General features: G+C 49.8%; 2 protein-coding genes and 1 pseudogene across 2 annotated transcripts; 1 reads left to right on the forward strand and 2 right to left on the reverse strand.

Moving 5' to 3' along the window:
• Positions 1-15,440: 15,440 nt before the first annotated feature.
• On the forward strand, positions 15,441-25,407 carry LOC136486871 (N-alpha-acetyltransferase MAK3-like). Its single transcript, XM_066483933.1, has 4 exons — positions 15,441-15,673; positions 15,819-15,945; positions 24,643-24,698; positions 24,959-25,407. The coding sequence occupies exons 1-4, from the start codon at positions 15,476-15,478 to the stop codon at positions 25,169-25,171; spliced, it is 594 nt and encodes a 197-aa protein (XP_066340030.1). The 5' UTR covers positions 15,441-15,475; the 3' UTR covers positions 25,172-25,407.
• A 537-nt stretch (positions 25,408-25,944) lies between these two features.
• LOC136489058 (uncharacterized) lies at positions 25,945-31,865 on the reverse strand. Its single transcript, XM_066485796.1, has 6 exons — positions 31,797-31,865; positions 31,243-31,587; positions 28,649-28,798; positions 27,616-27,681; positions 26,274-26,812; positions 25,945-26,028 (listed from the first exon to the last, which is right to left on the reverse strand). Exons 1-6 carry the CDS (start codon positions 31,863-31,865, stop codon positions 25,989-25,991), a joined length of 1,209 nt encoding a protein of 402 aa, XP_066341893.1. The 3' UTR covers positions 25,945-25,988.
• A 19-nt stretch (positions 31,866-31,884) lies between these two features.
• Positions 31,885-32,338, reverse strand: LOC136489059 (zinc finger protein HD1-like; annotated as a pseudogene).
• Positions 32,339-72,089: the final 39,751 nt, after the last annotated feature.

Consider the following 72,089-nt stretch of genomic DNA (forward strand, 5'->3'; position numbering starts at 1 on the left):
CAGCGGTGCATGACCTAGATCTTTGGCGAGCACATCGGGCGAACCATCGAGGCCTATGTGGATGACATCGTGGTCAAGTCCAGGAAGGCCAGTAATCTCGTCGGTGACTTGGAAATAGCCTTCAGATGCCTCAGAGAGAAGGGCATCAAGCTTAACCCCAAGAAGTGTGTCTTCGGGGTCCCCCGAGGCATGCTCTTGGGATTCATAGTCTCGGAACGCAGCATCGAGGCCAACCCAGAGAAGGTCTCGGCCGTGACCAACATGGGACCAATCCGAGACCTCAAGGGAGTGCAGAGGGTCATGGGATGCCTTGCGGCCCTGAGCCGCTTCATCTCGCGCCTTGGCGAAAAAGGCTTGCCCCTGTACCGCCTCTTGAGAAAATCCGAACGCTTTTCTTGGACCCCCAAGGCCGAAGAAGCCCTCGCCAAGCTCAAGGCACTACTCACCAATCCTCCCATCCTGGTACCACTGGCCAAGGGTGAGGCCCTCTTACTCTATGTCGCCGCAACGACCCAAGTGGTCAGCGCAGCCATGGTGGTCGAGAGGCAGGAAGAAGGGCATGCTCTACCCACCCAACAACCTATTTATTTCATCAGCGAAGTGCTCTCCGAGACCAAGACATGCTACCCCCACATCTAGAAACTGATCTACGCCGTAGTCTTGGCTCGACGCAAGCTGCATCACTACTTTGAGTCCCACCCGGTGACCGTGGTGTCGTCTTTCCCCCTAGGAGAAATAATCCAAACCCGGAGGCCTCGGGTAGGATAGCCAAGTGGGCCATCGAACTCATGGGGGAAGCCCTGTCTTTTGCGCCTCGGAAAGCAATTAAATCTTAGGCCTTGGCTGATTTTGTGGCTGAGTGGACCGACACCCAACTACCACTTGCTCAAGTCCAGGCGGAGTGCTGGACCATGTATTTCGATGGGTCCTTGATGAAGAACGGGGCAGGCGCGGGTCTGCTCTTCATCTCACCCCTCGGAGTGCACATGCGCTACATGATTCGGCTCCACTTCGCCGCCTCCAACAATGCAGCGGAGTATGAAGCCCTCATCAATGGCTTGTAGATCACCATCAAACTTGGAGTACAGCGTCTCGACGTACAAGGCGATTCGTAGCTCATCATCGATCAATTGATAAAGGAATCGAATTGCCATGACTCCAAAATGGAGGCGTACTGCAAGTTGGTACGTCGCCTAGAAGACAAGTTCAACGGTCTCGAACTCAACCACATCGCGCGAAAATTCAATGAGGCCGCGGACGAACTGGCAAAGATGGTGTCGGCACAGGCCCTGGTCCCCCGAACATCTTCACCAGAGACCTCCACAAGCCTTCCATCGACTATGCCTCGGCAGTGGAAGAAGGCCCATCGGTCGAGCCCATCGCAGGGCCCGAGGCCCCCTCTATCACCGAGGCCCTCGCGGCCGAGCTCGAGGCCATGGAAGTCAATGTGGAGCCTCCTGAGGCCAACCAGGGCATGGACTGGCGAGTCCCATTCCTTGATTGCCTCATTCGAGGTGAGCTCCCTATAGACAATACCAAAGCCCAACGGCTTGCGTGACGAGCCAAAACTTACGTCCTCAGCAACGGCGAGTTGTACAGGCGAAGCCCATCTGGCGTCCTCCAACGATGCATCACCACCGAGGCAGGCCAAGCCCTACTTTGGGACTTGCACGCGAGAGCCTGCGAGCACCATGCCGTGCCTCGGACGCTCGTTAGAAATGCCTTCCGCCAAGGGTTCTACTAGCCAACGGCGGTTGCTGACGCCACCAAGTTGGTACGCTACTACGAGGGATGCCAGTACTATGCACGGCAAACGCACCTCCCAGCCCAAGCCCTCCAAACCATCCCTATTACATGGCCATTCGCTGTGTGGGGGCTCGACATGGTTGGGCCTCTACAGAAGGCCCCTAGGGGCTATACCCATTTGCTAGTAGCAATCGATAAGTTCTACAAGTGGATCAAGGCTCGTCTGATCATTCGAATCAAATCCGAGCAAGCGGTGCTGTTCTTCACTGATATCATCCACAGGTTTGGGGTTCCAAACACCATCATCACCGACAATGGGACACAATTCACCGGCCACAAGTTTCTAACATTCTACGACGACCACCACATCCATGTGGCCTAGTCGGCCGTAGGACACCCTAGGACAAATGGCCAAGTAGAACGTGCCAATGGCATGATCCTACAAGGCCTCAAGCCAAGAATATACAACCAGTTGAAGAAATTTGGCAAGAAATGTCTTGCCAAACTCCTGTCGGTCATCTAGAGCCTGAGGAACACTTTGAGCCGAGCCACGGGGTTCACACTGTTCTTCCTGGTCTATGGAGCCAAGGCCATTCTCCCCACTGAATTGGAGTACAGTTCCCCGAGGCTACAGGCCTACAATGAGCAAAGCAACCGCACTGCCCGCAAGGACGCCCTCGACCAACTGGAGGAAGCCCAACACGTTGTGCTGCTACACTCAGCCAAGTACCAGCAAGCCCTACGACGCTATCAAGCTCGGTGCATTCGAAGCCAAGACCTTAAGGTGGGCGACCTGGTGCTGAGACTGAGGCAGAGCAACAAGGGCCGCCACAAGCCAACCCCGCCATGGGAAGGGCCGTACATCGTTGCCCAAGTGCTAAAGCCCAGGACCTACAAGCTAGCTAATGAGAAGGGTGAAATCCTCACCAATGCTAGGAACATAGAACAGCTACATCGCTTCTACCCTTAAATTTCCAAGCATTGTATACATTGTTTCTCGAAATACAATAAAGAAGCGTTCTTTAGTTATTCTAATTTTTCGAGAAACCCCCCGAACCTATCGATGGGGGATCAGCGTTATGATAACGCTACAAGGGAGACTCGGCTCTGCCTCTGCAGAGGTGCCCACCGCGGGGTTCGAACAAGACTCAGCTCTGCCTCTGCAGAACCGAGCCTCCCTCGGGGGATAGAAGGGGGGGACCCCCCCCTAAATCCCAGCCACCATTTTTAGTCGTTTTTCGAAAAAATTTCTACGCCAAACCCTCTAGCGTACTCTGACAAATCGATTGTAAAAAACCTAAGGACCTAAAGTTTGTCTCAGGGCCAAAAGGCCGGCCGAGCCACGAGACGGCCTATGCCTCTGGGCTACGGCAACTCCCTCACCACCTTTTGCCCGAGGGGCAGCTAGGCTCCGAGGAAGTTTTTTGCAAGTGATATGTTCAGAGATGAGACAGAGGGCAGAGGCTCGGAAATACAATAAAAATGATTAAAAAGCATAGACGCATAAGTACTTTAAAAAAAGGCCTTGACGGCCACAAGCGTTACGGTACAATAATAATCCTAATCTATTTACATGGCCCCTTTGGCCCAGGTCAGAACTCAGGGTCACCAGCATCGGCGGTCGGCGCAGGAGGAATCACCTCCTCTTCGAATAGCTTGGCCAGCGCCGTGCTAGGGGCCTCAGCCGCCTCCACCAGCTTCATGACCTCATCCTCGACCTCCTTGTCATCCTCAGCCAAGACGTAGCTGTCACTAACGGCCTCGAGGTCGATGCTGGCGTAGTGCGAGGAGACGACGGCCAAGGCGTGCTTGACACCCGTGTGCAGCGCCCCCCGGAGTCGCTCGCGCACTTGGCCGCTCAACGCGATCAAGCGGCTCCCAAGGGAGCTACCCGACTCGACCCCCTCAACCTCTAGGGCCTCGCAAGTGGTACGGGCGGCGCTCTGCAGCGCGTTGTGCTCCCCGATCTCGGCCTCGAGCACCGCCTGCACTTCAACAGAGGCCTCAGCTACCTAGGAGACCTCCTTCTCCAACCCTACGCCAAGACAAGCGGGATGGGGTTAAGCACAAAAGGAAATAAGCCAAACAGGAGCGAAGGCCTACGGGACTCACCCTCGGCTTTCTCTTTCCAGCTTTGGACCTTGACCCGAGAGGCCTCGGCCGCCCTGGAAGCCTCCTTCTCCAGCTCTACATCACATCAGGGAGTTAGGGGTCGAACATAAGAAAAACAAATAAAACAAGGGGAACAGGACTCACCCTCGGCCTTTCCCTTCCAGACTAAAGCCTCGACCTGAGAGGCCTCGGCCACTTTGAGGGCCTCCGCTAGGGCGCCTTTTGTCAGCAGGTGCGTGCCCTGCTCCGCCCCCAGCTGCCCAGTGATGGCCTTGGTAGAGACCTCCAATTATGTGGCCTAGGACCTGAAGGTGTCCCGCTCGCCGGCCACCCGAGTCAACTCCTCCTCCAGCTCCTTAATCCACGCTGCTAAAGGGGCGGCCTGCTCCCAAGCTGTGGCTGCCTCGGTCATCATACCAGCACAGCGAAGGCGGAGATCTTCCACCTCCGCGCTCCGCGCCGACAGAAGCTCATTAGCATGGGCGATCAAGTCCTTCTGCTGCTGGAGCTGGTCCCAGATGTCCCTCTCCCACCGGAGGAACATCGACTTCCCGAGGGACCGGGCCTCGAGCTCCTGGATAGGCAGAACATGGGTCAAGCACTGCAAGAAAACTCGGGAAAAGACAACACCACATGAGAAAAGAAGGTTCGCACCTGGGCAACCCTAGGTAGATCGTCAGCCACGACGGACAGCGCTATCCGCAGTGACCGCTCCGCCAGCTGGCGAAATTGCTCGAAGGACCCCAGCGCCCCCCCCCCTCAGCCGCATCCTCAAGGGCGAACAGAGGCTCCCTCTCAGGGTCATCCCGACTCCACCACAAGACACGCGGGTGATCCCACCCGCGGGGCTCGGGTTGTACCTGTACAAGGGCCGAGCTTCCTTCGCCAGAAGTCGGAGCTGGCTGCTCCGCGGTGCTGGCCGCCTCGGCATCTGCCACCTCCCTCCCCTGGGAAGTATCGTCGGAGGAGATCGAATGGACCTCCACTTCCTGGGCGCTCTCCTACGACGGTGGCGGGCCTTGGACCGGGGGCGGTACTGAAGTTTGCCCCGCCTTCGTCTCCACTTCCTGTGCCATTGGATCCGCCGCGCCCACGCTGGCCTCCGCCACCTTGACCTCGGTGGTCCTGGGAGCTCCGGCCCCCACCACCTCAGCCTTGGTGGTCTTGGACGCCCCAGCCTCCATCGCCTTGGCCTCAGAGGTCTTAGGGGCCACGACCTCGCCCTCGATGGCCTCAGCAACTGAGGGCGCCTCGACCCCATCTGACTCACGGGCCTCGGCCTCGAGGGACATAGGCGCCTCATCCCCCGCTCACTGCGAGGCCACCTCGGTAGCCTCTCCTTGGGCGTCTGGCTCCTTCGGGTCGGCCCTGGCCGAGGCCGCGCCAAGCTGTATGGTGGCTTGCGCCTCCATCACCCATTGGGCGGTGGAGCTGGTGCTCACCTTGAGCGCCTTACGTGGCTCCAAGGCGGGCGCTTCCACCTGACGCTTCTGGCTAAAGGGAAAGTACTCACAAGATCAGCATACGACCAAGGGACGAGCTGGAGATGCTACAAACTCCACTGACAAAACACTTACCTCGAACGGGGACACAACCGCTTTCCGCACTGCGTCCCTCGTCTTCTGCAATGGCGGTGGTGGCGGTGGTGGCATGGCCTCCGTGTTCACCGGTGCCGGCCGGCCCTCGCCGGACATCGGCGCCCCCTCAACCCTTGGCGAAGGTGGTTGCGTCGCCCCCGTCGCCGCCTGCTCCACCTCTACCGTCGAGCCCACTGGGCTGACAGCACGCTTCCCTAATGCCCATGCCTCGGGCGCGTCGGCCTCGGCCCTAGGGTGGGTGATTGCCAGCCCTGAGGCATCCTCTCCTCCTCCTCCTGGAGACGCCGGCCCACTCACCGATGCCCAGGCGCAGTCCCCCCAATATCAGGGAGATGGTCCGGGGACCCCGCCCCGCCTCGCTCTCGTCATCACCGCCCAAAGAATCCATCGACGGTGACGGCAACGGAGACGGCTCCACCGGGAGACCGTCGTGCCTCTGTTGCCAGCGATGTTTCTCTAGCTCCTCGCGCTCAAGGTTCTTCCTCTTGCGTCTTGCCTCCTTGGCGTCCTTCCGCTTCTTCTATGCCTCGGCATGCGCCCTATTCACCGCCTGCCGCTCTACGTCCTCGGGAACAGGCGACGGGGAGGCTCGCACATCCCTCATCCCCTGCAGGAACAGCAGACACAAATAAGGGAACAGGAAAATGCAAGGAGCAAGGAGGCCTTGGGGGCAGCAGCGGCGCGTGACTCACCAGAGAGATGTACCCCCGCATCGGGAACGGGGACAGACCACTGCTCCTTAGCCGCCCCTTCACCGTCTCTCTCACCCGACGTAGAATCTCCTCATCAGAGAGGGCGATGGTAGACAACCGGATGCCATCGATCAGCTCATCCAGTGTCATCTCGAACAGGCGCTGCCACCGAGCCATCAGCGGCAGCACCCTCCAGCGATGGAAGGCTGCCACGACCACAGCCGCCATAAGGCCGCGGCTGCGCAGCCTCTCTAGCGCCTCCAGGAGCGACCGCAGCTTGGGCTGATCGACCATCGAGACACCGTACCTCCACTTCTCTGGCTGGCTCTCCACGACCTGCTCGGTATAGGGGGGAAGTCCGCCATCATCATTACGGAGGTAGAACCAGCTATTGTACCAGCGATGGTTGGATGACGTGAGCTGGGCTGGGATGTAGAGGAGCTGCCGGTCTTGGCGCACTTGGAGAGTGCAGCCGCCGGCCCTCATCGCCTTCCACGTGTCCATCGGCTTCGTGGTGAGCCCCGCCCGAAAAAGGTGGAGCCACAGCTCCTAGTGGGGGGCAAGGCCCAGGTACCCCTCGCAGACATCGACAAAGATGGCTGCCTACACGATGGAGTTGGGGTTGAAGTTGTGGAGCTCCACGCTGTAGTAGTGCGGGAGTGCCCGCATGAACTGGTCCACCGGCAGGCTGAGACCGGGCTCGTGGAAGGCCACGACCTCATGATGTAGCCGTCGCGTGGCCTCGGCTCCGGCTTGCCCCCTAGAGCAATCCACTCCAGTCTATTGGGGTCGGTCACCGGGCAGAGGAGGCTGTCGTCGACAAGCGACTGCAGCGTCGCCAGAGACACGTTGGACTGACCCCAAGGGTCTGCCTGGACGACAACAGCGTCGTCGGCCATGGATGCGGTGGAGAAGGCAGCTACAGTGGTAAGGAGAGCTCTCACTATCTCTCTCTCTCTCTCTCTCTCTCTCTCTTCCTCCCCCTTCTCCCTTCTTCTCCCCGGCGCTCTCTATTCTTAGCAACCACTCGAGGGCAGAAAAGTCGAGCGTATGCAGGCAAGGTAAGGAGGCGAGGGGCGAGGCTCATCACATATTTATGAGGGAAGGGGGCAAAATGGACGAGCGACGAAACTAGGGAAGTTTCCCTCAGATCTGGCGCAGTTAATCTAGATCCGATTAAACTGCCCACGCGTCCACCTTTTCCTTATTAACCACGCACGCACAGTAACGTCCCACCCGCAGACATTGCGTCGCATCTGACCATAGTGACGGCAGGCGTCGTTCCATCTCCCCGAGAAACCGCCTCAAAAGGCGCGCCCGCCGTTGTCAGCCGATGGGAGGGGAATATCCCCCACCCGATTCCTTTCAGACTAAGGAACTGGGCACCAAGCCCGTTACGGTCTAGGGGTTCGAAGGCTGGGCCCCCGAGGGTCTCGACAGCCGCCCTAGGACAAACAGAGTCAGGGGTGACTATGGGCGAGCCCGTACGCGGCTGAGGCCTGAGCAAGCGATCGCTCGAGATGCCCTAAGTCATGTCCGAGACCAGCATGGAAGTCTTTGAATGAGATCCCACCGTAGGAAGGCACCGAGCCCCCGGGGGCAATCGAACGGCCCTAGGACCCACTAGAGAAGCCCTCTGGTGCTTTTGGAGTGCGTCTCTAGACCACCAGCCGACCCCTATCGAATGGGGCATGGGCCTCCACTTGGACTTACCCGATAACAGCTCACCAGAGGTGTCACTGCTCGCGCCCACCAAGGGTAGCCTGGCATACTCCACCTCTCCTTCCGAACGAAAAGGATGCGCGAGGGCTACACAAAAAAGATAGGGAAACTTCTGATTGCCCTCTTGCTCCGCGCAGAGGCTCGGGGGCTCTTCCTGCATACACACCGAGGCCCAGCAACCCAAACTCGCACTCAGGGGCTCGACAAACGCGAAAAAGGGCACCGAGCCCGTTACGGTCCAGGGGTTCGAAGGCTAGGCCCCCGAGGGTCTCGGCAGCTACCCTAGGACAAACAGAGCCAAGGATGACTATGGGCAAGCCCGTACATGGCCGAGGCCCGAGCAAGCGATTGCTCGGGATACCCTAAGTCGTGTTCGAGACCAGCCGGGAGGTCTCTGTATGGGATCCCACCGTAGGGAGGCACCGAGCCCTCGGGGCCAATCGAATGGCCCTGGGACCCACTAGAGAAGCCCTCTGGTACTTTTGGAGTGCGTCTCTGGACCACCAGCCGACCCTTATCAAATGAGGCATGGGCCTTGTCGCAGAACCGACCAATTTATAAGAATACAAGTATAATGGCAATCCGCAAGCGGTTGCACTGTCATATTTGAACCCATATAAACCCGGTAGTCCGTCGAGTACCACGACGGGTCTCGATAAACGATTTACAACAACCAAGATCGTACAGGATTCAAGATACATGCCACATATTACATAAAGTTCACAGATACTTTTCATCATCAGAGTACGAATAGAAAGTTATTACAAACCGAGTTTGATAATTAAAGCGGAAGCAAATAAGTTAGAAGATAAGTTTCCAACGTAGTTTGATACAGTGCCATGCCAGATCACGATCCACAAAAGCAAAGATAGGAATTACTAAGGAAGCCTGCCCAAGGCTTACTCCTCATCCACAGCGGGATAGAAGCAACTCTTGCAATAACCATGATACACAGTGCCATCTGCAACAATGGGAAAATAAACCCTGAGTATGAGAAGGTACTCAGCTAGACTTACCCGTCATGAACCAAAAATAAAATGACTCCAAGGATCATGCAGGCTGTATAAGTGGACGTAACTTGACAACATTTTTGCGAAAAAGGCAATTAATCTTTGTACACTTGTGATTCCTTTATCAAGTTAATTATAACTATCCATTTCTAGATTAGCAACTATCCTGGGCCAAACATGTGGTATATTCTTTAGAATCATACAATAGTAACCATAGCAAGTATTGTAATTCCATATTCATCTGAACCATCATGTTTCATAACACAGTTACTACGATGTTGGAGCTAGCCAAGTTTCTCACTATCCGGGAGAGACGGCGATTCGAATCGATTTTCACCAGCTGGGAATTTATTCCTAACACAAACCCAGATCTACCAGCCACGATAGTCTTAGGTCACCTTTGGTACAACTCCGGTACACATTTCGCGGGTTCGTACTGCGCCGCACAATCTGGAACACCAGATGCCAGGATGCTCAGGCCAAACCTGCCCTTGGGCTCAGTCTGATCGTTCCCCGGAAGGAGCGCACAATAGAACGATTCCCGGCCTGAGTTGAATTACTCGGCTTCGCGGTCGGAACGAGTTATCCGGCCAGCTAAGTGAGAGGCATGCGTTCAATCTTGTTAGAAGTTCCAACAACGGTACGGTCCTTGATCGACACAGACGGGGATAGATCCACACCCAAGACCTCCATGCCTTGTTGCTTTTCTATCGATATCCCGCCCGGTCTCCATTTACATTAACCATGGTTCTTTTCCACAATGACAATTATGACCAATCGTGCTCCGGTATCCACCTATATCTCGCAGGTGACAGGAAATCACCCGACTTCTACCGGTCTAAGCATGGCTAAGCATATATTCGATCCTGGACCTATACCGGTTAAAGGTGTAATTTCTGGACAAGGAATGTACATGCATCAAGTGGTTTCATTCAACTCTTATAACCTAATGCATCAATCATAAGTACGTAATTAAACATTTGTAAATTACTGGGAGACTTATAATGCTCCGGGGCTTGCCTCGCAGAAAGGAAGTAGGGCGATGGTCAGGGCACTCCGGAAGCTCTTCAGGGTTCTGCTCCACGCCTTCGGGAGCTGCGGCTTGCGGATCCTCCTGCGGGTTCCCTTCCTCTGCTTCTTCGAATTCCAGCAATGTGATCTCTTCCTCCGATCCTATATGCATGAGTATGGTATGAGTATTACGAATGCATAATGTTAACAAGTGCATCGCGTTGTTTGAGTAGGTGCATATCTCTTCTTGATTACTACTTAACTACTTTTGCAATGCATCGACTATGCCCTACAGTAGCTACTTGTTTCACTCATAACTGGAGTTCTATAAATCCAAAAGCAGTGATCCTGGACTTTCTGAAAAGCTTATCAAATTCTCTACGACTTTGTTATTAACCATTTTTACAGTCTACATTAGTTTCAACATGTAACTCCTCACACTCTAGAATCAGTCCGGAAATGATTTAACATGCAATATAAAGTAAGACTACTTCTACTTTATGTAATCATTCACAAATTGACAACCTAGAACCTACCAACAGTTTAAGCATACCAAATATAGTTAAGATAATATAATGGCAAAGCCCAAACTATTTATTAAATTGCCTTTATTATTTTATTTAGATATCTAGGTTAAATAATAAATATATATCAGATGTGCTTAATAAATTCTCAAAAATTTACAGAGCCTTACTAATGCTATCAAAGGACTACTATAAAAATTTCATGTCATTTTACTAAGTAGAACCTTCTATACAAAAATGATAAGGAAGCAAGGCTTGAAATAGCATAAATAGAAAATCCTATTGAAAAGTGTCAAGCAACAGATTTCTTATTTTTCCTAACATCTATATGGTACTAGTATCACCTCCAACAAATTTCATGAATTTTGGACTCATAATTAATTTATAAAAATTCATGCAAGGATTAACTATTTATAAAAGAAAAATCTATAACTATAGATCTACACACGCACTGGTCTTCAAATTTTTATCTAAGCTCACATATGACAAGAATAGCCTACCACAAAAATTTCATAATTTTTGGAGCACAGGAACTCTAGATATAAAATAAACAAATTTGAATGCATTCAAAAGCACATTTCAAATCCTTATTTAAATCTCCAGAAATTTCTACTGTGGAAGCCAAGAACATATTTTTACTAAATACTACACTTCCTAAGCAACACAATCATATTTATTTCACAATTTTTGGAGCTACCAAACTGAAGATACAAATTTCACAAAACAAATCAAAAACTGGATTCAAAATGGGTTAGCCTTCACTACTGCTGTCGCTGACAGGTGGGACCCGTCAGTCAGGGGACCCCACATGTCATCGACACAGAGCAGAGTAGGCGGCGCTGCTCGGCTGACGCGGCGAGAACTCGACGGCGGTGAGTTCGCTGGCGGTGACATCATCACCATACGACCTACATGACTTAGCGCGTTGATTGGTATACTCGGCCGGCCCTATCGTCGACTCTGGAGCTGACGGCGGCGACCATGGCGGAACGGCGGAGCTGGACCACGGCAAAACACCGGTGACGACCTCGGTGGCTCGATCTAAGGCTCGGACGAGCACCAGGGTACTACGGCGGACCTAGCGCACCAGCTATCATGCGGAAAGGTAGACTACAGCGGCGGGGCCACGATGACGGACCACGGCGGCGAAGCTCCGGTGAGCCTTTGCACGGCACTGGGGCTTACCGAGCTCTGTCGGCGAGCACGGGAGGGAGCAGTGGGTCGCTGGGGAGACGGGGAAACTATGGTGGTGGTGCTGGAGTGGCTAGGCGCGGGCTGCGCGCGGCTATGGCGACGGCGGAGCTGCGGGCGCTCGGCGGCTGCTGCAGCGGGGAAGAAAAGGCGCCGGGAGCGAAATGGGAGCGCGGGATGGCTCGGGCGGGCGCTGGCGTGATGAAGGCGCGCTCGGGCGTGGCGTGGCCTGCGCGGTCAGGGCAACGGCGACGCGCGGCCGTCGCTGTGGACACGTGGCGCGCTGGTTCTGCCGTCGGTCGGCCACTGAACGCGTCGTTCAGTTTCGTCAGAAACGTGATGGCCGAACCTGACAGCGCGTTTTCAACTTGATTTACCGGCTAATCGGTGGCTCCTTCGTGCAAACTTACTAAATAGAATTTGTAGACCCATGTACCAGCTACAATTGTTGTTCAATGATCGAGTTCTAATTCTCACCCAAACTCGAGTTATAATGCCCTAAAGGTCAGCTTGTCAGGCTGTCAGGGTTTCACGACTTAGCAAATTTCGTTAAGTGTTGAAATCAGGATTTTGATGATTCTTGTGATCCAATTTCAAACATGTTAGGAGCTGAATCATGTGATGACCCAAAAATAAAAGTTGTTCCTAATGTCAAACACTACAACTTTGCTTTAGTGAACTCCTCCATGCAAGGTCCCAAACACCTAGTTCAACTTCAGTCAAACATGTCACTTTGAAATCATGATACACATTCAAACCATGGCTAAATGACTAAACTAGCCCTAGCATTACATACCAAAGTTGTTCATGATGATATCATAAGCATGTTTGAGTAATTTGCGAGGCCATTTAAGCATTTCATGTAGTAGTCACTCATATAGCTATTCAAGTCAACACATGAAATATCACTTAGGTGCTTGATCATGAAATGTGGCCTTCATGAACAAGGTTCCTTTTGTTAACCTAAGTGTAGCTAAGGTGTTATAGTGACCAACATTACACACTAGCATTTATTTGCACATGATCATATGCATATGTTACAAGAAACACGAAATAACAAGCAATGTTTCATATGTTCAATCAGATGTTTCAATTGTAAATGATGATTTATGAATGCTTGATGCTCATGCTCATGTTATGCAAGTCAAGTTATGCAAGGCTAACACCCGAGGTGTTACAGGCCTCCACTCGGACTTACCCAATAATAACTCACCAGAGGTGTCACTGCTCGTGCCCATCGAGGGTAGCCTGGCATACTCCACCCCTCCTTCTGAACAAAAAGGATGCGTGAGGGCCGCACAAAAAAGACAGGGAAACTCCTGATCGCCCTCTTGCTCCGCGCAGAGGCTCGAGGGCTCTTCCTGCAACCAAGCCGAGACCCAGTGACCCAAACTCACACTCAGGGGTTCGACAAACACGATAAAACCCCTCGCTCAACACGAGAAAAGCCCCTAGAGGAATAAATCCACTCCTCTAGGGCCTTGGGGGCTACACCCGGCGGGTGCGCTCGCATGCACCCACCGAGGCCTCGAGTACGAAATACCATCCCACCAGAAGCTACCGCGATCCAAGTCTTGTCAAAACCTCAGGAAGAGCGCTCACACTCTCCCCGAGGCTCAGGGGCTACTGTCGGGTACCATAAAAAGGTGTCCCCTAAGCAAGAACCGAAAAAATGGCTTAAGACCCTATAAAAATTGAAGCCAAGGGACAACTACTGGCAAACCCCCACCTTATCCGAGGCTCGGCTGGACCACCCGGCCCACCTTGAACAGTATCCTGCCTCACCCGAGGTGGGCTTGGCCCAAAATGAGACCATGAGGCCTCGGACGAGGTACCGATTCTCCGCCTCACTTGAGGCCCCGCCCGAAAGGCCTCAGACGAGGTGCCGATTCTCCAACTCGCCCAAGGCCCTGCACGAAAGGCCTCAGACGAGGCGCCGATTCTCTGACTCGCCCGAGGCCCCGCCCGTAAGGCCTCGGACGAGGTGTCAATTCTCCGACTCGCCCGAGGCCCCGCCCGTAAGGCCTCGGACGAGGTGCCGATTCTCCGACTCGCCTGAGGCCCCGCCCGTAAGGCCTCGGACGAGGTACCGATTCTCCGATTCGCCCGAGGCTCCAAACATAAGGCCTCGAACGAGGTACCAATTCTTCGCCTCGCTCGAGGCCGGCTCGGTAGCCACCCTGTCACCGCCGCCTCGACCAGGACGTCACGTCCAACTAACGCGGCCAACCACTCCCGCGACGTCAGCCGAACGATGGCTCGACACAGCGGAGTGACCGACGAGGTGGGAGTCGCATCAACGCCATGTCGTCCGAGACAGGACGGGGCAGGGGTTACCGGCCGCTGTGATCGGCACTGTGCCCACGACTGACACCTATGCGGCACTGTGCTGCCTAACCCCACCTGCTCCAAGGACGGCGCGGCATGGGGAGTCAAGGCGGGGTCCCTGTAGCCTTGGAATCAACGTACAAAGACCAACTGCTCCCTCCGAGCCTCGGCTATCCGCTTTGGGCCCCTGTAGCCTCGAAACTCGCGCCCGCCGAGCCCCCCACAATGGTTCAGCCTCGGCACCAACTGGGCCTCGGCTCTCTACGTTGTCAACGTACAGTGACCGGCACGTCGTTCACAGTATACGCCATGTCCTGCGTCAAGCCATCATAGGAGCTCCCACGTCGCACAGGATCGGGCGTGACCGGCGCGTCGCTCCAGTGCATCAAGGACAAGACCGCTCCATCGACCATGCCGCCACAGTGATAAGCTACAGGGCTCGGCACACCGCCTCCGCTCATAAAAACGCCACGTAGCGAACACATGTATCGCCCTGTCCCCCCCTTTAACTATAAAAGGGAGTGACCGGGGCCGTTTCTAGACACGCACGCACAGACGGAGACATCGCTTAGACAGACACACGCGGACGAGCAACGCACAACGCTCTGTAACTCACACTCCCTCGCATTGCAAGAGATCAACATCTCAAGCAACCCACGCCGCTCCACGTAGAGACATGGGACTAGCTCCCTCTCTCGCCTTGCTTGTAAACCCCTACTACAAGCACCTCGGTGCAAGAAATACAAGATCGCTCTCTCAGACTGGACGTAGGGCACCTATTGCCTGAACCAGTATAAACCTTGTGTCTCTTTGCATCACCATCCGGGATTAGGAACACGCAGTACACTTTCACTAGCCGGTTGAGGACCCGCCAGTCCAAAACACCGACAACGCTAGTAATTTTTTTTTAAATTTAATTAGATTTGTAAAAAAATATTAGGAATATTTGTATCTCCAAATAAGTTTATTATAAAAATAGATTCAACTATCTATATAATATAATTATACTAATTATATATCATAAATATTAATATTTTCTTTATATATTTGGTTAAAGTTGAATAAGTTTAACTTTTTAGAAATTAAGAACGACAATTTAAAAGGGACGGATCTAAATCATATAAAGATTAGATGAGATCGAAAACAAATACCCAAATCGATTTAGGGTTTGGGTGCTCGGTTTCGCACAGCTGAAAGTGAAGAGAAGGGAGGTAGGCAAAGGACGAAGGAGGCTAGACCTAAGCTAAACACCAAGCGTACGGCGGCGGCGTTGGTCGCCGAGTTGCTCGATGAGAGCGAGAGAGAGCCGCGCGAACACGGGGCGAACCGAAGAAAAGGCAGGCCGTGAACCGAGTCCGGTTCTGTTTTTTCTTTTTCATCACGAGTCCGAACCTGGCGCTGGCGGGCCTCCCTTGATAGTTTCTGAGGCGGGCCCAGGCCCAGGCCTAACAGGCCGATATGTATAGACTTTACCGCCTTCGATGCGTCGTTTACGTATTCAGTTATTATTCACCCAATATCCGTCACTCGGGACAGCGGCGATGTCGTCGGCCACCTCCTCCGCCGCCGCCGCCGCCGCCGGCGGTAGCGAAGGAAGCGGGGAGATCGCGTACGTGAGCTACGGCGGGGAGCAGTACCTGCCGCTGGTGATGTCGCTGGTCGACGAGGAGCTCAGCGAGCCCTACACCATCTTCACCTACCGCTACTTCGTCTACCTCTGGCCACAGCTCACCTTCCTGGTACGCGGCGCCTCCCCTTCTCTCCCTCTCTCTCCCCCCACCTCTCCCCTCCGCGCCCTCTCGAATCGCGCCGTGGTCGTGCCGGATTTGACGCTCTCCTGGTTCTTCGTCTTGGGTGGCAACGGGGATGGGGGGGGCGATGCAGGCGTTCGATGCCAGGGATGGCAAGTGCGTGGGGACGGTCGTGTGCAAGATGGGGGAGCACAGGGGTGCATTCAGGGGCTACATCGCCATGCTCGTCGTCCTCAAGCCCTACCGAGGGAGGGGAATAGGTGACGCAATTCTTCTTCCTTTTTGTTACTACTGCTTCTTTTGGCTCTTGAATTGCTGTCACCTCTGTTCGAGATAAGGAATGATCGTGCCCGGATAGGTCTATTACGTACTAGAGTGCAGAAACCTTGATGCGCGCTGTTCAATTATGTGCACGGTGCATAGAGACTATCAAACAGATCAATTATTACTATTACTATGCTTTGTGAACTTGCTTGTGTTGTCCAACTGGGCATTGTTCAATTAGATCACAAATTCGTAGCTTTGACACTTAAAAAAAGGGTAGCCCAATTGTGCCAGAAAGAAGCTTCATTTTCTGTGTGAATGAACAGGCATATATATGTTTACTTCTTGGCTGCTACCTGCTAGATCGTTTCTTGACAATTGGCATGCGTCGTATGACTGTTGTGGACCCTTTCTTGAAATAATAAATGAGTTTCTTTGGCAAACTGTAGTTGAGAAACACTGCTAGTTAGAAAAGGAGTTTGCAAGCTTTGTCCGAGTACTTTCCATTGACTGTATATACTGTAAAGACTTGTAGGCAGGGCAAGTTGAGGAAAGCCACAAGGCCACAACTTGCCACTAATTAATCTAGCGGGTTTGTGGATGTCCGCCAATTCCGCTCACTTGTGTTCTGTGAACTTGGTGGCTACAAACCAGCATGACCCACAAAGCACGCGTAGCTGGCTCGCTTGCCAATACTGCTTCACATGCCTGCTTAATAGAAATACATACTGCATACTGCTGCTAGAGAATCGAAAAAAATCGGGCCAACAAATTTATCATAATCCACAAAGGCCCCAACAGAATAGTAATTCATGCTATTGTACAATAGATTAATCAAACAAAATTCTGGATAGATACATAGATGAACAACAACTGATAGCTATTTCAGTACGAGTTCAATATCATTTCAGCTTGCATGTAATGGGATTTATGCAAATACTAATAATGTCCCCAATATGGCACTGGGATAAAAGCTTATGATCTCGAGTCTTCAGACACCAACAATAGGGAAAAGTTAGAAAAAAAAGAGAAAGAAGTTGCAACGAAGAATGCTCCTCCTAGCACCTTCTTTCTTCGGTTCTGGAAAGTTCAGAAACAAAGGTTTTCATCAAAACTGCAAAACTATAATGTGAAGTCCAAAGTCTAAACATGTGCTGAAATATAATTACTTTGAACAACCTAGAGATTATGGAAGGTCAATCATTGATGCCAAAAACAATTGAAGGTTTAACCAAAACAAATCTGTTGAAGATAGTTCATATAAAGGCCTATGTGTTAGACTAGCGCCTATAGGGCTGGCCATGGGCCTTGGCGCCCAAGCCTGGTGGCTGGGCTGCCTCAGGTTTATAGTAGTTGATCTTCCAGTTTAAGCAAGAATCTCTGTTGATTGGGTGTGTTCTATAAACCAGCCTCAGGTTTATAGTAGTTGATCTTCCAGTTTAAGCAAGAATCTCTGTTGATTGGGTGTGTTCTATAAACCCTACACCGATCCTTGCCTATATATGTTGTACCCCCTTGTACACATTGAATCAATCTACTACTTTCTCTGTGCCATATCTTCTCTCATGGTATCGGCCGCCTAGGTTTCTTTCCTTACGCTGCACCCGCTCGCGCGCCGGCTCCTCGCCGCGTCGTGGCTGCTCCGCGCGCCGGCTCTCTGTTGCGCAGCGCCCCCCCCCCCCCCCCCCCCCCCCCGCGCGCACGAGCCGGACTTCTGCCGCGTCGCGCCCACCCACCCCATGCGCGCGCCGGCTCCCTACCGCGTGCGCAAGTCTTTCTTGCGCAGCGCCGCCATGCCTGGGACCTCTCCGTTTACCCCCAAGTCTAGGGATGACGCGACCTCTACCGCCGCCTAGATTGAGGAGTTGAATCAGCGCCTCGCCAAGGAAAAGGCAACTGAGGCTGCCGCCGCCGCCCAGCGCTAGGCCACGTGTGACGCTGCCTTGGCCCGCACCCTTCAGGCGGAGGAGGAGGCCGCAACCGCCACCAAGGACCATGACGCCGCGGCCCAGAGCGCCAGCAAGGCCCTGGCACGCGCGGCTGCCACCGCCGCCTCTGCCGAAGCAGAGTCCTCCGGTGCCGCTCCGGCGCCCACCGACCTCCACTCCGCCATGCTGCTTCATGAGGCGTTGGCCCTCCTGAACCTGCACGCCCAGGCAGTCGCCGTCAATAATATCCAACATCACATCACCATCGTCCTTGACGTCGACTCCGGTAATTTCAATCGATGGCACGATCAGTTCTTGTTGACCCTTGGCAAGTTCTCCCTCCAGGATCACGTCCATCAGGATCCTCCGGTCCCTGTCTCCCAGAACTAGGCTCGGATGGACTACGTCGTCAAGTCCTGGATTGTCGGCACGCTCATCGACGACCTCGCCGAAGTCATCTCCGCCTAGGGCTCCACTGCCCAGCACGCTTGGCTCGCCGTCGAGTCTCAGTTCCTTGGCAATCAGGAGGCGTGCGCCATCCACCTTGAGACGAAGTTTCGCAACTTCATCCAAGGCGATCTCTCCATCACCGACTACTACTGCCGCCTGAAGAAGATGGCTGATGATCTCACAGCCCTTGCCGAGGTCATCACCGATCGCACCCTCGTCCTCAACGTGATCCGTGGCCTCAACGGGCGCTTCAGCCACATCGGGGCTCTTCTTCGTCATGCTCGGCCCTTCCCCTCCTTCCTGGAGAAGCGTGACGACCTTATCCTCGAGGAACTCACCGTGGAGAACTGGAAGGATGACCCTGCCACCGCAGTCGCTGCTTACACCACGTCGACCTCTCCGCACCCCGCCCAGCAGCAGCCTGGCACCGGCTTCGGGGGCGCCGGCGACTCCAAGTCCAACAGCCGTCGTAGCAAGCGCGGCGGCGGTAGCAAGGGCAGTGGCGGCAGTGGCAGCACTGGAGGCCAGGCTGCACGCCCTCCTGCCGATGCACAGTAGCAGCAAGCCGGTGGAGCACAACAGCAAGCCGGCGCTACTCAGTCCGCCGCTGGCGCCAGGAATCGGCCCACCGTCTACAACCCCTAGATGGGATCCATCCAGATGTGGCCAGGGGGGGCCTCGTCCTCCGCTGTCGTCCCTCCCGCTGCATCCACAACAGTAGGCACTCCTCGCCCAGCAGCAGCAGCAAGGCTTCGCCGCTCAGCAGCAGCTCGCTGCTGCCCCTGCTGCCACTGATGGCACCAGCTAGTGTACTGCACCCGGCTCCTACAACCCTGTCGCCAGTCTCCCTTCTTGGGATCCGTCGGCTCTCGCCTCTGCCTTCAGCACGACATCGCTGACTCCACCTTCGGCCAACGAGTGGTACTTCGACTCAGGTGCTACTTCACACTTGACCTCTAAGTCCGCTTCACTTTCACATGTTCTTTTTCCACGGTATCCTACTCCTTCATCTATTATTGTCGGTAATGGCTCCATCCTTCCTGTCACTGCCACTGGCTCCACAGAGTTGCCACACGCTTTGCGTCTTAATAATGTTCTTGTTTCTCCACAAATTATTAAGAATCTCATCTCTATTCGCCAATTTACTACCGATAATAATTGCTCTGTTGAGTTTGACCTTGTTGGTTGTTCTGTGAAGGCTCTTCCATCTCGGACCGAGATCGTCATGTGCAATAGCTCCGGGCCGCTATACCCTCTGCGCCTACCTCCAGCACACTCCCTTGTCGCCAAGGCTACGTCCCCACTGTGGCATCGGCGTCTCAGCCACCCCGGTCATGAGGCGTTGTCGAAGCTTGCGTCTAGTGTCTCCTGTCAAATTCAGGATTGTTCAGATTTGTGTCATGCTTGTCAGTTAGGGCGTCATGTTCGTCTGCCCTTTCATGCGTCCACCTCTCATGCGTCTAGTAAGTTTGATCTTATTCATTGTGATCTATGGACCTCTCTAGTTGTCAGTATTTCTGGTTACAAATATTATTTAGTTATACTTGTGGACTTTTCCTCTGCGCCTCAAATTTGACACTTACAGCACTCTCGCTCATTTCATCGCCTATGCCTCCACTCCGTTCGGCGCCCAAGTCAAGGCTGTACAGTGTGATAATGGGAAAGAGTTTGACAACTCTAGCGCCCGTAATTTCTTCCTCACCCAGGGCATCCACCTTTGCATGTCCTGCCCCTACACCTCGCCTCAGAATGGTAAAGCTGAACGCATTATTCGCTCTATCAATAATTTTGTTCGCTCCCTGCTCTTTCAGGCATCCATGCCTTCCTCCTACTGGGTCGAGGCCCTCACCACGGCGACGTCCTTGCTTAACATCCTGCCTACCAAGACTCTCCAATTCTCCACGTCGCACCTTGCCCTCTATGGCACGTCACCGGCGTACGATCACCTGCGAGTCTTTGGTTGCAAATGTTACCCAAACCTGTCCTCCACCACACCACATAAACTCTCTCCTAGGTCCGTCCTGTGCGTCTTTCTTGGCTATTCCGCTCACCATAAAGGATACCGCTGCCTTGATCTCTCTTCTAATAGAGTCATCATCTCACGACATGTCATCTTCGATGAAACTGCCTTTCCTTTTGCCGAGCGCGATGGCCCGCGCCTTCCCGCGGACTTTGAGTTTCTTGATGCTACTGATGTTGTGCCTGCTTCTATTAGGCCGTCGCACAAGTTTTTGCCTGCAGGAACCCCACCCAGCACCTCTGGCGCCACTAGCGCCCCTGCCGGTCCTTTGTGACTGTGCCCGGGGCTCCCCCGATGCCTCCAACGCCTGTTGATGATCCCCCGGCGCCTGCGCTCTACATCCCACCTACGCTGCGTGCGCCGCGGACCCTTACCGCGCCACACGCGGCCCAGGACACGCCCAGCACGTCTGGAGGCGCCCCACCTCGCCTGTTGTACATCCCGCCTACGCTTCGCGCGGCCTCGATGTCTCCAACACCGATTGTGGGCTCCCCAGCGCCGGTGTCACCTCCTTAGGCGCCCCGCGGGCCCTTGCTCGGGTTCCCGCCTCTTCGTTCGGAGCGCGACTTCACCTACCACTACACGTGATGGCCTCGACCACCGCCCGCTCTGGCTGCGCCTGCACCAGCCGCCCCACCTCCGCTGCCAAAGGGTGCTGTTGCTGTCCCTCCAGTGACCATCCAGCACGCCATGGGAACACGTTTGAAGAGCGGCTATCGGATGCCCGCTGCGTTCCACGCCGCACCTATGTCACCGATGCCGAAGACCTTTCGTAGCGCTCTAGCCGACCCCAATTGGCGAGCGGCTATGGAAGAGGAACACAGTGCCCTACTGAAGAATCACACTTGGGATCTCGTGCCTCGCCCCCCTCGGGCCAACGTCGTCACTGGCAAGTGGATCTTCAAACATAAGTTTCAGTCTGATGGCTCCCTCGAGAGGTACAAGGCGCGTTTGGTTCTCCGTAGCTTTACCCAACGGCCTGGTGTGGACTTTGATGAGACGTTTAGTCCCGTGGTGAAGCCTGCTACTGTTCGCACGGTGCTCTCCCTGGCTCTCTCTCGCCGATGTGAAGAATGCCTTTCTACATGGCACCCTGACAGAGACAGTGTATTGCCAGCAGCCCTTTGGATTCGAAGACCCAGCTCATCCGGACTTTGTCTGTGAAGAAGTCACTATATGGCCTCAAGCAGGCCCCTCGTGCCTGGTACAATCGGATGGCTACATACTTGCTGTCTCTTGGGTTTGTTGAAGCCAAGTCAGACACTTTGCTCTTTGTTTACCAGCACGGATCATTTACGGCCTACCTGTTGCTCTATGTTAATGATATTGTCCTCACAGCTTCCTCACCCGGTCTTCTTCGGCGGATCATCTCAGCTCTTCAACAGGAGTTCACCATGAAAGACCTTGGTGAATTGCATCACTTCCTCGGTATGCATGTTCAGCGATGTGGTGATGGACTTCTTCTATCTCAGCGGCAGTATATACTGGACATTCTTGATCGCGCCGGGATGGCAGAGTGCAAGCCGTGCTCCACTCCAGTCGGCAATAATCTGAAGGTTGCTGCAGCCGACGGCTCCCCTGTGTCTGACGCCTCAGATTTTCGCAGTCTCGCTGGAGCCTTACAGTACTTTACGTTCACCCGGCCAGATATTGCATATGCTATGCAGCAAGCCTGCCTTCATATGCACGACCCCCGTGAGCCTCACCTTGCTGCTCTGAAGCGAATTCTTCGTTATGTTCGAGGCACTCTTCACCTTGGTCTCTTGCTGCGACCGTCTACTTCGACTGATCTTGTTCTCTACACTAACGTTGATTGGGCTGGTTGTCCGGACACCCGCAAGTCCACCTCGGGCTATGTTGTGTTCCTTGGCGACAATCTCGTCTCTTGGTCCTCCAAGCGCCAGAACATGGTGTCAAGATCCAGCACTGAAGTCGAGTATCGCGCAGTGGCCAATGGAGTTGCTGAGGCCACCTGGCTGCGCTAGCTTCTTCTGGAGCTGCATGCTCCCCTCCGGCGTGCCACACTGGTGTACTGCGATAACATTAGTGCAGTCTACATGACCTCCAACCCGGTTCAGCATCAGCGCACTAAACACATTGAGATCGATCTTCACTTCGTTCGGGAGCGAGTTGCTACTGGTGATCTTCGTGTCCTGTATGTTCCAACCTCTTCACAATATGCGGACATCTTCACTAAGGGACTTCCCTCTTCGGTGTTTACGGAGTTCAGGTCCAGTCTGAACGTGCCGAGTGGCTGATGATCCGACTGCGGGGGCGTGTTAGACTAGCGCCTATAGGGCTGGCCATGGGCCTTGGCGCCCACGCCTAGTGGCTGGGCTGCCTCAGGTTTATAGTAGTTGATCTCCTAGATTAGGCAAGGATCTCCGTTGATTGGGTGTGTTTTATAAACCCTACACCAATCCTTGCCTATATATGTTGTACCCCCTTGTACACATTGAATCAATCTACTACTTTCCCTGTGCCATATCTTCTCTCACTATGAAATGAAAGCTTCAAGCTTTTGCAGTCATTCACATATTTTGCAGCTGTCAAGGGTCACCACAGGGGCACAAAGAGGACAAACATTGACTATCTTAGTGAAAATATTCATTTCCCTTGCAAGTTAGAGTGCGGTAATGCTGCTCATACCATACCAATACCTAGGAGGAAATTTTCTAGTGAATACTAGAAAAGAGGGCTTTCTACATAGGGATAGAGCAGGTGTTGTAAGGTAGATACAGTTTCAGCTTTAGTTTGAGAGTGAAGCAATTTTTGTAAAATGGCCTGTGTAACTGAGTGCAAGTTACAGCAATCTAGCTCAGATATATACAAGAACTTAGGCCAATGGGTTAGGCACAGTGATGCTATACACTTCACAGGACTAAAGAGGACCAAGCAACTCCTTACCCATCTGTGTGGAAGAAAATTCCAGACGAGGAAGCCACACCTGCAACCAGGCGTCCCATGCCCCAGAAACCAGCGCCTGTATCTTGGAGGCTCATCACCCCATCCTCTCCTCTTCCTCCACTGCAGAGGAGCGCTGGACAAGGGCCATGTTGCCACCAGCTGCCACGGCTGCAAACGTCATCTCAATCTGCATAGGCGTAGAGGTACAACAGGCAGAGGGCGACACTAACAGGGACAGCGGTGGTAGCAGTAGGATTCCGAAGAGGGTGATGCCAACAGGAGCAGCGGCGGCACTTCTTGTGAGTTTTGTCCAATGAGCTTGGGAGACTGAACAGTAATGGTCCGCAAGCTATTGGCTGGTGTCCCACAACAGGCCAACAGCCACGAAGAGTTATTTGCATGGCAGACTGGCGGGTTAGGTTAATAACCCATCCTGCCTGCATTCTTGACTGTGTACTAGGCATTGACTTGTGCTATTGCAGAATTTTGGATGGTCACTCTGTTCCAGTGTCATATGTATGGTAGTTCAGTGTGGGGTGTCATCAGGGAATCACTGATTCTGATAAGAGAATAGAGAAAATGATTAGTGATTATGGTGAGGAACGTTAACATCTTTTATTTGATAATTTCTTTCACATAGGACTACTATTTTGACAGATCCTTCTATTGAGAATGAAGGGCGGGCCTGGTGCAAGCGGTAGAGTCTTACCGCCTGTGACCGGAAGGTTCCGGGTTCAAGTCGCGGTCTCCTCGCATTGCACAGGCGAGGGTAAGGCTTGCCACTGACACCCTTCCTCAGACCCCGCACAGAGCGGGAGCTCTCTGCACTGGGTACGCCCTTTATCCTTCTATTGAGAATCTTTCTTCTAGCATACATTGATGATGAAATCCTTGGAATTATCTATCCTTTCAGCACTTACTCCCTCCATACTAAAAAATAAAGTCATTTTGGACAGTGACACGATCTCCAAAGTATAACTTTGACTTCTTGTTTTTATAAAAATATTTATCGAAAAATGATATATGTATATTTTTATGAAAGTATTTTTCAAGATAAATCTATTCATATGGTTTTCACATTTCCAAACTCAACAACTTAAAAATTATTCATGATTTATATTCCCAATGTTTGACCCAAAGCTTGTCCAAAACGACTTCATTTTTTAGTACGGAGGGAGTATATGGAATTAGTCCATTGGTGGATATTGCTTTTGTTATGCAGTGTGTGTAGCACAAGTTAGTTTTCTAATAAACGAATGATAATTACATCATTATGAGTATCCTAGTTTTTGTGTGTAAATTGGTACCAAATCTTTAGCCTTTTTCACGTTTTCAATTGGCTGATCTTAGCAAGCAAAGTAACTAAATCTCTATTTATCTTTATACAGCAACTGAGCTCGTTACTAGATCAATTCGGGTAATGATGGAGTCTGGCTGTGAGGAGGTAATTACTACTGCCATTTCACGTTCTCTTTTGGTTCCCAACATTCCAATTGGCTTGGAAAACTCCTAGAAGTGAGAGCTTGTCACCTATCTTTATTTTGGTATTTTCCATCTTTTTTGTGTAAAAAGGGTTTATAACATCTTCAGCTAGAAAGATGGTAATAAGTTTGAGCTTAGACCCTAGATTAACATGCAGTTTGCATATGAACATCCTTCCCAAATGTTCAAGTATTTTACATCCAACTTGTACCTTCTGATCAGGTGACACTTGAAGCAGAAGTTACTAATAAGGGTGCCCTTGCTCTCTATGGTCGCCTGGGGTTTATCCGAGCAAAGAGACTGTACAGATACTATCTAAATGGTGTAGACGCTTTTCGGCTGAAACTACTGTTTCCACGCCCTGATCCTGGCCTGCCTCCAATGATGATTGGCAATGACAGGGATGACCAGAAGATGGATTCTCCCTACTTGTGACAGTACCCTAATCTAGAATTGAGTTGGAGACCTGGAATCCAATCATTTTTCGCTCTGTTTCATGCTTTCACAGCTAGTATGTAACTGTAATATTGTTGGTACTTCATATAAAATTTTGAGGTGTTTATTTCCTCCTGTTCTTTGATAAGGATGTTGTATTTTTTTTTATTTTTTATCTTTTTGCTATCAACTTCACATCAAGCAGTAAGACCGTGCAGTTCTTTTGCTCAATAAACAAAACGCATGCCGCAGTTGCTGTAGAGTTTAATTGTGAATATCGAAGGTCTCTGTCAACAATACTTTTGATAAAATCCCAAAGATTGTGGATGGCCACAACCTAATCCTGTACAGGTCGTTCCTCTTAACATTCGGTAAATGAACATACAACTAGCTGGAAATGTAAAATCAATGACAGGATAACAGCGGGGTGTTGTGATGCTAAGTCCAGAAGCTGCAATAGTCCATTAGTCATTAAAAGCTGAATTCCACGCCAACAGCTTGAAATATTTTCGTTAAGCTAATATTGTTTTAACAGCAACAGGTAGCAGCCAGTAGAACCACTCTAGAAAACCAAAAAGAGCTATGCTCACTTGCTCAGCTGCACATCACACCCAACATGTCAGTAGAACATTAGGCGACACCAACATTTATACAACCTGAATCCCAGTAAAAAGGGTGGATGGTGAGAGTCAGTTGCGTAGGTGAGGTGTTGTTTGCTTGGAAGATCATGCTTTCAAACACTGAAACAATTACTGGTACCCTGGCGCAGTTGTGACACAATTGACCTGAGCGCTGCTGCCAGCATCCTGGGGTTGATTCACCTCGGGAACCCCCAACCGGACCCATAATAGGGGGCTCTGAAATGGAAGAGGGCAAAAATGCAATTAGTGATTTTTGCAAGTTGCAGAATGTAAAATTTGTTTCTCTATTGTTTAAGCAAGTAGTTGTTCATTAAATATTCAGCAGCTGAATAATATGCTTTTCAGACATTACTGTTGCCAGCAGAGGCCACATGTACTACTTGGTTTGCAAAAAATAACTACAATGTAACAGAACTAACATACAGGAAGTACTAAGGTTCATTAAGATATCAAATGTGTACCTCTCATATGTGCTTTGCTGGTAGTGATGATTCACACTACCATGTTCATATGGATATGGATGATTCTGGTAAGGAGCATAGTAGGGACCAGTAGAATAAGCGGGACCTGAGAAATGCGCTGGCATAGGGTATTGGGCATAGAGAGAACATGAAGGTGGCGTTTGCACATACCGATAGGCAGAAGGAAATGGACGATATGCTTCACATCCATCTCCATAACCATACCCAGTTGCTGTTACCATACCTGGAGCAGTCGGAGGCAGGTAAGGACATGGAGGTGGATAGGCTTCAGGTGGTATCGAATGAGCATCCTGAGGAGCAATATAGGGAGTTGGATGATGCGCATAAGCAGGTGGTTGTGCCGGGTTAGCTGAAGGAGGTAGAAGAGGAGGAGCAGGGGGCCAGTTATCAACATCATGTGGGGGTGGGGGCCAGTTATCAACACCAGGTGGGGGTGGGGGCCTGTTATCAACATCATGTGGGGGTGCTGATTCAGGAAGTAAAGTAATTGGCTGAAATAGTGCCCTCAGTTTCTCAACCTACAACAGAAAATCAACAGCATATGAAGCCTCATTACATGTATTATATAAGTTCATACCAAATACCAAGGTAAAATAGAAGACAATATCATATTCCTGCTAGCTGCTAAACTGATACTCAAGGTCAATAATGATAACTTGTCCCATAACACATAGAAGAGAATTTCTATAAAAAAAAAAGAGAAAAGAACAAAACAATGTATGAAAATGCTCTCATCATGCCCCAGTTTTTCCCTTCTCTTTTCTTAATATACAATTTCTTATTTCTGAGAAGAAAAAAAACATTGCAACATCACAAACGAACAGCCTAAATACAATCAGAAAACCTATTATGGCAACAATACAGAACATCCAAGCTCCAGTGAAATAAAGATAACATCCTATATGCCATGTTTATGGGAATAAAGAGCACTAAAAAGAATAGACTTCACTACTTCAGGCCTCAAAATTTAAACATGCTATATAGCAATAAATGAAAAATCTATCTCAGCATCAACTTGACTTCACATTTGTATGTGATGCATGAGCAAATTCAAAAAGGAAAGGCTTAAACGTCTAATATGTCAGGGAAGGATCATTATCCTTTTGTCTACTAACCCCCAACATGTACCAGTTAAACCAGGCATCATATGAACTGCACAGCAGTTTCATGTACGCAGATGTCCGTCCTTATTCTATCTAATGGTATGACTGAAGGTTGGCGGTCAGAAATAATGTAGAGGAGCCACACATAACAATATTCAAAACAATTCATTTCTCTTCACAAACACAACAAATGCTGATTCTTGCTCATCCATACTTACTTGTGTACCAGTAAGCTCTGGGTTGAACATCCCATTGACATAGTTGTCATTGATGGCACTTCTTAGCTATGTTACATAGATACGTCCCTAAAGCCGCGTATTGCGTATCCGATACGTATCGGATACGGATACGGATACGTGTCCGATACGCCCAGGATACGTATCCTCGGAGTATCCGATTTTTTATTATTTTCGTGCAAATTGGATACGCCATCCGACACGTATCTGGCCAGCCGATACGGCCCAGCCCAGTAAGAAGCCCAGAAGACAGACCCTTATCCCTCTGCCCCGACGCCCTAGCATCCGATGTCCGCAGTCCCGCACGGCTGCGCCCGCGCCTCGCGCCACATCCCCGCGCAGTGACGCCACAACCCCGCTCGCCGGCCGCCGGCGACCGGCGACGAGCCTCCGTCCCTACTTGCCGGCCGCCAGCGACGAGTTTCCGCCCCGCCCCCTCGCATCGCCTGCTGCGCACACCCGCGCCGCGCAGGAGGTGCGCCACCGCTCGCCGGCCTCCCCCGCATCCTCCGTGCCATCAATCGACTTCTCCTACAGACCGTCGCGCCAGGAGCACCCACCAGTCCGCCGCGGCTGCAGCTGGCTCACCCGATGCAAGGGCAAGATGCAGGGAAGAGGACGATTCAGCAACAAAGCAAGCTGCTGGCGACCTCCCATGAATACATCTCCTTTTCATACTTGATCTACTATTCTACTCTAGTTCTGCAGTTCTCGTTGCTTGATTTTGTGTGTTCCCCACATCTGCTTCATGATTAGTGTTTCCCATGCTTGATTGCTTGCATCCAATAGATGGCCTCTACATATTTGGGTATTGCCAGTGCAAGTGCTAGTCCTAGCATAGGATCTGTGGTCACCGGCCACAACCACAACAGACATTAGGGCTCTCCTGTTCCTGACTTCCTTTTTTAGATAGAAATTTTGGTAATTGAGCATTAATCTAGTATGGTTACTAAAATTTTAGACTTTCACAATTTTAATTTGCATTATTATTTATTTATTATAAAAAAATGTAAAACGTATCCGCGTATCGTGTTTTCTTAGAAATTGCCGTATCCGTGTATCCATATCCTTCCGATACCGATACACGTATCCGTATCCGTGCTGCATAGCTTCTTAGGTCACTCTCAAGGAGAGGCATGAAATCACCATCAATCTTAAACTTGACCTGCACACAAAAACAAAAGTTGTTGGCTTTTGTTCCATTGCTAGATGACATTACAATGTTTAAATTGGCAATTAATAAGCATAAGGGAATGAAAAAATATTAGAGGAAACGAAAAATTTCTGCAATCAATCGGCATAAAAAGGTTAGCTCTTGATTGAGATAGCTTTTCTTGAACAAGCAGGAGAGCTGTCAAGAAGAATGGAGAGGAGGGGCAAAAGCCCAAATACAAACACATGCACACACACCAAAATGAGATAACTAGAAAAAATCACACCATTAAAATAAAAGCAACCTTGACCTAACCAAAGGTTCCACCTAAGAACCAACCTCTGGGCCAAGAGCAAGGAGGAAAGAGATGCCCCTGGCCCCTGCCAAATGCCAACAATACAAATCCACCCTAGCGAGCAACAGAGCATTAACTAGATTAGGAGAGACACCATCAAAGACAAGTTGATTATGATGTTTCCAAAATTGTCTGAGACCCTAGGATGATGAGAGTTCAGTCCTTTTCTGGCATGTCCATCCATCAAAACTTCCACATTCGACAGCTATCAAAGGATAAGTCCTCCAGCTGAGTAGAGAGACTCTTCAACACAACACTTTGGAGTAGGCTGTACCGAAATTGCCACACAAAAACACAAGAGATGAGAAGGTGGTTGATGTTTTCATTGGCCTGGTCACAGTGAAGACAGGAGGCAGGATGAGGAAGGCCACCCTGGGCAAGCCGATCAGCAATCGAGCTTTTTTTTTTTTTTAATCCTGGATCCCTAGTATGCAAGTTGTAGTATCTGAACTCTACTCAATGCACTCACACCACACACACGCACACCCCTAGAAACTACAACCTATACACATCTCATGTCCTTCTGGAGATCACCGAAGCCGCATGGACCTCATAGACGACGGGCACGTCGTAGTCCCAATGTGGCGCCACACGAATATCCAGGACCTACAGGAAACAAATCCAGGAAAAATCCCAAGGTGCGACACCCGAGTCGTCCCAGCCGGGAATCGAACTCGGGTGGGTGGCGCTCCCACTGAGCGGCTTCACCACCGAGCCACTGGCTCATCCGCCAGCAATCGAGCATTTGTTGTGCATAACCAACCACATAAAGAAGCAGGAGCCCAGGATAGTGAGAGCTCTTTTGACAAGTTCCTGAGGACCCTTGAAATGTTTAGAGACATAGGCAAACATGTGCCACCAAGAGCACCTCACCACATTCCAGGCCTCAACAAGACTGCCCTAGAAGGAAAACATTGAAAGGAATTCTAAATCCACTCTAAACCTTAGACCTTTTTAGTCCCCATAGATCTGTGTGGATTCAAGGACAACGCTGAACTACAGGGTAAAAGGTCACCATTATAGATCCTCCTTGCCATTAATTAAGCCTACGGCCAGTTCATTTGAAACTGGTCTCCCTGAAACAATCTATTCTCCCATTATCTAAAAAAACAACCTATTCTCCATAAGATGGTAGTAGCAGAAACTGGTAACAAACCAAATATATAACTTCTTTTTAGTGACCTCAAAAAAAAACTGTGAAAGGTCATTTAGATTCACAAACTTCTAATATACATAGGTGAGCATTAAGAAGTGCAACTCAAAAAATCTAAAATTGTGCCTATGCTTTAAATCAGAGAGTCCGAATAAAATATAAGCTTCTACTCCTTCAAAGCCCATATTAATCTGCATCCCCTGCTTTTGTGGATGTGATGACAAATATCTTCACAGACACAGCAGCAAACAAAAATGAAGAATACCAAACAGAAAACAAGAGGAAAATGATAAACACATCTTCATATCCATCTAGCATGTTCTTAGAACACTAAATCCAAACTGAAGCAGAGAGCAAGCCTGTTCAACATGAGACCATAAACCACCCATCTGACTGGGGAACATAGCATTTCAGCTTCTCCAAAACTCAGCATTAAATCACAAGGAAGACATAGTATACCTCCTCAGAGTCCCACCAAAATTCCATCAACCTCAAACTGTAAAGTTTCTGTTTCATAATTGGAAACAAGAACATGACTCTTGTTTCATCATACTCTACGACCTTTCAGGCAATAGTAGAGAGGGCACACTCCAATTTGTTCTCTCCAACAAAAGAAAGCATTGCCGAGTAGCAAATACTAATTGTCAATCTTACCAATTTAGCATACGATTCAGTTCAGTTCCCCCAATTTGACGTCGACATCCCTTACATTCCCGATTCCAAATTAGCGACCCTCTCACAACAAACCATTCTAACACCCCCAAGAATCGTTTTTTTCTTTCTAGGAAAATCCCCAAGAATCGTAGAACACCCAACGATTGTAACAAACAATTTAAACCAAATTCATGATTAAAAAGCAGTCCTACTACACTCCATTCCCACCTGACCACCAAAAAAAGCCCGCGCCTTGGGGCGAGGAAGCGCAAAGCCGCAAACGAGCTAACCAACCTGCGCGGTGAAGCGGCCGTGGAAGGCGGCGGGGACGAGGTGGAGCCCTCCATCGGAGTCAGCTTGGTAGGGCCCGTAGAGGTACCTCGCGTCGAAGCCGTAGAGGAAGACCGCCGCGCCGCGTCGGATTCGGGAGACCGCATCCAGCCTCCCGTGCGGCAGGCCGAGCACCCTGTGGCGGTAGCATTCGGGCTTCGTTGCGCCGTTGCACATAAAGATGAACCCCGCCGGCGAGGCAGCGGTGGCGGTGGCGGCCGCGGCGGGGTGGGGGTCATGCTTCGCCGCCGCCTCCGGTGGAGCCTCGGCGGGGGGACATTTAACTTTTTGCCATTTGCATACGGAACACTACTATTTTTTGCTTACGTGACATGCGGCGCAGTCGGCCAGCGTGGCAGTGCCTCTCCTCCCTCCTCTCCCCCCCCCCCCCCCCCTCGCTGACATGTGGACCCCGCCAGTCAGCAACCTCTGACCACCGGAGAAGGAGCAAGCATACATGCGGGAGGGGGACCATGTTCCTGTGGGCACTGTTCCTAGTGGCCATGACGGCCACATACCTGAGCGTGCTGGCATGTGCGCACATGCCTCCAGGCGCCGCAGCGCCACGCCGTGGCCGCCGATCCCATCGTGTCCCGCCACCTCCCGCTACAGCACGGCGGCCATGGCGACGCGCGTGGAGGCGAGGTCATGGGCGCAGGCCAGGAGCACCCGCGCGGTGCACCAGCGTGCCTCCGACCCCGACGCGAGGCCCACCCCTCGAGCATCGCCTCGGCGCGCGCGCCCGGGCTCGGGATCCCACTCCTAGCCAACGTGTGGGCCCACGCCTCCACCGCGGACGCCGCCGAGTTGGTCGTGGGCACGCAGGAGGTCGCCGCGGACTCGTACCCGTCCTCGTCCGGTGCGACGGCGATCCCGTGACCGCAAGGAGGAGGCGCGTGCGGCCAATGCGGCAGTGCCGCGATGCAAGGGACTTGGCGCCGTGCACCTTGATGTCGCAGGCGGCGCAGCGGAAGGCCACGTCCGACGCGCAGTGCATGGCCACGGGCGCGCTGCAGAGCTCGCAGCAGCAGCCTACGCCGCCGCCGTGGGGGTGACCCATCCCCGCGCTTGTAGCCTTTTCCGGTGGCCAGAGGTTGAAGATGAACCTGACTAGTGGGGCCCACATGTCAGCGAGTGGAGGGAGAGAGAAGCAGCAACGGGAGGAGAGGCCCTGCCACGCTGGCTGACTGCGTGGCATGCCACATCAGCAAAAATAGCAAAAAATTAGGAGTGTTACTGTTTGGGATGGCAAATGTGTAAATGTCCGTGTAAAAATGGCAAACGAATGAGTGTCATCCGTAAGAATGGGAAAAAGTTAAATATCCCCTCGACGGGAGGGGAAGACAAGGCGGGGCTCGCCATGAAGGCAGACGTCGGATTGGTTGGGCTTTTGGGAAGGAGAGAGGACGGAGGTACGGTGAGAGTGCGCGTCGCGGTGGTGCAACCCAAGGACCAGCGGGATCACCTAACACTAACAGTGGTTTTACTACAAATAAAGCGATCCACGTAGACTATAAAATATTGATACTACTATTCACATAACGAACACTATCACTATTTATGGTTTGCAAAGAAACTTTTTTCCTTTCATCATACCTCACCTTTATTTCCTCTTTCTCTTCTTTTTTAGCATGGACCACCTTCTTTCTCTCAAAGCATATGTAGCTTCTATAAGCCTAGTGACAAATATAGAGCACCTACATTTTTATCCGATCCTACATGGCACTCGGAGCTACAAGTAAAAAAGCAGCGTTGGAGAAACCATCAGGCTCTAGTCTGAGCTGCCCAGCAGGTCCACCAGGAAGAAGTGGTTGATTGGTAGCCCGAGCAAGTGTTTGGTTGGAGGGCCCTACTAGCGCTCGGACAGCAGACGTTCACGTCTAGACACCGGTGCCTGCTGCTCTATTCACGCATTTCCACGTGCACGTAGGAGCCTGCACTCCCCTCCGTGCCTCACCGTCTGGACACCCGAGCCCCATCCCGCTTCCTGCCCACGCCCCCTCCGCTTTCGGCACATGCATGCCACGCAGGGATCGCCTGCGCCCTCTCCATCTGCTTGCGACATAAGTTTCCCGCGCTGCCCCGAATGTCACCAGCATCAGGAAGAGGACATGCCTAGCCGATGCCCGTAGGAGGAGAAGACACCAAGACGAGGCAGTAGAAAAGCGACAAGGGAGATGCAACACCTAATTTACTTTTGAAACATCGAGATGCAACACTTGCAACATATATCTGAAGGCAGATGAAACACTTGAAACATGCTTCTGAAACACTTGCAAAAAAACACCTAGAAAATACTTGAAAACCATTGCAAAACATAGCAATATCTAGATAAAACACTTGCAACATATGTATGAAACGTATGAAACATCCAGATAAAACACACTTGCAACATACATGTAGCACCCGGTTTTAAGAACAAAACCAGATACGCACCATATGTGAGCCCAGGAAGTCAAATCTCACATATAGCTACAAATAAGGGGTAATATTAAAATACAATGCTCAATATATAACATATTTAGTATAAAGGGTATAACCTTAGACAACAAATATCGGAAAGATAACTCCGATCTTCGGGTGAAGACTTCAATCCACAGGGACAATTGACTGGTTGATCACAAGCCTAATTCCTCCAAACTCTAGCAATCTGGTACCCATCCAGGATTTTTCCAAAGATTTAAAAAGTAAAGCAAACGTAAGTACATGTCGTACTCAACAAATATAATATGGGGTTCATGAGGCTCAAAAGGTTGACACTGGTTTACTACGATTAGCTTTTTGTGAGTAACAATTTTTAAGCAATTGAGTAGCAACAAATTTATCATAAGCCCATATAAACACATGATCAGGTAAACATGAATAATAAATAGCAAAAACAATAATCATAAGAGAGCATCTGTATCATCAGTATCATTAGTGTTCATCATCTATTCCATAAGGGTTCCAAGGTCGCTCGTGACCGTGAGCATGGCTGTTATAACAGTTTTACACTCTGCCAGTGTTTTCCTAAACGCTAAACGATAAACAGTCGGTCACCTACCGTTTAGCCATTATTCGGGCAAAACGTCCCATTAAACGGGCTAAACGGCCAATTAAACGGGGTAAATGGGTGCACTCTGCTTAGGGAGAGGAATCTAGAGTACCATAATAATAGCACAATGCTCTAGCCCCTTATTCCATGTTGCTAAAAAAACATCTTTTAGTGTTTGTTGCATATTCCATTAGTTAAGTTACAAGATCATGGCTTTAGTTGAGAACTAGCATCATACTTCTCAATGCAATACCCCATAGGTGACAAGGAATCCATGATATCAAATAGCTAGGAAAATTTACTACGGTTGCCAAGGTGGACACATGCATATGATTAAATTATTAAAGTGAATAAGACAACAAGAATGATCCCATGCTATACTTGCCTTAAACTGTGATTATTCTTCAAGTCGAAACCTTCAATGAATTGCTTCTCGATTCACCACATATAGCTCACCGACTAGACATGATCATAAAGCACCACACAAGCATCCATACAATCATACACGAAGCAAACAATAGAACTAAATTAGAATGGTACACTAAACATAATAAACAACAAGTAAAAAAGTTTTAAAGATGTTCTACACGTTGCTACGAATACACAGACGCAAAAAGCACTCTAATCGGAGCTATAACGAAAAAGTTATGAACTAAATAAGATTTCCTTTAATAAAATAATGGATTAAATCTAACCTCAAATTTTAAAAGTTGAAAACATGTTTAACAGTAGGATAAACATGTAGATTACGCAATTACGAATCTAACGCAACTTAAACGGGTCAAATCAGAGTTAAAATGAAGATTTTATGGCCTAAATAAAACTAGTAGCAAAACTGTAAATGGATGAAAGCGTATTTTGGATCTAATCGAAGCAACTACGTTTTCGAAAGAAGAAAACGTATTTTGAATCTAACAGAGGAATTCTACGCTTTTTGAAAGAGAAAACGTATTTTGAAACTAATAGAGAGAAACTACGCTTTCAAAATAGGAAAACATACTCTCAGAGTACGCCTTGGACTGCGGGTTCTATTTCGTGAAACTACGGGCGCTCTTATGCAAAAACACCATGACGAAGGGGTATCGGCCGATCTCGGCCGCTAGATCTGAGATGAACGGCGGAGATTAGATAGGAGTGAGGGAGTGAGGGGGTGGCCAGCCAGAATAGAGATAGGAGGCGGTGGCGCCATGGCCGGCGGCGAGCACTTCGCTAGAACTCGTTGAATCGACGACTCAGGCCTTCATTGGTCATAGAAAAATATGTGGAGCAAGAGGAGACGATGGCAAACTCACCAAGGTAGGTCATGCGGATGGAGGCGGCGCATGGCTCGGCGGGGCGGACAACGATGAGCTAGGGTTGTGGCTCGGCGGCTACGAGCTCAGGACAAGGCGAGGCAGCTTTGGCGACTTGATAGGAGGCAACATGGTGCAGGCTACTATTTATGGGGACAGGTAAGCATGGGGTGTACGCCATTCGGGGGAGGATAGGGTAGTAGCGGAGTCTGGTGTGGCGGTGGTGTCCGACATGGACACGAACTGGAGGTGGAAGATGACTCCGCTGACGCGTGGGCCTAGTTCATCAGCGACAAGAGAAGAGGGGAGAAGCGCAAGCGGCTTGCTGCTGGGCCGGCCTGCGAGTAGAGGCGTGGGCCTTTGGGGAAGCAGCCAGCTAGGCCGAGCGAGAGGGAAGCAGGGAAGGCAAGTGGGATGGGGAGAAGCAGGCCGAGTGGGCCAAAAGAAGGAGAGGGAAGAAAGGAATTCCTTTTTTTCTTTTCTAAATTTCCAAAGCAAATTTTCAATTGGATTTTTTGAATTCCTTTTGAATTTTAAATTAAACCACTCAACACAAAAATTCTAATGCAATAGCATGTATGCACAAACATGTTGCTACCTTATGATAAATTTTAATTTAATGAAAAAATTTATTTTCCTATATTTTCATGAGCACAAAAATACATAATTAAATCATTTTAGCTCTATTTCAGAAGAAGCAAATTTTAGGGTGTTATAATTCTACCCCCTTAAGATGAATCTCGTCCTCGAGATGTGGACGATGGTGATCAAAGAGATGTAGGTATTCCGCCTTTTGATTCATCTTTACTTTGCATACCTGTCAACCTTACTCCAAGTAACTTGTCGAACTAATTCCAAGATTCTGACAGATACTCCAACCACCCCTCAAGTAACTCCTATCACTAGGCCACCTTTCCTTTTTAGTCCATACTATCAATTCTCTTTCTTAAAATATTCACCTTCCAACAGAGCCTTACGAATCTCTTGGTCAGAAGGACATTCTACCACCAACTTTAAAACATTAATGACTATATATGCTCAGGTTAAGTTGCTCAATTTTCAAACACAATTTTCATGGTGTCATCTTAATCCTCTTAGCATAACCCTTCTTTGCTAAAGACATCGGCAATGACATTTTGCTTCTCCAAGTGATAGCACTTTTCCAAGTCAAAAAACCTTGATTGCTTCAATCCAACAATGATGTCACAAGCTCAAAACCATCTTAGTGAAGATGTCCTTTAGATTCTTGTGATCCACCTAGATGTCACTTGTTATGCCCAAGTAGATAGTACCTCATGCTCCACAATGGATAACTCCATATCATGCGTCAGATGTTCCATATCATGTTTTCTTGCATAAGCCTGTACTTTTTCTTCTTGCATAAGGATACATCCCACACCTTGATAGAGTGCATCATAGTGGATATAAAGCTCTTGTCCTGATCTAGCAAAGCTAATACATAGGTTTTACTTCAACTTTTTTTACTCCTTCAAATACTTAGCTGAGGTCTCTTGATCCAAACTTAAAACCTTTTCTAGTAATACTATCAATATCTTGATGGTCTTGGATAAACCTCCCTTGAACCTCTAACCAAACCTCATCATTGAAAACTCTGAGTTTCTCTCTCACATCCTTGGGTGGGTTCCAATCACATCGTTAACTTTCTTCAATCCAAACCTTCTTGTCATGCTTAGTATATCATTGGGATTTTCTGAGACTCCATAGAACAATCAATAGTTATCAGATATCTCATTCCTATGTCATCAACGCCTACTTGTCCTAGGTATGTTGAAGATTGGACTCTCAGCTGAGGATAGCTTGAATTGCAGAGCCATATTGACGAATGCATCAATTCCTCGTAGATGATCCAATAAATTATCAACCGAGCAAAGGATACTTACTCTGGATGATGAAGCCCTTAAGTGATATATATCCTCTGGGTACAACCTTTCTTCTTAGATTAACCGATTCTTCCAAGTGAGAGCTAGAGAGCATAACTAAACTTCATATGGCACCTTGAGCATTCGGACCCTTCTTAGTTGGATAGTTTGCATAGGTATGGTCATCTATCTTATTGATCTCCTCCAAAGGTGTTTGTTCCTCTACACTAAATCCAAAAACTCACAGTCCACTTTACTATCCTCAGTGTACACACCTTTCAATAGATCATCCTTGTATTCCTCAGGTGCAGGTTGAATACCCTTATACTCAATTCTTTCTCCTGACGGTGTTGTTAGAAGCACAGAACATTGGGCATACTTAATCACTCCTTTACAAGCAGATAATCATCCCTTTCCAAGGATCACATCAATGTCTATTAACTCCAAAACTATAAGATTTGCCTTGAAGTTTACCCCCTTTATGTCAAGACTAACTTTGGGGCATATGCGGTTTGCCTTCATTTCTCCTCCTGGAGACTTAACTATCACGGGTTTCCTCATTGGAAGCATAGTTATCTTTTGATTTTCCACATATTCCCTAGAGATGAATGAATGTGAAGCACTGGGGTCAAACAACACCATAGCAATGGCTGAGTTTACTGCAATCAAACCATAAATGACCTCCTTAGCTCCATGAGTGGTAATCATATCCACATTGTTCAGACTTCCAGGGATGTAGTTTTGTTTTAATTTATTTTATTGCACCTACTTCTTATGGACATTCCATTCCAGCTTTTGCTGCTGTCAATTCTGGCTTTGATTACTCTCAGCAAACTTCTCAAGACAATCGTTCTTATAGTGTTCTATCTCACCACCATCATAATCTTCCTCACTAGTAGAAGTATTTGTCTTCATCAAGGTGATAGTAGGAGGTGACAGACATGGCTCTTGAGAGCTGAAATGTTGCACTTCATCATTGGATTGCTGATCCTGATCCTGATCTCTACTCCTAGGTAGATTCATAGGGTGCGACTGATATTCGGGTTGTACAGCAAAATGGAGACGAGTGTTTCTTAACTGGCGTTGAAAGTCACACTTTCTCTTCTTCTCTTCCATCTCTCCTAGAGTATAGCGTAACAATTGAGTGAACCTATCACGATACTCACACATTGACATGGAGCCTTGCTTCAAGTTGAGAAACTCATCTTGCTTAAGTTCTACCACACCTAAGGGAATATGGTAGGACCTGAAGCTCTCGCTAAACTCCTTCTAGGTGATCTGTCCAACATTGTTGGGACATCCATACTGGTACGACTCCCACCAGTCTTGTGTTGTGCCCTAGAGTTGGCCGGACGCAAAAAGTAGCTTCTCATGGTCATCACACTGAGCTATGTCAAGTTGTCTCTCCATAGCTCTAAGCCAGACATCAGCTTCTAATGGTTCGCTTGTATGAGAGAATGTCGGTGGGTGTCCCTTCATAAATTCACCATGCTTGTTAATAGGTGGTGCTTGATGCAGGTTGTTTAGCACAATCTAAGCAATAGTCTGTAATAATTGAGTCTGTGTCATCAAAGCTTGCTCTATAGATGGGGGGTTAGGTGGCGGTGGATTAGAATTTGCAGGATTCCTTCGGTCATCATGTGTCGGGTTCATAAACCCGAGGTCCCTCTTAGACCGGCTTCCCAACAAAGGCTCGGCCCAGCAGACAACATTACGAATGACACACAACTCCTGGGCTGGCCTAAATACCTAAATGATAGGCCAGAAGGGTGATCCAATCTCTGACTGAAAGGCCTGGCCAGGAGGAACGATGCCCGCTTCTGACTCTGGCCCACCTCTCCGACTGGAAGGCCTTGCTAAGGAGGAACAGTGCTCGCTTCCAACTCTGGCCCACCTCCAGACGGCCTCTCCGACCAGAAGGCCTGGCCAAACACCACTTCCGACTCCAACCCATGTCTCCGACTAGGGATGCATCGTACCCCTACTTACAACTCTTCTCTGACTGGCGCAATCAGAGCCGATTGGGACCAACCGACCGGGGACGCCCGCTCGGTGAGGACCAGAAAATGGACAGAGAAAGTAAGGCAGGGCACTCAAGTCAACCACAATACCGAGGCCTGTACCCTATACACCTATAGGATAGTACCAACAGGGCAAGTTAGAAGGGTACCCAGCAACCTTCCTAGCATGTTAGAACCCAAGCAGTGTTGTGGGCACCGACATTTGCCCTACAGTGTTGTGGGTGCCATCAACTCCCATACCAGACAAACACGGTAAGGCTCCCTCACATGCCTCTGGGCATCAACAGTGTTGTGGCGTGCTCGCATTTACCATACCAGGCGAACATAGTAAAACCCCCTACATGCCTCTGGGCATCAACAATATGGCAGGCACTGATGTCTACCATACCAGAAGAAGACAATGCAACCTCCCATATGCATCTGACATTAACAGTGTTATGGGTGCCTACAATCATCTTGTACCCTGACGGCATGGGCAACAAGACTTAGCATACATATACTCTCCCTCTCTCACTTGTAAGTCCATCCCCTTCATCTATAAAAGGGGGTGCACTCTCTCCCAACAAGGGAGATCGATCAGTTCACTCACACACCACAACAAGAACCACCAGGTTCAAACCTTGAGCACACGCTCAAACACTCACCACATAGCAGAGCTCCCATCACTCTTGGCCCTTCAGACCAGAGTCTGACCGGACCTCTTGCACCCTGAAAGGTCCTAATGGCTAGGGGGGGTGAATAGCCTAATAAAAATTTCTACAACAACACTTAACAAAATGGTTAGACAATTATGAGGCGAAGCAAGTGTTGTGCTAGCCTACTCAAAATGCAAGCCACCTACCACAATTCTAGTTTAGATAGTATCTATTCACACAATAGCTATGACACTACCCTATGTTAGTGTGCTCTTAAAGGCTAACTAAAGAGCCACACCAACCAAGCAAGCAAGCTCTCACAACTAGCTATACTAAAGAGCTTGACAACTAGTTTGTGGTGATGTAAAGAGAGTGATCAAGAAGGTTATACCACCGTGTAGATGAAGGAACCAATCAATCACAAGGATGAATAACAATGAAGACCAATCACCTCGGAATCAATGATGAACACAATGATTTTTACCGAGGTTCACTTGCTTGCCGGCAAGCTAGTTCTCGTTGTGGCGATTCACTCACTTGGAGGTTCACACGCTAATTGGCTTCACATGCCAAACTCTCAATAGGGTGCTGCACAACCAACACAAGATGAGGATCACACAAGCCATGAGCAATCCACTAGAGTACCTTTTGGCTCTCCACCGGGGAAAGGTCAAGAACCCCTCACAATCACCACGATCAGAGCTAGAGACAATCACCACCATCCGCTCAACGATCCTCACTGCTCCAAGCCATCTAGGTGGTGACAACCACCAAGAGTAACAAGCAAAATCCGCAGCAAAACATGAACACCAAGTGCCTCTAGATGCAATCACTCAAGCAATGCACTTGGATTCACTCCCAATCTTACAAAGATGATGAATCAATGATGGAGATGAGTGGGAGGGCTTTGGCTAAGATCACAAGGTTGCTATGTCAATGAAAAAGGCCAAACGTGTGAGCTTCAACCGGCCATGGGGCTTAAATAGAAGCCCCCATGAAATAGAGCCATTGTACCCCTTCATTGGGCGCAACATGGGGTGACCAGACGCTCTGGTCGGATTGACCGGATGCTGGACCTCAGCGTCTGATCACGTGATTCACGCCATGTGTCCCCTGCTTCAAATACTATTCATTAGATTTCAATGGTCATCAGCTGACCGGACGCTGCGCACAAACTGACCGGACGCTCAGCCTCCAGCGTTCGGTCATTTCCAGTAAGGTTCCTGAAACGATTTTCTTTGACCGGACGCTTCCGGTCATGCTTGACCAGACCCTACAAGCGTCTGGTCACTCAGTGACTTTTCTCTGCACTGCCCGACAACAGGACCAGACGTTGGACCTCAGCGTCCGGTCAGTCCAAGACCCATCGTCCGGTCGATGACCCACGCTGGCGTCTACGCTGTCACACTTGACCGGACGCGCCGGTCCCTCTGAGACCAGCGTCCAGTCACTTAGTGACCAGCAAGACTAACTCCTTTTCACCTCTAACTTCTTCACCCTTGCTCAAATGTGCCAACCACCAAGTGTATCACCTTGTATACATGTGTTAGCATATTTTCACAAACATTTTTAAGTGTGTTAGCATTCCACTAGACCCTAAATGTATATGCAAAGAGTTAGAACATCTAGTGGCACTTTGATAACCGCATTCTGATACGAGTTTCACCCCTCTTAATAGTATGACTATCAAACCTAAATGTGATCACACTCTCTAAGTGTCTTGATCACCAAAATAAAATAGCTCCTACAATTTATACCTTTGCCTTGAGCTTTTTGTTTTTCTCTTTCTTCTTTCCAAGTCCAAGCACTTAATCATCACCATGGCATCACCATCATCATGTTATGATCTTCATTTGCTTCACCACTTGGAATGTGCTACCTATCTCATGATCACTTGATAAACTAGGTTAGCACTTAGGGTTTCATCAATTTACCAAAACCAAACTAGAGCTTTCAATCACCTCCTTTTTGGTAATTGATGACAACCCTTTCACAAAGATATGAATTAAAATTCAATTGAATCCATGTTGCTTGCTCAAGCATATTTACCATATGTAAAAGGATATGGACAAGTTTCATGAACTCTAAATGGTAGCTGTTGCTCCCCCTACATATGTGCTAAGAGTTTAGATTGTAGCTTGCACATATGCTTAGATAGGAAATATAGGAGACAATATCTACCAAATAATGCTAAGGTATAAAAGATGGACCTTTGAAGCGTGATACCAATTAGAGTGCACCATTATACCATCCTTAGCACCATGGTTAGCTTGATACCACATGGAAATACTTGGAAATGAAATCATTAGATATCCTATGCATGCTAGTTTTTCATTTTATCATTCAAACCTACAACTAGCATACACCACATGATAAGGACATCACTTCTTCATCACATACAAGCCAAGGAGAGGAGGAGGACCAGCATGTGTGTCCAATTCATCTTTCTCATGGTGGAGGCCCAGTCCAACTGAAGCTGGAGCCTATCTCGGATTCTAGGACCAGTCTGCCTTAAATTGGTCACCCAGGACGCATCCAGACTCCGTTTTCGACAATCCACATATGGTTGGAAAGCTAATTTGATAAGGAAGCCAATCTAAGTGGTTTCACATCAAAAGACCTTTGAAATCAATAGTAATCATCGAAACAAGTCAGTATTTAGAATCTGCCAGGGTGCTGCGACACCGTCTTTTGGTCCATTGGATCGTGTATCGTGTTTGGGCCCATTAGGGGGCGCATCCAGGGGGGTGATGCCCAAGACTCTATAAATAGTAGCCATCACTCTCCTTAGGGTTTGGGTTTTGTTTAGTTCTTGATTTCCTCGTGAAACAGACGTTGTTTTACTGCAACTGTCGCTGCCAAGGCCGCTTGCTGTGAACCAGGGCTCCAGTTCTTGATCTTGTTCGCCTGTGGTGATTAGTTCTTTCGAATAAAGACTTGAACTCCTTCTCATTATCATAAGCCTCATATTTATTTGCAATTTTAGATTGCGTTCATCCCATTTTTGCTTGTGTTCTTGATTCGCTTGCAGGAAAACCTTCTCGCCGAGGTCAATCGCGTTCGCGTGGTTGATAACCAACGGAGCAGTGGTGTAACAGTTGCGGGGGTCCGAATCAGTCTTGGTTCAAATCCTAGATCGTGAACGTCGAGTCTCCACCAATCGACGCTATCATACCTTTCGGAAGATCGGGCCTAGTCTACATCAAGTGGTATTAGAGACCTTGTTGCCGTTAGGTATAACTTTGTTTTCCCCTTTAGATTGTTACTATTTTTGCATTACCTATAGTCCACAAAAAGCCAAAAAATATACATCGTCACATATTCTATGTCCTATAGCCTCATTGTGCCATGTAATTTCATCTCTGTTTCACGTTGTTGAGTTTGTGCCCTTGGTCAAGTTCTTGTTGCTGGGTTTAGATTGTTTTTTAGTCCAGTTTGTATTTTCCCTTTGTTTTTCATCATAATCCGTGAACGTCTCCAAGTCTTGTTGAGTTTCCTTTGTATTTATCAAACCCTAGTCCACGCCATCTTATTTGTTACACTTGTCTTCACTGTTTCCATCAAATCCTTGCTGCTGTGACTAATTTTACACGTATTGTTCCCGTTTTATCCTCTAATTCGGAGTGCGTTCGTAAAACTGGTCTAGTTTTCACATACGAACTCAGATTTCGACGTTCCATATATCAAAATCGATCAAAAAAATTTCGGATCCGTTCATCCATGGCTTTGCTAGGGTCGGAGATTTTTATTTTGGTCAAAAAATGGTCACAAGATCATCTTTTCGTGGTCACAAGGTTTTTGTCGATTTCGATCACGTCTTCTGAAAATTCCACAGGCCATGTCTTTCACTTACTTAAGCTCATATTTTTTGTGGTTACTTCTTTTGTGCTCCTAAGTGAAGAAAAAATATCAAAAAAATAAAAAGAAAAAGTCGAAATTTCTCAAAAAAAAACAACGACAGCCCAAAAAATAGAAAAAAGAGAGGGACAAAAGATGAACAATATCTAGAGGTGCACATAGAGAGCACCATTTGAGCTGTGTTTGCGTGTGCTGATTTCTACCTTGTTCCTAATCATACTCTTGCTGTTCATATCACTTAATACATCTGGTACTTGGAGCGTGAGTAGGCCAGTAACTAAGACAAGTACTTGGGATACTTATTCAGCTTTGCTATTCAGTTGTGAATTTTGCTATTTCTTGCTACTATATTGTGCCTGTCCAAGCTCCACTTTCTTCTAACCAAGTACAAGTTCACCTTGCAACTGTTACACTCAAGTTACAATGGTATCACAGTCACCGACCGATTGCACCGCCTGTTGCTTTGGTAAGAACACTTGTAAGACCATGGTAAGACGCTTGAGAGTTGAGTGCCTTATTTTTTTCTTGTCCACAACCTAAGTAGTTGGTAGGGATAATACTATTTGTATTGTCTTTTCCTTTCTACTAACCATGTCAGGAAAAGCCGGAGGCAGCGGCCAAGAAAACGAGGACGCACCTACAGATTTCAATGGTTGTGTTTCTAAGAATGAGCTTCATGACGTTCTTGATGACAAGTTCAATGAGATCCTTCAACAAATCATCAATTTGGCCAAGAGGATTGAAGATGTTGAACAATGACATCCTAAACCACGTCTTGAAGATGATGATGATGATGATCTCTCTGAGGAGGACGATGGCAACACGGAGGCTGAAGCCGAAGCTCAACGATGTGCTGAGGATGCATGTAACCGTAATCGGTTGAACTTTAACCGACGCGGTATGGGAGTTAACAACCAAGGTAATAATGATCCTTTCTCTAAAACCAAGTTTAAGATACCTCCTTTTTCTAGTTCTGCTGATCCTAAAGCATATTTAGATTGAGAGATGGCTGTAGATCAAAAATTTAGCTCCCATCAAGTACCTGAAGAATATAGAGTTAGACTTGCTACTAGTGAGTTTACTAGTTTTGCTCTTTTCTGGTGGAATGATATTTGCAATAATGCTAATGCTAATGCTCAAATACCTCAAACCTGGACTGTACTTAAATAACGAATGAAATCGAGATTTCTTCCTCCATACTATCTGCGTGATCTGCAATTAAAACTACAACGTTTAAATCAAGGTAGTAAAACTGTTGAGGAATATTATCAGGAGCTTTTAATTGGTCTAGCACATAGTAACATACAAGAGGATGAAATGGATAAATGTTCTAGATTTTTTGGAGGTTTGTGTTGTGAAATACATGATGTTCTTGACTATAAAGAATGGACTAGATTTTCCCAATTATATTATTATGCTATTAAAGCTGAAAGGGAAGTATAGGGACGACAACCTAGGCGATTCATGACTCCGTCCGTGACTCCATCCATTCCTTCACGTCCAACCGAGGTGAGTAAATTTTCTAATGTGCAGACACCACTAGCGCCTGTAAAGAAGAGTTCTCCTATCACACCTCCTTCTAGTGGATCTGCTACACCTTCCTCTAGCAGCTCTTCTAAAGTTGTGTGTCATCGCTGCAAGGGCATGGGACATATTGCTAAAGAATGCCCTAGCAAACGCACATATATTGCTACTGATGATGGTGGGTATGCTAGTGCTAGTGATGAAGAGAATGAATTTGCACTTGCAACTGATCTTTATGCAGATAAATTTGCGGATAGTGCTGAAGATCCTGATGAGGTAATTGATAGTGTGGCATGTACTGCAGACTACAAATTAATCCTTGTTCAGCATATTTTGAGTACATAAGTTGAGCTAGTAGAAAGCTACAACGCCATAATTTGTTTCAAATGTTCCTCATTGTCAATAATTTTCGTGTTTGTTCTATAATTGATGGAGGGAGCAGCAATAACTTGGTAAGTTCTGAGCTTGTCAAGACTCTTAGTTTATCTACACGTGCTCTTCCACATTCATACCATGTTCAGTGGTTCAACAATAGTGGTAAGGCAAAGGTAACACAATCTGCTTGTGTGCATTTTTCTATCGGATCATACCATGATTATGCTGATTTTGATGTTGTGCCTATGCAAGCTTGTTCACTTTTGTTAGGCCGCCCTTGGCAATATGATAATAATGTTGTACATCATGGTAGGCAAAATAGATATACTTTTATGTTTAAAGGAAAGACCATTGCTTTACTTCCTTTAACACCTGCTGAAATTGTGCAATATGAAAAGGAACTTGCTGAAAAGAAAAAGAAAGACCATGATAAAGACTTTAGCAAACCAACAAATGAACCATCAAGTAACATGAAAGAAGTTTTATTTGCTCTTAAATCTGTTCTTGCTGATCATGATGAACCTTGTTATGCTTTAACTTGTACATCGCCTATATGTCCACTTGGTCCTGCTTCTAGTGCTATGCCTCTTGTTGGTACTAACCTTTTGCAGGAGGAGGATGAATCCCAGCAGGGAAGCCACCATGGCAGCCGCCTTTGCGAAGGATTGGGTGCCAAGATGAACGTCTTCTTCCAGAGCCATCATTGCTGTCATCCAATGGAGGAGACGATCTACTGGACGACTTCAATTCAAGAAAGGGAGGACATCACTTCTTCATCACATACAAGCCAAGGAGAGGAGGAGGACCAGCATGGACGTCCAATTCATCTTTCTCATGGTGGAGGCCCAGTCCAACTGAAGTTGGAGCCCATCTCGGGTTCTCGGACCAGTCTGCCTTAAACTGGTCACCCAGGATGCATCTGGACTCCGTTTTCGATGATCCACATATGGTTGGAAAGCTAATTTGATAAGGAAGCCAATCTAAGTAGTTTTAGGTCAAAATATCTTTGGAATCAATGGGAATCGTCGAAACAAGTCAGCGTCCAGAATCTGCCAGTGTGCTGCGACACCATCTTTTGGCCCGTTGGACCGTGTATCGTGTTTGGGCCCATTAGGAGGCACGTCCGGGGGGGTGACGCCCAAGACTATAAATAGTAGCCATCACTCTCCTTAGGGTTTGGGTTTTGTTTAGTTCTTGATTTCCTCATGAAACAGACATTGTTTTGCTGCAACTATCGTCGCCAAGGCCGCTTGCTGTGAACTAGGGCCCTAGTTCTTGATCTTGTTTGCCTGTGGCGATTAGTCCTTTCGAATAAATACTTGAACTCCTTCTCGTTATCATAAGCTTCATATTTATTTCCAATTTCAGATTGCGTTCATCCTATTCTTGCTTGTGTTCTCGATTTGCTTGCAGGAAAGCCTTCTTGGCGAGGTCAATCGCGTTCGCGTGGTTGATAACTAACGGAGCAGTGGTGTAACGGTTGCGGGGTTCGAATCAGTCTTGGTTCGAAGCCTAGATCGTGAACGTCGTGTCTCCACCAATCGACGCTATCATACCTTTCGGAAGATCCGGCCTAGTCTACATCACCACACAAGCATGAATATTGAAATTTAAAACTTGTGCCATGCAAGCAAACATATGAAATGCACATTCAAATGCACCATACAAGTTCATGAGCTTGCTCCCCCCTACTTGTGTGCTCAAAATTTTAATTGATCCCTTTCCTTTGTCATAGTTCTCCCCTTATGTCAAGTTCTCCCCCTATCACTTGTATCTTTATTTCTCTTCCCCTTTGTGTTAGTCTTTTCACTATCTTTGTGCACTATTTCTCTCCCTTTGTCATCAATGACCACAAAGGCTTAAATTATAGATAGGTTGAGATTATCAATGTCAATCAATGGGGTGAGGATTATATTCTTAAATTTGGTTCAAACTAGAATATTTGCCAAATATATTTAACTCGGTTTGATCCAAGGACAAGCTTCTTCACACCTCTAATTAAGGGTTATCTTGTACCATGTTAAGTTAAACCCTTAGAGCTCATTTTCTAGATTAAACACTAGGTTTGCAAGCCCACAAACATGTCATATGCTACCACTAGATCAAGTCAAGCATAGAAGCAATAGTGGTACTATACAATCGTCAAATTCATTTGATTTTCATGAATGAGCCTAATAAAATGTGAGAAATGACTAGATGCACTAAACATGTCCTTAGCAAGGATGTATGTCATGCCAATCAACTTTTACCTTAGATAGCTCGAAGGAGAGGCATGTCATAGTGGGGGGGTGCATCAACACATATTTGAGAAATCCAATATGTTCAACTCATTCCTTAGCTTGCAAAACCTTTTCTCATCCAATGGCTAGGTGAATATATCGGCAAGTTGATCTTCGGTGCCCACACTCTCAATGCAAGTTGGATATGCTCATGTCATTGGATATTGCAATCTTACCAAGTCCTTTGACCTTGCCTTTGCCATTGTCACCAAATGTAATACTATCATAACCATCATTGCCATTGGTGTTGATTGAGTTGAACATTCTTGTATCACCGGTCATGTGTTGAGTGCACCCACTATCAAGAACCCAATGCCTTCCTCTAGCTTTGTAATTAACCTACAAAAGAAGATCAATTCTTTTTAGGTACCCAAACTTGCTTGAGTCCTTGAAGGTTAGTCACTAAGCTCTTTGGTACCCAAATGGCTTTCTTCTTTAAGCCCATCCATGGTTTACCAATGAACTTAGCCTTCACACCATTTGTACCCTTAGTAAGCATATAGCATGAATCAAGCTTTATGAAGGATACATTAGCTTGTGATTTATTATTCATGCATTTTTGCTCTACATGACCAACTTGCTTGCAACTAGTGCAAAACCGACCATTGTTCTTCACAAAACTAGTCTTGTGAGAAGCAAAGGTCGCCTTGCCTTTCTTGGGGGTGTAGCCCAATCCCTCTTTGTAGAGAGAAGCTCTTTGGCTACCCAAGCACATAAGCATGCGGTCCTCATCACCATAAGCCTTAGCTAAGGTGTGAGTGAGCTTGTTGACCTCCTTCTTGAGGTTCTAATTCTCAACCACTAGTGAGGCATCACAAGTGAGACCGTCACTACTAGATAAGATGGAGGTGGAAGTACTACAAGAAGGGTTAGTGGGAGCAACAATGATAGGCATAGATAATGATTCATCAATTATATCACAAGTTAAGCCTATATTGCAAGTTTCAACATGCTTCTTTTTATTTTGCTCATTAAGCAAAGAAGAATGAGCTTTTTCAAGCTTCTTGTGAGCCTTGCCTAGTTTCTCATGGGCTTCCTCTAGCCTCTCATGAGTTGCTTTGAGCTCATCAAGGGCTTGCTTAAGGGCTTTTACCTCCTTATTCAAGCTCTTGCATTCTCTTCTCTTAATGTCAAAATGTTCTTTAGCATCTTCTAGCATGTCAAACAATTCATCTTTGGTAGGCTCATCATCATCACTATCACTATTATTTTCATTTTCATATTCATTTTCATCATCATGTTCTTCATCACTTTTATCATCACAAGATTGTACCTTAGTGGCCTTAGCCATGAAGCATGATGAAGATTCAAAGAGAGAAGGCTTCTCATTGATAGCAATGCTTGCAAGAACCTTCTTCTTGGTGGTCTTGACATCATCACTATCATCATCATCATCACTTGATGAAGCATCGCTATCCCAAGTGACTACATATGAACCACCCTTCTTCTTCTTGAAGGCCATTTTGTCCTTCTTCTCTTTCTTTTCCTTCTTGTCCTTCTTCTTGTTCTTCTTGTTGTCATCATCATTATCGCTATTGTATAGACATTGAGCAACAAGATGATCTTTGCTTCCACACTTAAAGCATCTTCTTGACTCTTCTTTGTTCTTGGATGAAGACTTCTTTCTCCTAGCATGATAGCCCTTCTTCACCATGAACTTGCTAAATCTCTTGACAAAGAGAGCCATCTTCTCATCATCATCATCATCCCATGAATCATCATCTTCACTTGATGTTTCTTGCTTAGCTTTGCCCTTGGATGATGTGGCTTTGAATGACATGCTCTTCTTCTTGTCATCCTTCTTTTCATCTTTATTCTCCTTCTTTTCTTCCTTCTCATCATCATCTCTATATGTATCATCGGTCATTATATCCCCCAATACTTGGTTTGGTGTCATGGTATCCAAACCGCTTCTCACTAGAATGGTGACCAATGTACCAAATCTTGAAGGCAAACATCTCAAGAACTTATGTGAGAAGTCCTTGTACTTCACCTCCTCACCAAGTGCTTTAAGATCATTGACAAGCACTTGAAGCCTATGGAACATCTCTGGCACACTCTCATCCTCTTTCATCTTGAAGCTTGCAAACTTCTCTTTGAGGATGTATGCCTTTGCACCCTTCATGGCTTAAGTGCCCTCAAATGATTCTTCCAACTTCTTCCATGCCTCATGAGCCATCTCAATATTCTTGATTTGCTCAAATGTTCTTTCATTAATTGCATCATGAATAGCACTTAGAGCGATGTCATTGTTTTAGAGAAGCACTTCTTCGGCCACGGTGGGATTCTCCGGATCTTCAATCTCAATTTTGGTTTCTACCACCTTCCACACTCTTCTATTGATTGACTTGATATGTGTGGTCATCTTTGACTTCCAATATGGATAATTTGATCCATCAAATTGGGGTGGCTTCTTGGTGTTGTTGATTTGAGCCATTTTTACACCGAAGGTTATTAAGCCTCAAATCACGGTGACCTCAGCTCTGATACCACTTGAAAGGTCCTAATGGCTAGAGGGGGGTGAATAGCCTAATAAAAATTTCTACAACAACACTCAACAAAATGGTTAGACAATTATGAGGCAAAGCAAGTGTTGTGCTAGCCTACTCAAAATGCAAGCCACCTACCACAATTCTAGTTTAGATAGTATCTATTCACACCATAGCTATGACACTACCCTATGTTAGTGTGCTCTCAAAGGCTAACTAAAGAGCCACACCAACCAAGCAAGCAAGCTCTCACAACTAGCTACACTAAAGAGCTTGACAACTAGTTTGTGGTGATGTAAAGAGAGTGATCAAGAAGGTTATACCACCGTGTAGATGAAGGAACCAATCAATCACAAGGATGAATAACAATGAAGACCAATCATCTCGGAATCAATGATGAACACAATGATTTTTACCGAGGTTCACTTGCTTGCCGGCAAGCTAGTCCTCGTTGTCGCGATTCACTCACTTGGAGGTTCACACGCTAATTGGCTTCACACGCCAAACCCTCAATAGGGTGCCGCACAACCAACACAAGATGAGGATCACACAAGCCACGAGCAATCCACTAGAGTACCTTTTGGCTCTCCGCCGGGGAAAGGTCAAGAACCCCTCACAATCACCATGATCGGAGCCAGAGACAATCACCACCCTCCGCTCAATGATCCTCGCTGCTCCAAGCCATCTAGGTGGCGACAACGACCAAGAGTAACAAGCGAAATTAGTAGTGAAACACGAACACCAAGTGCATCTAGATACAATCACTCAAGCAATGCACTTGGATTCACTCCCAATCTCACAAAGATGATGAATCAATGATGGAGCTGAGTGGGAGGGCTTTGGCTAAGCTCACAAGGTTGCTATGTCAATGAAAATGGCCAAAGGTGTGAGCTTCAACCGGCCATGGGGTTTAAATAGAAGCCCCCATGAAATAGAGTCGTTGTACCCATTCACTGGGCGCAACGCGGGGTGACCGGACGCTCTGGTCGGATTGACCGGACACTGGACCTCAGTGTCCAGTCACGTGATTCACGCCACATGTCCCCCGCTTCAAATACTGTTCATCAGATTTCAACGGTCATCAGCTGACCGGACGCTACGCACAAATTGACTGGACGCTCAGCCTCTAGCGTTCGGTCATTTCCAGTAAGGTTCCTAAAATGATTTTCTTTGACCGGACACGTCCGCTCATGCTTGACCGGACCCTGCAAGCGTTCGGTCACTCAGTGAATTTTCTCTATGCTGCTCGACAATAGGACCGGACGCTGGACCTCAGCATCCAGTCAGTCCAAGACCCAGCGTCCGATCGATGACCCACGCTGGCATCTACGCTATCACACTTGACCGGACACGCCGGTCCCTCTGAGACTAGCGTTCGGTCACTCAGTGACCAGCAAGACTAACTCCTTTTCACCTCTAACTTCTTCATCCTTGCTCAAATGTGCCAACCACCAAGTGTATCACCTTGTGCACATGTGTTAGCATATTTTCACAAACATTTTCAAGGGTGTCGCATTCCACTAGATCCTAAATGCATATGCAAAGAGTTAGAGCATCTAGTGGCACTTTGATAACCACATTCCGATACGAGTTTCACCCCTCTTAATAGTACGGTTATCAAACCTAAATGTGATCACACTCTCTAAGTGTCTTGATCACCAAAACAAAATAGCTCCTACAATTTATACCTTTGCCTTGAGCTTTTTGTTTTTCTCTTTCTTCTTTCCAAGTCCAAGCACTTGATCATCACCATGGCATCACCATCATCATGTTATGATCTTCATTTGCTTCACCACTTGAAATGTGCTACCTATCTCATGATCACTTGATAAACTAGGTTAGCACTTAGGGTTTCATCAATTTACCAAAACCAAACTAGAGCTTTCACACCCCCCATCTTTCTTCCTTCTGTTTGTAACCCCATAGCAAACTTTGAGCACCTGGGCTTAGGAATAAAGTCATTGACCGACTCAAACTGGATGTAGGGCACTTTGCCTAAACCAGTATAAACCCTATGTCATTGAGTGCTAGGCCACATCCAATCACAACATACGGTAAAACTACAAATATTTACGTGTTGGTCACTTTCTACACCGATAGTTGGCATCATCCGTGGGGAAGACGTTGTACGTTCACACTTTTGGTCATCGGATGGCCCACTTTTTCACCATCTTCACCATGGCGGGATCAAGCGATATGACTCGCTTTAGCTCACTAGAGTTTCTCGCACTCCCACCTATTGGGATGTGGGTTCCACCCATCTTTGAGCCATCCCAAGCCTTCCTCTTTGGAAGCCTGGACTTCGTCACCGACCGGCTCGACGTACTACACCTCTGCAAGGAGGCACCTGTTCTGGCACCCATCGGAGGGGTGCCCTCCATTAGCTCCGGGACACATGATGACTTTAATGATGAGGTGCATGTGCTTCATTCTGAGCAAATGCTCTGCTCAAACCCCATTGTGAGTAATGTACATACTGTTATTTACTCGCTATTTACTATCTTCCACTGATTATCCGGAGGGACTGCATTGTCAGCACCGCAACCACTGTACGACCAGTTCCCCTATGGCCTCGCATCCCCCGTGGATGCGTATGCCCAGGGGCTCCAAAAAATGCTGATGCTGCCTCCTCTCACATCCGAATTCGTGGGGATGGCGAACTATGCTCCCACCTATTTCTATGAACTCATAGATGACAATGTTCAGAGTGACAGCTCCAGCATTGGTGACGTGGCACCCAGCCATCGTCCGTCCCGGGAGTGCACTATGGTGGATGCTATGGGACAGGCGCCAGTGGTAGCGGAGTCCTTGCAAACTCACACCCCTCCAGACCCTCATGCGAGGGCCCTCGCGCTCGCATTAGAGCATGACAAGGAGCTACGACAACGGTGGTAGAACCGATCGCCACCTATGCTGGTGTGCTCAGCGCACCATGCTATGCCCCATGCGCATAACCCGGTGAGTGGCACCCGGGGTCAAGCCCGCTAGGTCCAGCGCAACATCATGGATGGGGGGAATGATCCCTCATAATTCGCTCGGGCTGGCCAGAACATCATCGCCATGGCAATGCTTCTGTGCGACCTTCTCGAGCTGAATGACCCCTAGGAATAGGCGATCCACCAGAACCTCTGGGTACTGGTGGAAACCTCCAATGTTCAATAGGCTGAGAGCCCTATATCACGACATCGACTCATGGCCTTTCTCCCCACCAGAGGAGTAGGGACGCACCAGACGAATCGCTCCATCCACTCACCACTACGGCCATCGAGCATGGCGCAGGAGGTCACAGCCATGCCATGGTCTGACCTAGTGCCTGCTCCACACCAGCCCCTTGTGCACGAGACTCTTGGGCCGAACCAAGAAACTCACAGCGTTATCAACAACCGGCGTTGGGCCTGGCATGATGATGATGTCCATCGAGCAGCAGTGAGGGCAGGCGACATAGACCCTGGGCGGACGATCGTGGGGAGTGGTGAAATGCACCCAAGGCTTGGTCATCGCTCGGACGACTAGAGTCCTATATCGGATGGCCTATGACCATGGGCCTTTGGCCAACGCATCCTGAGAGCGTTGTTCCCACAGCGCTTTCGACCGCCTACCAACATCGCCAAGTATACCAGGGAGACGAACCCTAGTATATGCCTTGAAGACTTTCGGCTCACCTGCCGAGCTGGTGGAGTGGATGATGACCACTTCATGATTTGGTACCTCCCTATCTACATAGGGGAACATGTTCAAGGTTGGCTTGAATTCCTCCTGCGCAACAGCATCCACGACTGGGCGGACCTCAAGAGGGTCTTCATCAGGAACTTCTAGGGGATGTATGTCTGCCCTAGGAACTCTTGGGACCTCAAGAGCTACCAGCAGGAGCCCAATGAGTCCCTGTAGGATTACATCCATAGGTTCTCTAAGTGGTGCAACTCCCTTCCTGATGTCGTTGACACGGACATCATCAATGCATTCCTCTTTGGGACAACCTATGAGTCCCTGATCCATAAGCTTGGCTACCTAAAGCCCCGTACCACCCGTGACCTACTCGATGTCGCCACGAACCATGCCTCCGGCAAGGATGCAGTCGGAGCGGTCTTCAATAGAGGCTAGGACAAATGCAAGGCCAAGCGCGAGGATTAGGATGAGGGCCCCTCCACGTAGAGGGGCAAAAAGAACAAGAACGATCGGCGCCGACCGGCCAACCCCTCATTGGTCACCATGGCTGATCACATGAGCAAGCAGCCCTAGCAAGGCCTGCCTAACCACTTCAACGAGCTCATGGAGAGCCCGTGCACTAGCCACACCTACACCGTCAAGCAACTCCACAAGGACTATGAGCTTCTCAAGCGCTTTTTGTGATAGGCCGGCGAGCCATAGGAAGGAAAAGGCAAGGAGGCAGGAGCCAAAAAAGGGGGCAGGGCGAGCAAGGATCCGGACGACTAAAGGTCCCTATACGGCGACCGAGGTGATCCGACCAAGCACCTACCGACTAAAGGACGACAACGGCAACATTCTCACCAACACTTGGAACAATGTACATCTACGTCATTTCTTCCCCTAAAATTCGGTCTTACCATTTTTTACATAATGTTTGCTCCTATAAAGCGCACCGACCCGAACACTTTCGGCCTAGGTCACTCGGGGGCTCCACGGGGGTGCGATGCCACCTCTCTTTTTCCTATCATATGATAATTACACTTTTTCCTGAATGAAAGGGTAGTCCATTCCTTTAATTACCTTATGTACTTTATTTTAAATATTCCGACCGATCGCACCCTGCCTCCACCTACGGTTATGAGCAACTAAGCCTCCCGGGCAATGCCCGGGCTCTTAAGGTTGCAGCCTACGGTGTGAATGGGCAGGTGTGAAAATGAAAAGAATAAAAAACAAAGTTATGCTAAGGTAAAAATAAGGAACGGATGGGAATATCTTCCCCGAACGAAGTAGTTCCATCACAAAAACAAAGTTACTATATTCATTGTCGAGTTCATAATCCCGAGGTCCCTCGAGGACTGTCTTCCACGCCCGGGCTCGGCCCAGAAAAACAACATATAGTTCATGGGCCGGCCCGAGAGTCTAAAAAACAATGGGCCGGAAGGGCAGTCCGGTCGCCGACCGGAAGGTCTACCCAAAAGAACAAGTGCCCGTTCGTCAGCTTCCTCGGCCCACCACTTTGACCGGAGCACTCACTTTGGGCACCAGCCGTCTCCAAGCGGTCTCTCCAATCGGAAGGCCTAGCCCAAAACACTACTTCCTACTCTGACCCTGTGACTCCGACCCTACGACTGGGGCTCGTGGGAACCTTGCTCACCGCTCTTCTCCGACCGGCGCACTGAGAGCCGACTGGAGCCATCCGACTAGGGGCACCCCATTCGGAAGGAACCAGAAGACGTGTAGAGAAAGGCAAGGCATGGCTCACAAGTCAAAACCACTGTACCAGGGACCATACCCTGCATGAAATAGTGCTCTGCAGCCACCCTGACATAAAGTATTGTAGGGGCCGCTAAAACCTCCCATACGGTAAGCCCCCCACGTGTCTCTAGACATCGATCGCAGTATGGGCTCCAGGATTTGCCATACCGGGTGAACATAGCGTGGCTCCTCACATGCCACTAGGCATCAAGAAGTATTCGCAGGTACCGACATCCATCCTTCCTGAAGAAGATAGCTCGACCTCCCGTGCACATCTGACATTCTACATCGACATCGACAGTGTTGGGGGCACCAACCATGATCCAATCTTCATCAGCGTGGGCAACAAGGCTTAGAAACATCCGTACTCTCTCCCTCTCACATGTAAAGACATCCCCTTTATCTATAAAAGGGGATGCACTCCCTCCAACCAAGAGAGAGATCGACTTCTTGAAGTTCAGACTCACTAGATCAACATCAACACCCCACAACCACAGAACCACCAAACTCCGACCGCAACCCTTCTGGTCGGAGCCAATCGAACCTCTTGTATACCCTATCTTTCTCTCTCTCATTTGTAGCCCCACTATAGACTTCGAGCACCTGGGCTCAAGAATAAAGTCACCGACCGACCCTGACTGGACGTAGGGCACGTTGCTCGAACTAGTATAAATCCTATGTCATTGAGTGCTAGGCAACCTCCGATCACAACGTACAACAAAACTACAAATATTTACTAGTTGGTCACTTTTTGCACCGACAGTTGGTGCCGTCCGTGGGGAAGACGTTGTACGTTCAACACTTTTTGGTCATCGGATGGCCCACCTTTCTGCTAACCTCGCCATGACAGGCTCAGGCGATACGATTCGCTTCGGCTCATTGGAGTTTCCCGCGCTCTCACCCGTAGGAGCGTGGGTTCCACCCGTCTTTGAGCCATCCCAGGCCTTCCTCTTCGGAAGCCTCGACTTCATCGCCGACCGGCTTGGCGTACTCCACCTCCATGAGGAGACTCATGACCTAGGACCCATCGGAGGGACGTCCTCCATCGACTCCAGGACACGTGACTTCAATGACGCGGCATCTGCACTTCATTCTGAGCAAACTCTCTGCTCAAACCCCGCTGTAAGTAATATGTGTACTACTACTCACTCTTTATTTACTATCTCTCACCAATCACTTGGAGGGAATGTACCGCCCACGCCACAAATGCCGTACGATCAGTTCCCCTATGGCCTCGTGTCCTCCATGGACGCATACACATGGGGGCTCCAAAGGATGCTGGTGCCATCCCTCCTCACATCCGAGTTCATGGGAATGGCAGGCTGCGTTCCTGCCACTTCCCATGAACTCCCAGATGGTGATGGCAAGAGCGACGGTTCTAGCATCGGTGACGTGGCACCCCACCACTGTTCGTCCTGGGAGTGCGCTATGGCGGACGCTCTGGGACAATCGTCGATGGTTGCGGAGTCTGCGTAAACTCACACCCCTTCGGACCCATGTGCGGAGGCCCTCATGTCTGCGCAAGCGCATGCCGAGGAATTACGACAACGGCGGCAGAGCCAGCCGCTGCCTGTGCTGGCACGGTCAGCGTGGCACGTTGCACCCCATGCGCATGGCCCGGCAGGTGGCGCCTAGGATTGCGCTTGTTAGGTCCAGCATGACATCGTGAACAAGGGGAACGATGTCCTACAATTCACCTGGGCCGGCCAGAATATCGCTGCCGCAGCAATGCTTCTCCACGGTGTTCCCGAGCCCATCGATCCTCAGTAGCGGGTAGTCTACCAGAACCTCCAGGTTCTAGTAGAGGCCACTGCCGTCCAACAGGCAGAAAGCTCCGCATCACGACTCCGACCCGTGCCCTCTCTCCCCACCGGGGGGACAGGCACGCGTCGGCCGGATTGATCCGTTCGCTCACAACCACCATACGACCGGTTCCCCTACGGCCTCACGTCCCCTGTGGACGCGTATGCTCGGGGGCTCCAAAAAATGTTGATGCTGCCTCCTCTCACATCCAAATTCATGGGGATGGTGAGCTATGCTCCCACCTATTTCTATGAACTCATAGATGACAATGTTGAGAGTGACGGCTCTAGCATCGGTGACGTGGCACCCAGCCATCGTCTATCCCGGGAGTGCGCTATGGTGGATGCTATGGGACAGGCGCCGGTGGTAGCGGAGTCCTTGCAGACTCACACCCCTCCAGACCCTCATGCGGGGGCCCTCGCGCTCGCACGAGAGCATGACGAGGAGCTATGACAACGGTGGTAGAACCAGTCGCCACCTACGCTAGTGCGCTCAGCATACCACGCTGCGCCCCGTGCGCGTAACCTGGTGAGTGGCGCCCGGGGTCAAGCCCGCTAGGTCCAGCGCAACATCATGGATGGGGGGAACAATCCCCCATAGTTCGCTCGGGCTGGCCAGAACATCATCACCACGGTAATGCTTCTGTGCGACCTTCTCGAGCTGAACAACCCCTAAGAACAGGCGATCCACCAGAACCTCTGGGCACTGGTGGAAACCACCAATGTTCAATAGGCAGAGAGCCCCATATCGCGACAATGACTCATGGCCTCTCTCCCCACCAGGGGAGTAGGGACACACCAGACGAACCTCTCCATCCGCTCACCACTACGGCCGCTGAGCGCGGCGTAGGAGGCCACAGCCGCACCACGGTCTGACCTGGTGCCCGCTCCACACTAGCCCCCTATGCACGAGACTCTCAGGCCAAAACATGATGCTCACAGCGTTATCAACAACCGGCGTTGGGCCTGGCATGAAGATGACGTCCATCAAGCGGCAGTGAGGGCAGGCGACACAGACCCCGAGCGGACGATCATGGGGAGTGGTGAAATGCACCCTAGGCTTGGTCGTCGCTCGGACGACCAGAGTCCTAGATCAGATGGCCTTGGACCATGGGCCTTTGGCCGACACATCCTAAGAGTGCTATTCCCACAGCGCTTTCGACCGCCTACCAACATCGCCAAGTATACCGGGGAGACGAACCCTGGTATATGCCTTGAAGACTTCTGGCTCGCCTGCCGACCGGTGGAGTGGATGATGACCACTTCATGATTCAGTACCTCCCTATCTACATAGGGGAACATGTTCGAGGTTAGCTCGAATTCCTCCCGCGCAACAGCATCCGTGACTGGGCGGACCTCAAGAGGGTCTTCGTCAGGAACTTCTAGGGGATGTATGTCTGCCCTAGGAACTCCTGGGACATTAGGAGCTACTAACAGGAGCCCAATGAGTCCCTGCAGGATTACATCCATAGGTTCTCAAAGTGGTGCAACTCCCTTTCTGATGTCGTCGACACGGATGTCATCAACGCATTCCTCTTTGGGACAACCTATGAGTCCCTAATCCATAAGCTTGGCTACCTAAAGCCCCGTACCACCCGCGACCTGCTCGATGTCGCCACGAACCATGCCTCTAGTGAGGAGGCAGTCGGAGCGGTCTTCAACGGAGGCTAGGACAAAGGCAAGGCCAAGTGCGAGGATTAGGACGAGGGCCCCTCCATGCAGAGGGGCAAAAAGAACAAGAACGATCAGCGCCAACCGGCCAACCCCGCATTGGTCGTCGTGGCTGATCACATGAGCAAGCAGCCCTAGCAGGGCCTGCCTGACCACTTCAACGAGCTCATGGAGAGCCCATGCACCAGCCACACCTACACCATCAAGCACCTCCACAAGGACTGTGAGCTCCTCAAGCGCTTTTTGCGATAGGCCGGCGAGCCATAGGAAGGAAAAGGCAAGGAGGCAGTAGCCAAAAAAGGGGGCAGGGCGGGCAAGGATCTGGACGACTGAAGGTCCCTATACGGTGACCGAGGTGATCTGACCGAGTGCCTACTGACTAAAGGACGACAACGGCAACATTCTCACCAACACTTGGAACAACGTACATCTACGTCGTTTCTTCCCCTAAAATTCGGTCTTACCATTTTTTACTTAATGTTTGCTCCTATAAAGCGCACCGACCCAAACACTTTTGGCCTGGGTCGCTCGGGGGCTCCACAGGGGTGCGATGCCACCTCTCTTTTTACTATCATATGATAATTACACTTTTTCCTGAACGAAAGGGTAGTCCATTTCTTTAATTACCTTATGTATCTTTATTTTAAATATTCCGACCGATCACACTCTACCTCCACCTACGGTTATGAGCTGCTGAGCCTCGCGGGTGATGCCCTTGCTCTTAAGGTTGCAGCCTACGGTGTGAACGGGTAGGTGTGAAAATGAAAAGAATAAAAAAAGTTATGCTAAGGTAAAAATAAGGAACGGACGGGACAATCTTCCCCGAACGAAGTAGATCCATCACAAAAACAAAGTTACTATATTCATTGTCGGGTTCATAAACCCGAGGTCCCTTGAGGACCGGCTTCCACGCTCGGGCTCGGCCCAGAAAAACAACATATAGTTCATGGACCGGCCCGAGAGTCTAAAAAACAACAGGCCAGAAGGGCAGTTCGGTCGCCGACCGGAAAGTCTACCCAAAAGAACAAGTGCTCGTTCGTCAGCTTCCTCGGCCCACCTCTCTGACCGGAGCACTCGCTTCGGGCAACAGCCATCTCCAAGTGGTCTCTCCAATCAGAAGGCCTGGCCCAAAACGCTGCTTCCTACTCCGACCCCGCGACCGGGGCTCATGGGAACCCTGCTCAACCATCTTCTCCGACCAGCGCACTAAGAGCCGACTAGAGCCATCCGACCGAGGGCACCCCATTCGGAAGGAACCAGAAGACGTGCGGAGAAAGGCAAGGCATGGCTCACAAGTCAAAACCACTATACCAAGGACCATACCCTACATGAAATAGTGCTCTACAGCCACCTGCACACAAAGTATTGTAGGGGCCGCTAAAACCTCCCATACGGTAAGCCCCCCGTGTGTCTTTGGACATCGATCGCAATATGGGCTCCAGGATTTGCCATACCGGGTGAACATAGCGCGGCTCCTCACATGCCACTAGACATCAAGAAGTATTTGTAGGTACCGACGTCCATCCTTCCTAAAGAAGATAGCTCGACCTCCCGTGCACATCTGACATTCTACATCGACATCTACAGTGTTGGGGGCGCCAACCATGATCCAATCTTTATCAGCGTCGGCAACAAGGCTTAGAAACATCCATACTCTCTCCCTCTCGCCTGTAAAGCCATCCCCTTTATCTATAAAAGGGGATGCGCTCCCTCCAACCAAGAGAGAGATCGACTTCTTGAAGTTCAGACTCACTAGATCGACATCAACACCCCACAACCGCAGAACCACCAAACTCCGACCGCAACCCTTCCGGTCGGAGCCAACCGAACCTCTTGTACACCTCGTCTTTCTCTCTCTCGTTTGTAACCCCACTATAGACTTCGAGCACCTGGGCTCAGGAATAAAGTCACCGACCGACCCCGACTGGACGTAAGGCATGTTGCCCGAACTAGTATAAATCCTGTGTCATTGAGTGCTAGGCCACCTCCGATCACAACGTACAACAAAACTACAAATATTTACTAGTTGGTCACTTTTTGCACCGACAGTTGGTGCCATCCGTGGGGAAGACACTGTACGTTCAACACTTTTTGGTCATGGGATGGCCCACCTTTCCGCTAACCTCGCCGTGACGGGCTCGGGCGATACGATTCGCTTCGGCTCGTTGGAGTTTCCCGCACTCTCACCTGCAGGAGTGTGGGTTCCCCCCATCTTTGAGCCATCCCAGGCCTTCCTCTTCAGAAGCCTCGACTTTGTCACCGACTGGCTCGGCGTACTCCACCTCCACGAGGAGACTCGTGACCCGGCACCTATCGGAGGGACGTCCTCCATCGACTCTAGGACGCGTGACTTCGACGGCGCAGCATCTGCGCTTCATTCTGAGCAAACTCTCTGCTCAAACCCTGCTGTAAGTAATATGCGTACTACTACTCACTCTTTATTTACTATCTCTCACCAATCATGCGGAGGGAATGTACCGCCCATGCCACAAACACCGTACGATCAGTTCCCCTATGGCCTCGTGTCCTCCATGGACACATACACACGGGGGCTCCAAAGGATGCTGGCGCCATCCCCCTCACATCCGAGTTCGTGGGAATGGCAGGCTATGTTCCTGCCACTTCCCACGAACTCCTAGATGATGATGGCAAGAGCGACGATTCTAGCATCGGTGACGTGGCACCCCGCCACTGTTTGTCCCGAGAGTGCGCTATGGTGGACGCTCTGGGACAACCGCCGATGGTTGCGGAGTCTGCGCAAACTCACACCCCTCTAGACCCACGTGTGGAGGCCCTCGCGTCTACGCAAGCGCACGCCGAGGAATTACGACAACGGCGGTAGAGCCAGCCGCCGCCTATGCTGGCACGGTCAGCACGGCACATTGCGCCCCATGCGCATGGCCCGGCTGGTGGCGCCTAGGGTCATGCTCGTTAGGTCCAGCATGACATCGTGAATGAGGGGAATGATGTCCCACAATTCGCCTGGGTCCTACCATGCCATCTTGGGGCGGCCACGCTACGCAAGATTCATGGCGATCCCCAACTACACCTACCTCAAGCTAAAGATGCCGGGACCAAACGGCGTCATCACAGTGAGTAGCGCCTTCTCACACGCCTTCGAGTGCGACCACGAGCACTATGAGTTCGCCACCGCGGTCGTCAACTCATTTGAGCTCTTGCAGCTCAGGGAGTCGTCAACCCCAGCAGTCCCAGACTGCAACAAACCAACCTCCTCGACGGCCTTCTGCCCGCTCGAGGAAACCAAGGCGGTGGGTGTCGACCCCACTGACCTAGCCAAGACGGTGCGAATTGGGACCCAGCTCCCGGCCCAATAGGAATGCGAGCTCGTCGACTTCCTGTGCGATAATCATGATGTCTTCACATGGCAGCCTTCTGACATGTCAGGGATACCACGGGAAGTCGCCGAGCATGTGCTATGCCTTATCCCGGGCTCAAGGCCCGCCAAGCAACACCTGCGTCATTTCGATGACGAGAGGCGTAGGGCCATAGGTGAAGAGATCGCTAAGCTCCTAGCAGCTAGATTCATCAGGGAGGTTTTCCACTCCGACTGGCTCACCAATCCCATCCTTGTCAAAAAGAAGACCGGGAAGTGGAGAATGTGCGTCAATTACACCGGACTTAATAAAGTGTGTCTGAAGGATCACTTTCCTTTACCATGCATAGACCAGATAATTGACTCCACCTCGGGTTGCGAGATCCTCTCCTTTTTGGATGCCTACTTAGGCTATCACCAGATCGCGATGAAAGATTCTGATTAGCTCGCGACCTCATTTATCACCCCGTATGGTTTGTACTGCTACATGACCATGCCTTTCGATCTGAAGAATGCTGGTGCCACCTACCAAAGGTGCATGCAGCAATGCTTCGCCGACCAAATCGACCTGCCTAATCAGCCTGATCAGGTTGAATGGTTGAAACCAACAATCGCCGTCTATGTTGATGACATAGTGGTCAAAACGGCTCGAGCTTGTGACCTAATCGCAAACTTGGCCGCAACGTTCGTGAACCTTCGAAGGTTCAACATCAAGCTAAATCCTGAAAAATGTGTTTTCAGGGTTCCAAGGGGAAAGCTGCTTGGATACATCATATCCGAGCGCGGCATCGAAGCCAACCCCGAAAAGATCGCAGCCATGTCCAACATGGGCCCCATACGCGACGTAAAAAGCGTACAAAGGCTCACCGGCTGCCTGGCCGCCCTTAGTTGCTTCATCTCCCGGCTCAGCGAATGGGGGCTACCACTTTATAAGCTCCTCAAAAAGCTAGACACCTTCGTCTGGACTGAGGAAGTCCAGCAGGCTCTCAAAAGCCTCAAAACATCCCTGACGTCAACCCCAATCCTCGTCGCTCCTGAACAGGGAGAACCCCTCCTCCTTTACGTCACACCAAGTAACCACGTGGTGAGTGCCGCCCTGGTCGTCGAAAGGGAGGAACCGGGACACCAGCTCAAGGTACAGCGACCCATGTACTTTGTTGGAGAAGTACTTACCGACCCCAAGGTTCGGTACCCCTAGGTGCAGAAACTCCTATACGCCGTGCTAATGGCCACCAGGAAGCTCCAACACTACTTCACCGACCACGAAGTCATAGTCGTCACTTCATACCCACTCAGAGACATCATCCACAACCATGATGCCGCGGGATGAATCTCTAAGTGGGCCCTTGAACTCATGGGCCATGACATCAGGTATACCCCCCGCACCGCAATTAAGTCTCAGGCTCTCGCGGATTTTGTCATCGAATGGATGGAGGTCCAGCTACCGGCCCAGGACGTCTCCCACGAGTACTGGATAATGTACTTCGATGGGTCTGTAATGGTGCCCGGCTCAGGGGCTAGAGTGGTTCTGATCTCCTCAGATGAGAGTAGACTCCGCTACGCCATCCGCCTCCACTTTTCGGCTTCAAACAACGCTACGGAATACGAGGCCCTTATCAACGGACTATGCATCACCATCGAGCTCGGTGCAACGCGACTCTACGTCCGCGGAGACTCGGAACTAGTCGTTGATCAGGTCATGAAGGAGTCATCCTACAAAAGTCCTCTCATGACAGCATACTACCAAGAGGTGTGTAATCTCGAGGACAAATTCTAGGGAATCGAACTACATCACGTCCCTCGAAGGGACAACGACGTCGCCGATTTCCTCGCAAAACTGGCCGCCAGGCGGGATCCATCCCCGAGCAGAGTCTTCATCAATGACGTCCATGAGCCATCCACCCGTATCCTAGAAGGTCTGACCCAGACACACCCCGATGGCTAGTCGGTGCTTGGGGGCTCTGATCCCAGTACCTCTATAACGACGTCACCCGCGGACGTCGCCGTATTGGCACTCGATCAAACCGATTGGCGAGTACCACAACTCGCCTACCTCCTTGAGGAGGTTCTCCCACCTAAAAGAACTGAAGCCTGACAAATCGCTCAACACGCCAAGACCTTCGTCGTGCTCGGTAACAAACTCTACAAATGGAGTCCGTCAGGAGTGCTCATGAAGTGTGTTCCCGCCAGCCGGGGAAAATAGATCCTCCTCGAGGTCCATTCCAAGATCTGCGGGCACCATGCGGCCCCAAGGTCCCTGGTCAGAAAAACCTTTCGCCAAGGTTTTTACTGGCCCACCGCGCTACGAGATGCAAAGGAGGTCATTCGCAGGTGCGAAGGATGCTAGTTCTACGCTCGGCAAACCCATTTACCGGTGCAAGAGCTCCAAACCATCCCAATCACCTAGCCATTCGCGGTCTAGGGCCTCAACATGGTAGGACCCCTCAAGAAAGGCCCAGGTGGTTTTACTCACCTACTCATAGCAGTCGACAAGTTTACCAAATGGATAGAGGCCAAGCCCATCACCAATCTCCGCTTGGAAGAGGCGGTCAACTTCTTCCTCGACATCATCTATCGATTCGGTGTTCCTAACTGTATTATCACTGACCATGGGACTAACTTCACCGGGAAGAAGTTCCTAGACTTTAGCAATAGATATGGCATCAGAATCGATTGGGCTTCGGTTGGACATCCATGAACTAACGGTCAGGTCGAACGCGCCAACGGCATGGTCCTCCAAGGACTCAAGTCGCGCATCTTTGACCGGCTCAACAAACACGCCAGGCAGTGGGTTGTAGAGGTCCCATCGATCCTCTAGAGCCTAAGAATGACCCCAAACCGATCCACGGGATTCACACCTTTCTTCCTAGCCTATACAGCGGAAGTTGTGTTGCCCTCCGACCTCGACCATGGCGCACCAAGAGTAAAAGCTTTCGACCGTGACCGAGCCACGGTGGCTCAACAAGATGCAGTTGACCTGCTCGAAGAGGCCCATGAGACAACCATCATCTGCTCTGCTCGCTATCAACAAACCCTCTGCAGGTACCACAAAAGGAAGATCAGAGGAAGGATTCTCGAAGTCGGTGATCTCGTGCTCCGAAGGACCCAATCGACGAAGGAAAAACACAAGCTCTCTCCACCCTGGGAAGGACCCTATACGGTAACCGAAGTAATCCGACCGGGCACCTACCGACTGGAGGACAACAACGGTAATGTTCTCAACAACACTTGGAACATTGAATAGCTACGTCGCTTTTTCCCTTGGAATTGGTCTAAACAATTTTGGTTAAAGCACATGCTCCTGTAAGAGCGCCCCCGCCTGAACACTTTCAACCCGTGTCGCTCGGGGGCTCCATAAATATACAAATATTGAGTATTACCTCTCTTTCTCTTTACTTTCATATGGAGAAACTCCTTCCTACCTGAACAAAAGGGCAGTTCATTCCTTTAATTTACCTTACGTAACTTTGCTTTAGAACATTCCGACTGATCGCACCCCGCCTTTTCCTATGGCTACGACCGGCCGAGCCTCGCGAGCCACGCCCCGGGCACGCAAAGTTGCAGCCTATAGAACAAACAGGTAGGTACGAGAGAGAAAGAAATTTAAAACAAAATTATACTAAGGAAGAACTAAGGAACGAAAGGGAACAAGCTTCCCTGAACGGAGCAACTCCATCACAAAAACGAAAACCAATTGCAGTCATTAAGACACACATGAACATTTTGCACAGGGGTTCCCCCCCCCATGAACTTAACCATTACATTTTCTACTATTACAAAAACTACTGCGGCCACTCGACAACTTCACCTGAATGCCAGAAATCGCTCGGTTCCATTCCTCCAAAACTTTGGCAAAACGCAACAGGTACCTCAAGGGCGTCACACCTATAGATGCTCAGTAGAAGAACATGGAGCTCCTGACCTTCTTATGCAGTCAAGGCAGCTCTTGAGCGGGGGCACCACTACCGAGGTAAGGTCACCATGGCTGGAAGAAATCTCATCAAACTTTATGAACTGGCCAACTTGAGCAGCTGCAGGCATGGAACCCTCCACTGGCACAATCATGAGTAACCTCCCCTCCGACGAGGCTTGCCCGATAAAGGTCCACCAGAAACTCTACACACGGCTCCATCCCAAAGGAGGCCTCGCAGACCAGATCCAGCGTCACCTCCAATCCGACATCATGCTTCGGGTTCGCAAAAGGATCCGTAAGTCCTCCCCCTCGCTCACTCTTCCTCTCACTTAGGAACCGCCGTAGCATATAGGCACTCTCAGTGAGAAAGAAGAAGGAAGAGAGAGCGAGGAATCTCTGCCAGAAGAAACCACCGGACCTCCCTGAGTCGATCGAATCACCCAGGAGGGACACCAGGCGATAGGTAAGGAACAAAGAGACACCTCATGCAGGCCATGTCGACTCTATCTCAAACGACGAGCACGAGTCTCGGTCGGACATTTCTGACTGAAGCCCTCCAAGCCCCGTCACTCCAGTCATCAAGGTAAACGTTACCAAAACCCCCTCTATTTCATTACAAATCATTCATACATCCATACGCGCATTCATCTCATACGCCTGAACCCCCCGGACGGTTAGGGCATGAACCACCCGGGGGCTCGGGAACTAAGCATCGCACGTGCAGCGAAATGCACCAGAACGCTCCGTGTTGCTCCACGAAGCGGTGGCTTGCCTCATTCGACATGAGCAACCAAACAGAGCCAGGGGAGAAAACCATAGATGAGCACCGTGCGGCCTTCGCCCGGTCTGGCAAACCGGGTCATCTCGACCTTCTCGATCGATCCTGAACCTCTCGCCAAGCCCATAGAATCTCTATCAAGGGGAGGCCATTAGGCCACCCGGGTTGGTCTCTGGAATGACCTAGGCATCTGCCGAGCAGTAGGTAAAGGAGTAGTGGAATGCCACAAGAGGGCTATGCCAACCCCATCATGAACGACGGACCCGGATTCCGCTCGATCACACCCGTTAGCGAGCTCACCGAGCTAGTCTTTGAGCCCGAGCGATCGGGACAGGCGACGAAACTCAGCCCCTCCGGTTGTGAGGAACCAGATGGGGTAGCGCAAAACAACTCACACCAACCCCCATGAAGACCCAACAAGGCTCGGGGGCTCAAATGCCAAGGGACCATGACTTCAAACTCGCGTCGATAGGATCGGCGATATCCAGCTACGGCTCTTGGGACCACGACTCCGAACTCGCATCGATAGGATCAGCGACATCCGGCTACGGCTCTTGGGACTGCGACTCTGAACTCGCATCGACAAGATCGGCGACATCCGGCTACGGCTCTTGGGACTACGACTCCGAACTTATGTAACGGCTTCACTAACTAAAACTAACTCTCGATCCATGGTGCACACCGATGCCTAGGTCTACTAGCGACTCCACCTTGCCCGATCCCACGACGCGCACCGACGCCTAGGTCTACTCACGATTTCGCCTCACCCGATCCCACAGCGCGCATCGACGCCAAAGATCAGTAAGCTCTATCACGTCCAAACTAAACTTCTTCGCCCGATCCACGGCACACACCGACACCGGGATTAGTAAGCTCTGTCATGTCCAAACTAAACTTCTTCGCCTGATCCCCGGCATGCACCGATGCCGGGATCAGTAAGTTCTATATCAATCCAATCCCCGCGCTTAAAAATACCTTGGCTGCACAATGACGCCATGGTTAAACAAAATTTCGTCTCAAAAACTAAAAACATGCACACCCATGGGTGCGCTCGCATGCACCCACCGACACGACACAAAAAACCCCCAGCCGGTTCCGCTCGAACCACCTGGGGGCTCGGGGGCTACACCCACGGGTGCGCTCATGCGCACCCGCCAGCAAGACAAAAAAAATCCCCCGGACGATTCAGCTCAAATCGCTCGAGGGCTCGGGGGCTCCTATCGGGTTCATAAACCCAGGGTCCCTCGAGGACCGGCTTCTACACCCGGGCTCAGCCCAGAAAAACAACATATAGTTCATCGGCCGGCCTGAGAGTCTAAAAACAATGGGCCAGAAGGGTAGTCCGGTCGCTGACCGGAAGGTCTACCCAAAAGAACAAGTGCCCGTTCGTCAGCTTCCTCGGCCCACCTCTCCGACCGGAGCACTCACTTCGGGCACCAGCCGTCTCCAAGCGGTCTCTCCAATCAGAAGGCCTAGCCCAAAACGCTGCTTCCTACTCCAACCCCACGACTTTGACCCCATGACCGGGGCTCGTGGGAACCCTGCTCACTGCTCTTCTCCGACCGGCGCACTGAGAGCCGACTAGAGCCATTCGACCGGGGGCACCCCATTCGGTAGGAACCAGAAGACGTGTGGAGAAAGGCATGGCATGGCTCACAAGTCAAAACCACTGTACCAGGGACCATACCCTGCATGAAATAGTGCTCTGCAGCCACCCTGACACAAAGTATTGTAGGGGCCGCTAAAAACTCCCATACGGTAAGCCCCCCGCGTGTCTCTGGACATCGATCGCAGTATGGGCTCCAGGATTTGCTATACCGGGTGAACATAGCACGGCTCCTCACATGCCACTAGGCATCAAGAAGTATTTGCAGGTACCGGCGTCCATCCTTCCTGAAGAAGATAGCTCGATCTCTCGTGCACATCTGACATTCTACAGCGACATCAATAGTGTTGGGGGTGCCAACCATGATCCAATCTTCATCAGCGTGGGCAACAAGGCTTAGAAACATCCGTACTCTCTCCCTCTCGCCTATAAAGCCATCCCCTTTATCTATAAAAGGGGATGCGCTCCCTCCAACCAAGAGAGAGATCGACTTCTTAAAGTTCAGACTCACTAGATCGACATCAACACCCCACAACCACAGAACCACCAAACTCCGACCGCAACCCTTCCGATCGGAGCCAACCGAACCTCTTGTACACCCCGTCTTTCTCTCTCTCGTTTGTAACCCCACTATAGACTTTGAACACCTAGGCTCAGGAATAAAGTCACTGACTGACCCCAACTGGACATAGGGCACGTTGCCCGAACCAGTATAAATCCTGTGTCATTGAGTGTTAGGCCACCTCCGATCACAACGTACAGCAAAACTACAAATATTTACTAGTTGGTCACTTTCTGTACCAACATTCATGGATACACAAAAGCACTTTACACAGGGGGCTCCCCCACGATATTATCTTTTACATTTGCTAACATATTTCTACTCTAAAACTTCTACTATTGCTCCTCGGCGTCATCGACTACCGGCTCGACCGGCAAGGGTAGGGGCTGCTCGTCCTCCAACTGGGAAACGTTCAGCTTGGTCGGAGGCGAGGCGACATCCGCTTCCGACCAAGGCTCCACGCCATCCATAGGCTGGGCGACGTCCTCTTGACATGTGTCTTCAGCCATGTCCGCATGGTGAGCATCCATCACCCACTACGCGGAGACTTGCTCGGCCACCAACTTTGCATGTGGCAGCAAGCTCTCACCGAGCGAGTGGATGTCCTCCACACTCTAGCCGTCGACATACCCGCTATAGATGGCGACAGAGTCTAGGTCCAGGTGGTACATCGCCACCAAAGTCAACACCCCCGATGTCCGGATGGCAGGCGCGCTGGTACTTGGTGCCGACCCGAAGACCTCCAAGACAATGAGCTGGGCAACATTGCATATCTAGTCAAGTTCCCCTCTCAAGAGCACATTGCTCTTCAAGGAACTTGGCCAGCGCCTTCGCATTCCGGCCAATCATTGCCTTGGCCACCTCCAGGTCCCGCTCTAATGACTCCACCTTTCCACCCAGCTCTAGAAGAAGGGCGACAAGCTCAGAAGCAAGCTAAGGGAAGAAACCAACACATCAAAAAGCAGAAAAGGTACATAACGAGGCGGGTGTTCTCGAGGATGGAGAGTCCCTCCTCCTACTGAGTCACCTGCTCGCACAGCTGGGCATTCGATTCCTCTGTCCCAATCACCCGGCCCCAAAGCACGAGCACTTCCTGGTCGGCCTCCGACTGGGCCTTTCGTCTAACTCTAGGGCCTTCCGCTCCATCTCCAGGGTCACTAGGGAACTTTGGAGCACCACCTCCGTATCCGCCAGGGATTTCTACAGCGCCACCTCGATCTCCACCTAGAGGACCTTTGCCGCCTCAAGCCCTCGCTTGGTGGCGGTCGCCCACCCTACCATGAGCAACTCCACCGCCCGCGCCCCGGTCACCTTCGCCGCCTAGTCTTGGGACTCATGACGGGTGGACTCTAGCTCATGCTCGAGCTCGGCGACCCAAGCATTCTCCATCCAGAAGAAAATGGGACTTACAGCTTGACATCTCCTTCAGACCCTGTAGAACAAGAAACAAGCATGCTGAGGCAACCAACGAAGGACCAAGGAGTCAAGGACAAACGCAGAAAACTCACCTCTGTGGCACAAGGTAGGTCGACCGAGACCGCCTGCTAGATGGACTTGACCCGCTCCAGAGCCTCCTCCAACTTCACCTTGGTTTGGGCGAGATCGGACTCCATCGCAAGTCCTCTCCCCCAAGCATGTCCTAGAGCTGACACTCCTATACATCCCGAAGGATGAACCAAACCTTCCTCAGGTCCTAAGGGCAAGGCCACACTAGGTTGGTGGCCTCCAGCCCGCTGGAAGGACCAGGCGACAACTGGACCACTACCAGCTCCTGTGACAGCACCAGCGGCTCCACCTCGTCACCTGCTTCGCCGTCGGAAGGGATCTCCACCACCTCGATTTCATGAGCCACCGGTAGGCGTTCCGGCTTTGGCCTAGCCACATCTCCGACTAGGAGGGTGAGATGTGCGGCCCTCTGCCTAGTGAGGTAGGGAGCCCGATCTCCCTCTCCTCTTCTGCCGCAGCCAGTAGAGGAGGGGCCGCAAGGGTTACCTCTAACGCGGCCTCCGCCGTCACCACCAGGATCGCTGCCAACACCATCACCGCCACTGCCGCCGTATTAGCGACTGACCCGGGGGTCGCCGCCCCTAGAAGGGAAGGACCCACCGCCACCACCCTTCTCTCCCCGCCACTCGCCATGGCGTGCTGCAAGGTGGGCCTCCAATCCTCCCGCATGGGAGTTGGGGCGATGCTCAACCCCATCAACATCCGGCCGCTATCAAAAAAGTATAGGTCAGCCACACTCCAAAAATGTCAAAAGCAAGATCTGAAAGAAATAAAGAAGACATACCGGGATGAAAGCGGTAGGGCTCTGAAGCCCCGATCCGATGTCAATGAGCCCACCTAGCGAGGACC

Source organism: Miscanthus floridulus, chromosome 10 (assembly GCF_019320115.1).
Source record: "Miscanthus floridulus cultivar M001 chromosome 10, ASM1932011v1, whole genome shotgun sequence".
Lineage (NCBI taxonomy): Eukaryota > Viridiplantae > Streptophyta > Magnoliopsida > Poales > Poaceae > Miscanthus > Miscanthus floridulus.

Excerpts from the sequence above, each read along its gene's own strand:
- LOC136489058 (XM_066485796.1), bottom strand. The coding sequence starts at position 31,865 with ATGGGATCGGCGGCCACGGCGTGGCGCTGCGGCGCCTGGAGGCATGTG. Across the intron at positions 31,588-31,796 it reads GCACATGCCAGCACGCTCAG|TGTTCCGTATGCAAATGGCA; the intron begins GTATGTGGCCGT and ends AAAAAATAGTAG. Across the intron at positions 27,682-28,648 it reads AAACACGATACGCGGATACG|CTAAGAAGTGCCATCAATGA; the intron begins TTTTACATTTTT and ends TATGTAACATAG.
- LOC136486871 (XM_066483933.1), top strand. The coding sequence starts at position 15,476 with ATGTCGTCGGCCACCTCCTCCGCCGCCGCCGCCGCCGCCGGCGGTAGC. Across the intron at positions 15,674-15,818 it reads GGCCACAGCTCACCTTCCTG|GCGTTCGATGCCAGGGATGG; the intron begins GTACGCGGCGCC and ends GGGGCGATGCAG. Across the intron at positions 15,946-24,642 it reads CTACCGAGGGAGGGGAATAG|CAACTGAGCTCGTTACTAGA; the intron begins GTGACGCAATTC and ends ATCTTTATACAG.